The 72,089-nt window shown below is 39.9% G+C and overlaps 1 protein-coding gene across 1 annotated transcript; it reads left to right on the forward strand.

Annotated features, from left to right (window-relative positions):
- The first annotated feature begins 26,487 nt into the window (after positions 1–26,487).
- LOC148017257 (uncharacterized) lies at positions 26,488–27,149 on the forward strand. Its single transcript, XM_087662412.1, has 3 exons — positions 26,488–26,551; positions 26,645–26,746; positions 26,872–27,149. The coding sequence occupies exons 1-3, from the start codon at positions 26,507–26,509 to the stop codon at positions 27,109–27,111; spliced, it is 387 nt and encodes a 128-aa protein (XP_087518538.1). The 5' UTR covers positions 26,488–26,506; the 3' UTR covers positions 27,112–27,149.
- Positions 27,150–72,089: the final 44,940 nt, after the last annotated feature.

The following is a 72,089-nucleotide window of genomic DNA, read 5'->3' on the forward strand; positions in this document are numbered from 1 at the left end:
TTTTTAAGGTGGAAATTTAAATTTTTTTTGAAAATTTTAAAATCTGAAAATTACATCAAATTTACATGACAAATGAGTAATTTTCATTAAAAATTAGTTAAAAAAATTTAATAAATTCAAAAAAATCCCAAAAAATTCCACAAATCCCCTTGCCCTTTTTTCACTAATTTTTCAATTTAAAAAAATCCATAAAAGGAAAAAATATTATTTGAAGAAAAAAAAACCCTAAATTTAATACTACACTTCATACAAATTCATTTCAAATCCTAAAAAATCAGCTGAAAATCCTGGCTGAATTAACATACATTGTGGACACTTGCAAGATGGCTGAAAATTCATTCTTACACTTCATAACATATCCATGTGTTATATATCTTGATTTAATTATTATTTTAAAAAAATAACACAATAGAATAAAAATAAAAAAATAAAAAAATAAAAATAACAGAACAAATTAACCAAATCAAACAATATACACAAAACAAACACATCTAAAATACAAAACAAACAAAATAAAGAATAAAAAAGAAAAAGAAAATAAAAATCAAACAAAAACACTGAGGTGCCTTATTTTTTTCAGTAGTGGTCTTTGTTTTTGTTTGACTGAATTCATTGCTTTTGGGGGACTACTCTGTATGCCTTCCATCCATTGCATACACACTCCTACCAGGTATTTATTTTATGAGCTTTATTTATTTTCATTATCCCCTTAACCACAATAAATTGCTAAAATGAACTTTATTCATCCACCTTTTCCACGCGCATTCGCGCTAAACACACAATTTAATAATTTAAAAATCAACCAGCCGTTCACTTTGCACACGCTACGTGCGCTTAAGAGGCATCTTAAATGTTAATAAAAATGAACTAGCCGTCACAAAAAAGCACGCGCTGGCAAAAAAGTGCTCCACATCACCATTAATTTTTAATTAATAAATTTGCATTTAGAGACCCAGTCTGGAAAATCGTAGTCCGGGTTTCGATAAAGCACTGTTTCACCCTAATAAATTGTAATTACAATTTTAAGAAGGAACCGCCATTTTCTTATTAAGGTTTATAACCTAATAAAATGTTCCCTATTGTTAATAATTTCTTAAAATGAACCCTTCATTAAAACAATTTTCCCTTACTACACTTGTCCCCCTATTAATAAACACGCTTTGTGGAATGGACGGGTAAAGTCCTCTTAGTTGAAATTGATGGTCAAGGTTATGGTTAGGTCCTGATGTACATTTTTATGGTATTCTGGTTTGTTTATGTGCTACGATTACGGGTACAGTTTGTAGTTTTTTCTTTCTTTCTTGCCTGATACACGGTTTTGGGTGCCTGTTTGTTGCATCGCATGAAGTTTTTGATCGCATATGTGTAGAGGTCATGCCGATTTTTTTCTAGGATGTGTATTATTTGGGGTGGTAAATGGGTTAGTTACGTCTGTGTATGTGTGTCATTCTTTTGATTGATTTCTTTTTGATAGCCCTTTGGTTGTTTTGCAAGCATCTTTGTGATTGTCTGTGTTGTTGGTGCGCAGATCGGTCGCAGATAGCTCACGTGATGAATGCCGGAAGGTCCCCAAGAACAAAGTACTCTACCTTTTTGCACAAAAACCCATGTAAAAGCATGCACGACAAGAGGCAAAAGACAAATTGGGTTCAATCTCCCCCATGCCTTGTGTGAGCACTTCACAAAGCATGTATTTTATGTATATTTCCAATCTTCATGCTCAATAATAGCCCAATTTACAAAAATATGACAAGCTTTTAGCTTTTGAGTTTGCTTTCTACAAAAATAGGAAAATAAAGCTAATGGACGGTGCCCATAGAGTCTGGCACGCCCAATCTCAATGTCCAAATAGAAATAACATATCCGGGCGCATAAGCGCATACAAAATAATAATAAATAATCGATGTCTCAATAGACATAACAAAATATAGGCGTGGTGCCTATCAAAATCTAGTCCAAGAGTCGAAAACCCGCTAGACTCCAATGCTTTCCTCCGCCACTGCTGCTATCTCTACACATCAACTGAAGCATTCACAATCGTTAGTAAAATAATACAATTAAACCGACAAAAGTGAATACCTAGCAGTCTTCAGCTACATAAATAAATCAACTGGTTAGAAATAAATCCTAACCTTAATTTATTACGAGTGCGCACTCGAAACTCATAAACGTTTATTAATTTAATATGCATTTTGCGGAATCACCCGCTATGGAATCACCCATGTACACACTAAATTAATGAAACGCCCGAAAAGGACAGGCGTCCCCATCAACTTCTCGCACAAAGAATCCTCTTTGTGTATGAGCCCCGGTCATCTAAGTTTACGGAATCCACCGTAAAACCTCATGGAATCCACCGTGGTATATGCCTCCTGGCATCATACCCCCGGGGTGGGATAGCAATTGACCTCAATTGCTATTAGCTCAATGTGGAGCTAACAGAGTGGGGAAAGCATTTAAGTCTCTAGCGTGCATCCATTGTGCTTTCTCTACAGGATGGTTCTTAAATTTCACTAGATATCTAGAATACCTTCGGCCAGTTCTAGTGGTCATGTAGTCAGTGTCTATAATGGCTTCTGGTTCAAGTATTTCAGTCTCTTCTTCTAGTAAAGGTGGGTTTTCATAAACAGGGTGGATAGGTAATTGGCCTCTAAATGGTCTCAATAGACAAATATGAAATGTATTATGAATTTTCCAATGAGATGGCAGTTCTAACTTGAAGGCATTGTCATTAATCTTATGAATAATTCTAAATGGTCCATAGAATCTAGGAGCTAATTTGACAATTGGATGTCTATCTACACTTTGCAGTCTACGCTTTTCTATTCTAAGCCAAACATAATCATCAACTTTGAAATTCATGGCTTGTCTTTTCTTGTTGGCTTGTTTGGTATATGATTGTTGGGCTTTAGCAATCATATCCTTTACCTCATCAAAAATAGAGTTATGCATAGTAGCAATATCATCAGTACTCTGAATTCTATTAGACAAAGATGCAACAGGTGTAGATAATCTATATCCATAAATAACTTCAAAAGGTGCTTTCTTTGTAGATGTGTGCGGTGTATTATTGTAAGCAAACTGTAATAAATGTAAATGAGCATCCCATGTCTGAGGTTTAGAGATAGTATATGCACGTAAAAGATCTAAAATGGTGCTATTTGTGGCTTCTGTTTGTCCATTTGTTTCTGGATGAAATGCAGATGAGAAATCAATCTTTCTGCCTAGATTTGCAAACAGTGTAATCCAAAAATTATTACAAAATCTAGAATCTCGATCTGAAATAATCACTTTTGGCAATCCATGGTTAGTAAAAACAGTTTTCAAAAATAACTGTGCTGCTTGTGATGCTGTTAAAGTTTTCTTACATGCAATGAAATATGCTTGCTTACTAAATCTATCTACAATTGTCCAAATCATGTCATGATTAGATTTAGTATTTGGTAAACCAGTAATGAAATCCATAGAAATATGTTCCCAAGGTTTAGATGGAATAGACAAAGGCATTAATAATCCATACTGTTTACCATGATGTCTCTTTATTCTTTGACAAATCAAACATTCAGAAACGAAATTAGATACATCTGCATCCATATGCGGCCAATAAAAATCTTCAGTTAACATGCGTAATGTAGAAATGATACCTCTATGACCTTGATATGGGGGACAATGAATTTCATTCAAAACAAAAGATCGGAATGGAATAGTAACACACAGTCTCTTTTCAAAGAACATAAATCCATCATTATATGACAATGAATCAATAGGAATGAAATTATTTTGAACTAATTTTTGCTAATCAGAATGAAAAGTAATATCCTGGTGATATGTGTCTTTCATAGCAATCAAAGAATCAAAAGATATAATGGAAATGTTATGAATTGCAGGTCTTCTACTCAATGCATCGGCAACTACATTTTCTTTTCCAGGTTGGTATTGAATGATAGGATGGAAACTTTGAATGAAGGAAGCCCATTTGATATGACGGTCAGAAATTTGGGGTTGGCTAAGTAGATGTCTAATGCTTTGCTGGTCGGTCTTTATCATGAATTCTGAACCCATTAAATAATGCTTCCATTGTTTTAATGCTTGTACAACTGCTAATAGTTCTTTGTCATAAGTGGAATATTTAAGCTCAGAGGGTTTCAGCTTAGAACTAGAATATGCTATTGGATGGTTGTCTTGCATTAATACGGCTCCTATTCCTGATCCGCTAGCATCGGTCACAACTAGAAAGAATGGTCTGTTAAAGTCAGGCAATTGTAAAACAGGGGCATTGGTTAATGCACGTTTGAGTAAATCAAAGGATTTCTGCTGATTTTCAGTCCATTGATAAACAATTCCTTTCTTAAGAAGTTTTGTTAATGGTAAAGCAAGTAATGAGAAATTACGTACAAACTTCCTATAGAAACTAGCAAGACCAAGGAATGAGCATAATTCATGTACATTTTTAGGAACAGGCTAATGCAATATTGCATCAATTTTCTTAGGATCAACTTTAATTCCTTCTTTTGATACAATATGACCTAGATATTCTATTTCTATCTTAAAGAATTCACTCTTATCAGGATTTGCAAACAATTGATTTTCTTTCAGTATTTGAAAAACTAATGATAAATGCTCATAACGCTCTTTTTCACTTTGACTGAACACTAAAATATCATCAAAGAAAACAATCACACAATATTGATATTTCAGAAAAATACGGTTCATCATTCTACTGAAAGTAGTAGGTGCATTAGTTAATCCGAATGGCATGACTAAGAATTCATAATGGCCAAACTGTGTCTTGAATGCAGTCTTAAATATGTCGGATCTATCTAGCCTCACCTGATGATATCCAGACTTAAGGTCAATTTTACTAAATATAGAAGATCCTTGCAGTTTGTCCATAAGGTCATCAACTCTAGGTATAGGATACCTATTCTTTACAGTGATCTTATTTAATGCTCGGTAGTCAATACACATACGATAAGTATTATTCTTTTTCTTGACTAAGAGCATAGGTGCACCGAATGGAGAACTGCTAGGTCGAATTAGGCCTCCATTTAGTAATTCTTCAACTTGACTCTGGATTTCTTTTTGCTCTATTTGATTGTGCCTATATGGGGCTTTGCAAGGTGGTTGTGTGCCAGGTATTAGGTCAATCTTATGGTCTTCTGAACGTGATGGAGGTAAACCTGGTGGTAGGTCTTCTACAAAACAGTCCTTAAAATATGCGAGAAATTCCTTATGCCTAGGGTGCATATGATTTTCCTTTGCATGCAATTCATTCACCCAAATGAGATATGATTTAGTATTCTTGCGTAGTGCACGTTTTGCTTGAGTATGCGAAAGCAGTGGAAAAATATGAGATGCATGCATACCATATAATAGATTTTCCTTGAAAATTAATATTCATTGTGTGCGTAGAATAATCTATGTTTGGATTATGCTGGTGTCTCCATGGCATTCCTAGAATAATGTCACTTGACTGTAATGGGACAACTAAGAAATTTCTTCTTTCAATGTATGGACCAATTTGAATTTCTAAATCTTGAACTTCTTGTGTGCCATTGTATCTAGTGCCTAAAAATGCAGCTTTTATGCGATAATGCGTAGGTACAGTATGCAATTTTAATTCCTTTACCAATTTTGCTGAAATAAAGTCATGGGTACTACCGTCATCATGCAATATAGTTCTTTCTTTTCTATGCACCATACATTTCATAGTCAACAATGAATGTGAAGTAGGCATACCTGGTAAAGTGTCGGAAGTAGTAGTAGGATCATCTTCTTCTTCAGTGAAATCCGGCATATCCTCATGCTCGTCTTCGTCCATAGCTCCAAGGTAGTTAATATGTGCTAATGGCTTCTTTGAATGACAATTTGTTGCGAGATGCCCTGGCTGGTGACACTTATAGCATACTATTGGCTTAGCTTTGGTCACATTATTTGCAATGGCTGAGAGTCTGGGTATATTTGGATTTGCTTGTGGAATAGGCTTAGAATTTGAATTGACAGTGGATGGTAATGCAGGTGGTTTAGGCCAATTCTTGCGGAAAGATGGTGATGAGAAACGACCTGGATTAAACCTTCTGAAATTGGAATTGAATTGTTTAGATCCATAATTACCGTTGGCTTAGAATGGCTGTGGTCGTCAATCTCTTCCGCGTAACTTATCTTCAGTGTCGTGAGCTAAGGAGATGGTGTCTTCAAGGGTAGCAGGCTTGAACATGTTTACTTCAGCGTAGTAATGTCCAAGAAGTCCAGACATATACTTCCGCTTATGTGTCGTCTCTGGTACGTCTTCAAGCATGCGTAACTGTAAGAGTGCATTCCAAAAACGCTCTATATACTGTGGAATAGGCTCACGATCTCGCTGTTGAAGTAAATCCCATTGCTTGATAGCCTTCTCATGAAATTGCGGTGGAAGGAAATTTTGCATGAACTTCTTCTTGAATTCTTCCCAAGTAGCAGGACATTCTATACTCTTGCGGACTACAGTCCACCAAAGTGATGCTCTGTCTATCAGATGATTAGTAACACACTTGATTTTATCTTTTTCGGGATAAGTTTCCTCATGGAAATAGTCATCAAACTGGCTAATGAATGATAAAACAGTCTTTCCTTCTCTTATGCCATTGAAAGTGCGGAACTTGAAACTTCGTTTACTTATCTTGGATTCCTTGTGAATGGTTTGTGCTTCAAGAGTGGCGTCGATGGTACGTCGAATCAAATCTTCAGCTTGAGGTTCTTCTTTATCGGTGGATGCTCTTTGTAGCTTTGTCAATTGCGCTTGCAAGGCTTGCCTAGCCCTTCGCTCTTCTTCCAATTGCAGCATGATAAGATCCAGCTTTTGTTCCATGGTAGGCTCAGGTAGGTCGTCTTCAGCCATAGGATCATCCATATGTGGGGTAGTCATCCTGTAAAACTCAACAAACCTTTCTCTTTCAAAATCAGTTAGCGGGATGAGCGTAGCTCAAATTTGGGGTTACAAGGCTATGTATTTTTTGGTATTTCTTCTTCAATTTTCAGAAATTCTGCAATATTTCTGTCTCCGTTTGCTGAAAGTACTTCAAGGAACTTGTAGATAAGTAGAACAGCTTGCTGTGAACAATTTTCCAGTTCAGAGTTTTTGCATACGAACAAGTCTTCTATGAGTTTTAAGCACTAGTCAGTTCTGATTTAGTCTGACTTGCAGAGTTGCAGACTTAGCAGACTTGCAGAGTTGTTGACTTGCTGGACTTAGGCCGACTTGCAGAACTTGCAGAACTTGATTACCGTCGACTTGCGGAACTTAACTTCAGAAGTGCGAGACCCAGAGTTTGCCGACTTGTCCGATCTGTGTGACTTGCAGAAAGCCTTAAGCTTTAGTAATTAAGCTTAAGCTTATGAAGCTTAAGGAGGACTAACATGCCGCCGTTTTTTTTTCGTGAGGGGGGGCCGTTTTTTTGGCCGCGCGAGATTTTCGGGCCTATCTTCTGATACGCCGAGGAGATTTTGGGGAAGCTTAAGCTTCCTTTAAGCTTTTAAAGCTTTGTAATTAAGCTTTTAGTGAAGAGGATTAAGACTTTTCTCACAGTTTTTCAACGACTTGTTGATGGAGATGATTGCGTGGTCCTCCGCCTGCAGGGCTTGGTCCTTCGCGATCTAACAGTGGAAACAGGGGTTCTTGATCGCCAGAAGTCTGCCTGTATCGACGGTTCGCGACGAGATTGACTGTAGAGCCCGTTTGTTCCTGGAGCTCCACCTTCGCCCGAGATTGGTAGCGATTGGAAGCTCTTGATCTCTGCTCCGCTCTGATACCACTGGTGCGCAAATCGATCGCAGATAGCTCACGTGGTGAATCCTGGAAGGTCCCCAAGAACAAAGTACTCTACCTTTTTGCACAAAAACCCATGTAAAAGCATGCACGACAAGAGGCAAAAGACAAATTGGGTTCAATCTCCCCCATGCCTTGTGTGAGCGCTTCACAAAGCATGTATTTTATGTATATTTCCAATCTTCATGCTCAATAATAGCCCAATTTACAAAAATATGACAAGCTTTTAGCTTTTGAGTTTGCTTTCTACAAAAATAGGAAAATAAAGCTAATGGACGGTGCCCATAGAGTCTGGCACGCCCAATCTCAATGTCCAAATAGAAATAACATATCCGGGCGCATAAGCGCATACAAAATAATAATAAATAATCGATGTCTCAATAGACATAACAAAATATAGGCATGGCGCCTATCAAAATCTAGTCCAAGAGTCGAAAACCCGCTAGACTCCAATGCTTTCCTCCGCCACTGCTGCTATCTCTACACATCAACTGAAGCATTCACAATCGTTAGTAAAATAATACAATTAAACCGACAAAAGTGAATACCTAGCAGTCTTCAGCTACATAAACAAATCAACTGGTTAGAAATAAATCCTAACCTTAATTTATTACGAGTGCGCACTCTAAACTCATAAACGTTTATTAATTTAATATGCATTTTGCGGAATCACCCGCTATGGAATCACCCATGTACACAGTAAATTAATGAAACGCCCGAAAAGGACAGGCGTCTCCATCAACTTCTCGCACAAAGAATCCTCTTTGTGCATGAGCCCCGGTCATCTAAGTTTACGGAATCCACCGTAAAACCTCACGGAATCCACCGTGGTATATGCCTCCTGGCATCAGTTGTGGTGTGTGTGTTTTCCATCTGAATGGTGCCTCACGCTTCTCCTCCTATCCAGTATGTCTCGCTGGTCAGTAGGGATTATTCTTCCCTACTGGCTTTTGAGCCTATAGCGAAAGCAGGACTTGCGAATTTCGTGGTTGCTTCATTCCCCTTGATTCCAAATGATCCATCCTTGTGTGATGAGTTCATTGCCTTATACAGCAAGAAGTCGGGACTGGTTCATGGTGCTTCCATGACATTGACACCCCGAGGGTTAGGGAAGGCTCTATCTCTTCCCTATAAAGGAGAGCCCTTTGTTACAACTAGACAATTATTCTCCAATGATGAGATTTTCAAGCTGTTACAGAAGCAGACTAAGGAAATTCTGGATGTCAAGAAAGTGATCAACACTTCAGAAGTCTCTTTTTCCATGATCACTGATCCTGTGTGGAAATTGATCTGCCAGTTTCTCCAAGACAAGTTTATGCGTGCCAAAGCACCATCCCATTACTTGTCAAAAGAGCTCTTTATAGCTTCCAGGATGGTGTTAAAAGGAGTGGCTATTTATTGGAGCACTTACTTACTTACAAAGATGGATCAACATTTTGCCAAAGTAACCATAGGAAATGTTACAAATGTCACATATAGTTCCAACTTGTATGCTTTCTTGACATACTCAGGCCTAAAGAAGGTTGTGCTACCACCTCCTCCATCTGATCCAGTTCCTCCTCCACCACCTTCAGAATAGTCAGAACTATTGACATAGAGGATCTTGAAACTAACTAGAAGGGTAGTTGGAGGAGGAGGTTACTGGTGGGGGTGAAGGAGGAGCAGGAGGACAAGGAGGAGGAGGAGGAGGATGGGGAGGGGGAGGGGGAGGGGGAGGAGGAGGAGGGGGAGGTGGAGGTGGAGGTGGAGGTGGAGGTGGAGGTGGAGGTGGAGGTGGAGGAGGAGGAGGAGGAGGAGGAGGGGGTTGGAGGTTGTTGAGGAGGCGGACGCGATGGCAGTGACGGCACGGCGGGTGGCATCGAGGGGCAGAGCGGTGTCGAAGCAGCAGAGGGGACGGCGAGAGGGCGTCTGCCGTCAGGCGAGGAGGCGGCGTTCATGAGCAGCAACGGAGGGGCGTCCACGGCGGCCGAAGGAGAGAAGATGATGGCACAGTCATTGGGCAGTCGGGGGGGGAGAGAAGAAGGAGAAGAAGGAAGAAGAGAAGGAGGGGGAGGAGGAAAGAAGAGGAAGGAGAAGAAGAGAGTGAGGAGGAAGAAGTAGGGAGGAAGGGGAAGAAGAAAGGGAGGAGGAAGAAGGAGAGAGGAAGGGGAAGAAGAAATGGAGGAGGAAGAAGGAAGGAGGAAGGGGGAGATGCGGGCTCGCAACGACAAACATGCATTTTTTTTTCTTTCTTTTTTTTGTCTTTTTCTTTTTCTTTGTTTCTTTTTTTTCTCTCCTTTTTTCTTTCTTTTTTTCTTGCTTTATGTTCTTTATGCTCTTTTGTGTTTATATATATATATATATATATATATATATATATATATATATATATATATATATATATATATATGGATTTATGTATTATTAGGAGTATGTATTAGGTTGGGTTTTTTTTTTGTTTCTTTTTTTTGTGTTCGTATTGTTTTTTTTTTCTTTGGTTTTTTTTCTTCTTTTTCGAGATGGGTTTTTTTTCTTTTTCTTCTTTTTCTCTCTTTTTTTTTTCTTTTGCTATGTTTGTGTTTTCTTTTAAATGGAAAAATAAAAATAAAATAAATGAAAAATGAAAAATGGAGGGGCAAGAAACACACACTCGGCTCATGCGCATGCGCGGGCAGGGGTAAAAAAATTTGTAGTGACGGGGTCAAATGGGCAAGGATGGTGATACACAAGCCACGGATGCCACGGAGGCATCCCGAGGTGCGTAAAACAAAAAACAGGCGCGTTCACGCGCGAGGCGAGAAATGCAATCACATAGGAAAAAGGAAGAAAAATTAATAAAATCCAAACCGTTCGTCGGATCGAAAATCCGTAAAAAGGAAAAACGTGTTGGGAGACGACGGGAAAAGGATGGAAGCATGCAACATGGGTTCCGGGGCAAAATCAGGGTGTTCACATGGGAAAAACGCACAAAACAAACTCGAAAACACATATGTGTATTAATATTGAAAAATCCGTGCATCGTAATGAAGTGCACGAAAAAGGAAAAGTGCGTAGAACAATGTTTCCAACAACTCTATCATGATAAAACACAGTTCTGATTGAGATAGGATGAGTTCACATGGAAAAAACCCCAAAAATAAGCACGAAAATAGACTCGGAAATTAATACGGGAAAAACCGTGCGTCAGAATAAAGGACAGTAAAAAGGAAAAATGTCAGTAAGAAAGGAATTCATAGAACTAGTGCATCAAAACTTAGTTTGGGAATATTAGGAGGGGTTCACATGAAAAAAATACAAAAAACGCATCCGAAAACACTCGAAAAAATTAATAACTAAAAATCCAATAGTCGAAAGAGGGGGGAGGAAAAAGGAAAAAGTGGGGGAAAGGCTGGCAGGACACGGCTATCAAATTAATTGGGAATTCTAGTGAAGATAGGGCAGGTTCACATGAAAAAATGTGAAAAATAGACACGAAAAAGGCTTGAAAACTCGTAAAAATTAATAACGGATCAATCATGCATCAAAATGACAGGGAGTAAGAAGGAAAAGTGGCAGGAGAAATGGGTAGGACAGGGCTGGCACATCAGATTAGGGTTCCAAAGCAATAAAGATGTGTTCACATGGAAAATTGTCCAATTTACGGGAATTGCTTCAAAAATTAATGACTTGAGAACCGTTTATCGAAGCAAGGGTTGCTAAAAGGAAAAATAGGCAGTTCAAAGGGATAAACAGGACTGTAAAGTCAGATTGAGATTCCAGTGAACGTAAGGTTTGTTTGTATGAAAGAAGCGCAAAACCAAGAATAAGGGCAAACGGTCAAGGAACAACCTCGGGGACAGGGTGAAATAGAATGAAGGAGTGGGAAAGGGACCCCATCAGGGTAAAATGAAGTCAGGGCATGGATGCATGATCAGAACAGGGTATATGCATGGGGGTATGCATCATCGACGCGTAGGGATGCGTCCCCACACTTAAGACCTTAGCAGGAAGGGTAACCCAAACATCAAGGACCTAGTACCTCACATCAGACCAACCACAAATGTCCCCACACTTAAGGCATGACCGTCATTGAGAAATAGAAGGTGTAGGGTTAGAAAAACTTGGCCCATATTGCCGAGGAGGAGTGTCGACTATCAAGGTTGCATCTTGTATCATTGTCGACTGTGCAGGAGGTAACAAGGTGTCGTCATAGCACATGTCCTTCGTCCTTCGTGGCAGGGACCACGCGACAGTGCCCAGGGAGGTAGCTAGTTGAAGGAATCACAGGAAATTCGTCGATGGCGAGGGATATTGCACTCAACTCACAATCACTCAAATGGATTGAAAGAGCAGTCACTCGCCCCATTACTAACATCACTCAAGGAAATAATGATGAAAAATGAGAGCTCATATCTGGTTTAGCAATCGACAAAGGAATGGTGCAGAGGGAGTATGCCAGGGTGCACAATTGATGGTGCATCAGTGCGTCCAACCTCATCTGGCATAGGTGCAAGAAGAAATGCCAAGGAGCCTTGCAGTGAAGTGTACAGAATAGAATGATGTGTCCTGTACTGATGGCAGAGACCAAGCTTGTGGGTACATAGGGAAATGGAAACGTACCTAACTCCAATGGTCGTAACGTTTCTCAATCCTCACCTCTCAATAATTGATTAAAGAAACATCAGTCACACTCAGCCTACCCTCTGTCTCACACTCTGTTGAAAGATAGAGAGGGCAGCCCATTCCTGAAACCCATTGATGTAATCCTCACGGTCACTTTGTGCAAAGGTTGTATGCCTTGTGTGCAATTGATGGTGCAGTTGTGCATCCCACCCTGTGCTGGCATAGAGTGCAAGAAGGAAGGCCAGGGAGCCTTATAGTGCAGTGCGTAGGAATAGATCGTGCGTTGTGCATTGAGAGGCCCATCCTGTGCGTGCAACACTTCGTTCACACATCTCACCTCTCATTTGATTTGAAGGGAAAACCTGGTCACTCACCCCATCCTCTATCTTACGCTCTAATAGATACAGAGGGTAGCCCATACTCACGTCCCCATCCTATTAGGATGAAAGCTCACATCACTCAAGGGGTTGGAGATGAAGATTATGTTAGCTGTTGTTGTCATCAGGATCTTGAGGAGGAGGCATACCCAGGGAGGCAGCCAACAAGTCTCGTACTTCAATGACTTGTAAGAAGAGTTGTCTGTTAAGAAGGGCAGACAGACTGATATCGTAGAGGCAGCGCACCAAGGGAGATGGCTTTAAATTACTTGCTGAAGAGGTTCTACTGGTGAGTCAGCTATCCTGAACTATGAAGTGTTACCACCTTTTCCACAGTCAGCTTCCCGCCCAAGGGTGTTTCCACCTTTTCTTGGAACGAGGCCTGTTATGACAGGGAATTTCTTCCTTTTCTCGCATAACAGTTTGTTTATTTTTTATTTTTGTTTGTTTTTTTCTTTTTTTTTCTTTTCTTCTTTTTTTTTTCGTAAGAAAGAGAATGGTAGAAATACCATATGTCACGACCAACTTCGCCACCATTGGTGGATCAGACGAGAAGAGAACAAGGTTGGGTTGAGATGTTTTTGCAAGGGGTTAGCAGAATGAGACCGCCTCATGAGGTAAATCATAAGGGCTATCAGAAGCACAACAAGAAGGACACTGAGATGCCCAAAAGGGAAAGAGTCGGTCGATTGTGATTGTCAAGATCCCCAGGGAGGGAAGTACTTCTTCAGGCGATAGCCATTGATCAGGAAAGGATCATCAGAGGCATCAAGGGTCTGCACCTGAATAGAGCCATTAGGATTGACAGCAAGTACCTTATACGGGCCCATCCACCATTGTTGAAGCTTGCCAAATCTCGAATCATAGGCTAGAACAAGATCACCTTCTTTGAACTCCTTGTGCTTGATGAAACTGTCATGATAAGCCTTGCATCGCGCTTGAGTGGTTTCCATGCACTGTAGGGCCATCTGCCGTATCTCATCCAAGCATTCCAAGTGCAGGAGATGGCGTTGAAGTGACTCATTATCTCCCAAACGTTCTTTAACTGCCACTCGCAAAGAGGGCAATTCCAGCTCAACAAGAAAGACAACTCCTATACCATACACTAGCTGGAAAGGGGTTTGTCCTGTAGCTACCTTATGAGAGGTTCTGTACGCCTAGAGGGCCTCTGTAAGTCGATCATCCCAGTCGGGACGATGTGCATCAATCGTTCTTGTCAAAATTGAGCACAAGATGTGATTGGTGACTTCAACTTGGCCGTTGGCTCTAGGATAGTAAGGAGTGGACTTGCGATGGCGGATCTTATACAGCTTAGTTAGCTCCTACATGATTTTGTTAAGGAAATGAGTACCTCTATCACTTACCAGCTCGAGGGGACTACCAAAATGGGTGATAATATTCTCGTACATGAACATGGCTACACTGTTACCATCATCCCGCTTCAGAGCTTTAGTTTCGTACCACTTTGTGACATAATCCATACATACTAAGATGTATCTATTCTGCTTCCGTCTGGTGGGTGGATCAATAGGACCCACAAAATCACTCCCCCACTTCTCGAATGGCTTTAGGGGAATAATGGGTTGCAGTGGCATGGCACTTGTTTTGGTGGGTTTCCCCATTCGCTGACAAGCATCACATCTCTTGCAGTAGTCATATGCATCCTTGTGGAGGGTTGGCCACCAGTATCCTTCTAACAAAGCCTTCCTGGCTGTCACTTCTCCTACGAAGTGTCCTTCATATGGTTCGTCATGGCATGCTTTCAATACTATGCCAAGTTCATCTCCTGCAACACATCTTTGCAGCACTTCATCTTTGCCTCTCTTGTACAGTGCACCGCCTAGCAAAGTGTAGGGGGTTGATTCTAACAGAAGCTTCTTCTTCTCATGGCTTGAGATGCCAGGAGGATATTGTTGAGTTGCTATGAGGTTGGCTATGTCTGCATACGAGGGAGTAATTGTTTCAACTAGAAACACGGAAGCATCAGGAAGGTCTGGATCATCCTGTTCCTCGTCTTCTATTTGAGGGATCCATGATAGATGATCAGCTAGGGCATGGGAATGGCCAGGCGTAGTGACCACTTCAAAGTCAAACTCCTGGAGTAGTAGCAACCATCTCATCAATCGTCCTTTAACATCTGCTTTGTTCATCAGGAAGGATAGGGATTCATGATCCATATAGAACTTGAAATGCATTGACAGTAGATAGTGTCAAAACTTCTCCAATGCAAACACCATTGCCAAGCACTCAAGCTCTGTCACTGTATAGTTCCGTTCCCTATTAGTGACCTTTCGGCTTGCATAATAAATTGGTTGATCTAATTTAGAAGGGCCCTTTTGACATAGGATTGCGTCTAGCCCTTCAACTGATGCATCTGTGTGCACATGGAACTCCTTCGTCCTATCAGGAGGCTGTAAGATAGGTGCTTGGATCAGGCACTATTTTAGGGTATTAAAGGCCTCTTCACAATCATCAGTCCAAAGAAAGTCAGCTTCTTTCCTTAGAAGCTTGTGCAGAGGGTGTGCCTTGATTGCAAAAAGTGCAATAAATCTTCTATAATAGCCCACATGGCCGAGAAATCCTCTCAATTGCTTGAGGTTTGTTGGTGTTGTTAAGGCCGCAATCTTCTCAATCTTCGCCGGGTCTATTGCAATCCCTTGTGCAGAGACAATATGGCCCAAAAGAACTCGCGAGGAGACGACAAAGACACATTTACCGGGGTTGAGAGAAATTCCATACTCTCGACATTTGTCAAAACATTGCTCTAGGTGTCCCCAGTGCTCTCGGATCAAGCTATAGACACAAAAGTCGTCAAGATACACCTCAATGAAATCACGCAAATGACTCTGGAAGGCAGCCATCATTACTCATTAGAAGGTGGCAGAGCATTACAGAGCGCAAATGGCATCACTCTATAGGCATAAGTCCCCCATTCTGTGGTGAAGGTTGTTTTAGATTGGTCCTCTTCTGCGATTTGGACTTGGTTATATCCACTGAATCCATCCAAGAAGGAATAAAGCTAATGGCCTGCCACAGTGTCCAACAATTGGTCTGTAAAAGGGATAGGGAAATGATCCTTCTTTGTCTTCAAATTGAGCTTTCGAAAGTCGACACATATTCGAAGTTTCCCATTATTCTTGGGTACTACCACAATGGGTGAAACCCATTCACTGTTAGCCACGGGATAAATGAACTCTACTTCAAGAAGTTTCAATAATTTGACCTTCACTAGAGCAGAGTAATTAGGATTCATTTGCCTTTGTCTTTGCCTTATAGGTTTGGCATCGGGCTCTAGGTCAATGTGATGTTGACATACTGTGGGATCAATCCCCTTTAGGTCTTTGTATGACCAAGCAAACACATCTAAGTTCTCCTTTAGTAGATCTCGCAGGACCACTAGTTCTTCTTCTGGAAGATTGAGACCCACTTTCACATGACGTTCAGTACCGTCAGTATCCAAGAACATTACTTGCCTTTCACCTTTCACTTTGTAGATAAATGTCCCACAGATTGCTTCTGGATAGAGGTGTGACTCTTTCAAGAGAGTAGTATCCTCGTCTGATGTTCCGCTAGAACGAGTGTCCTCCTTCTGAACAGATGACTCATTTGTCTGTTTAGGTTGCTGGAAGGGTATTGGAGCTTTGTTTTCTTCTATGTGAGTGGTAATTTCTTCTGGACTTAGGGATTCATCTTTAGAGGATGCCTCCAGGAATGTCACATAGCACGGACCTTCTAGGGGCCGTGACTCTGAGGGATTGGGCTTCTGTTGGGCTTCTGTTGGTAGGGGGCATCATCATTATCTTTTCTCTGGACTGAATAGTTAGGGAATAGTTAGGGCGCCAGGAGCTATCGGTGAACTTAATTTTTATGCTTTTAATCCATTGCTTATACGGATTCTGTATACTTTGTGGTCCATTGGTTAACCCAAATGGAACCATGGTCATTCCATCCCGCACCGAGAGATCTTCGGCCTCTGAGATCTCTGTAGGGACATCAACAAGATCATCCCCTATCAGAGAGAATTCTTCATCTATACTTTCATAGCCTACTTCATTTTCTTCCTCATCATTTTCATCCTCTTCCTGTGGAAGCTCTATCTCTACTTCTGTAGAGGCTCTACAGGACAAGAACAGATCTTCTACCTCTGCATCTGCTTCTGCTTTTGCCATTTCCTCTGACTCCGATTCTACCTCTAGATCTGGCTTTGGCTCTATATCTATTATTGTCTCTATGACTGTCTCTGTATCCGTTCTGTCTCTGTTCTGTATTCGCTTTGTATCTGCTCTGCCTCTGTACTGTCTCTACTCTGTAACTGTACTGTCTCTGCTCTGTCTCTGCTATCATGTAACAGGGAGAATAGTACATCCATGCTTCTATTTCACTGTCAGTTGTGATTTCAAAAGTTAATTCTAGTTGAGGCAGGAGGTATTCACCCATGGACAAGGATTTTACTTCCCTTGGCAGTTGGCTTACAGTGCCCACTGTTAGGGACCGTGCCTCTGTTTTCTTAGGAAAGATCTGCTTAAGAGCCTCTTCATCTCCTGATGTACCATCTGTTACCTCATTGGAGGAGTCAGTTATGACTTCGATGGATGTGGATCCATTGCCTTTTTGCGATCCATACATCTTTAACACCACTTTGTTAGGTCCTCTGCCTAGGGTTAAGGTTCCTTTGAACCACGCCATCTTGGCTCTTGCTTCAAAAAGCCAAGGTCTTTCCAACAGCACAGGGTATGAGGTCTCATAAGAATTTGGTTTGACCATCAGATATGTCAGCCAATAATCTCTTCCTGCAAGGGTTGTTTTTACATATGGGAGGATGCCCAATGGTTTGATTCTGCTTTGGTCTGGCAATCTGATAAGCCACTATGTAGGTTGAATTCCTTGCAACCCTAAGTCCTTCATTGTCACATCCGTCATTATGTTTACTGATGATCCTCCATCAATCAATGCATCTGAAATGAAGCATCCTTCTATCCATACACTAATCTCTGGGGTTCTAGGATCTAGAAAGATATTAGCCACATCTACTTCCTTTACAGGCTCCAGGGCCTTATTGGTCTCGGTCGCTGGTTGAAGGAGCGATCCTTAATCCACGTCTTCTTGTCAAGTTGCTTTTGAATTTCTTTCGACATCTAGGAGATAGCATTAGCAACTGCCGGAATGTTAAGTTTGGTTTAAAATTGTCTAGGTCTTTGACCAAGTCATAATCTTTGATAGGATCCACAGGCTTCTCCAACCTATTGGGGAATGGGACTAACCCATTTTTATTTTTCCTTTTTCTTCTAATGATTGCAGCATCATCACTTCCTCTGTTTCTGGAAGTGCTTCTGTATCATCTATCTCCTGGGCCTCTGGTCCTGTCTCTGTAACTCTCTGTGTGGCACTATAGTGCTCTGCACTGCACTGTTCTGTTCTGTATTGCTCTGTCCCTCTGTTGGCATGTTGAACTTCACAATCTTGGTGCAAGAGAGTTATTTTCATTCTGAACCACTGGTTCCTTCTTCTTGGCATGTGTAACAGTGGCAACTTCCAACTCTACCAAATTGGAGGCAGGCTCTTGTACCTTCTGTTTGGTGATCAGTGCCATTGGCCTTTACAGGGGCTGGGCTTGGACAGTCCTTTGCAGTGTGGCCTTCACCCTTGCATCGGTTGCATAAGGGCTTGTAATCCACAAATCGTCTAGGGTTTGGTCAATTCAGGGAGATATGTCCCTTTTCTCCACACCTATAACATTCCACCTCTGATCTCTGACCACCGCCAGACTGTCGTCCTCTGTAACTTTGAGAGGGAAACCTGATGCCAGGAGGCATATTTCACGGTGGATTCCATGCCACGGTGGATTCTGTGAGGTTTTATGGTGGATTCCGTAAACTTTGATGACCGGGACTCATACACAAAGAGGATTCTTTGTGCGAGAAGTTGATGGGAACGCCTATCCTTTTTGGGCGTTTCATTAATTTAGTGTGTACATGGCATTAGGGGAGTTTTGAGGTCTCGAAAATGCCCTGTAAGAGATCCTAGAGAGAGAAAACAATTTACAAAATAAAATCATTTTATAGAATTTTTAAAAGGTTTATATTTTGGTAAGTTAAAATATCAAAATTCGTTAATAAGTCATTGTCGTGATATTCTCGTGGTCACATCAAACCTAGAAATCTAGGTCGCCATAAAGTTGGCAAGGTTGTCATAATGAAGATCTTACCTCTCCTCATTAAAGTGAAAAGTAATATTCAATTTGAATTTTGGTGGATACTCGATTGCCTCCCTCCATCGTTTCTCCATCGTTTCTCTCTTCTTTTTTTCTCCTCCTTATTAGTCTCTTCTTTGTTTTCGTTCTTGCTTCTAATCATATCCTTAGCTATGGATCAATCACCCAATGATCTCTGTAACTCAGCTATGGATCAATCATCTAATGATCTCTGTAGCTCTCATAAAAGACCTCTCTATCATCTTCATATTGAGTTGGACAGTGAGTATGAACCGATAAGAAAGAGAACAAAATCTATCACGGTTACAGAGTCTATGAAACATATACTGAGGTTTGAAGGAAAGAAGAATATTGATCTTTGGTTAGATGGAAAGCTATATCCCAAAGATCCTAGCAGAAATAGCACTCCTCCTTTCTATAATAGCTCGTCATTAATGAGGTTTATTGGCGATGGCTACAATGGATTTTTAGGTTATACACTTAATCTTGTTGCAGAAAAGGATATCCTTGGACTAGAGAATTATCTTTTGATGAAACACAATATAGAGTTGTTGCAGAAGCTAGAGGATTGTCAACAAAAAATTCATTCATTGGAAAAGCGTATCAAAGCTTATCAACAAAAGCAAACTTTATTAGGCCTTCGAAATCAACAAAGAGCTCTTAAAAATATTGAGAATCTCAAACGAGGAGGAGGAGGCTGTGGTAAAAGAATCCAAGCAGCAAGGTATATTTTTTTTCACTTGAAAAATCTTAAATATGGCTTTATTTAAACTACTTGCATTGATTTGTGATGTTAATTTTGCTTAGATCTCTTCTACAACCAAATGCAAGTGAAAGAGATTCTTTAAAAGCAGCTCAGTTTTATTATCATCTTCTTCCTTCAGTGGTTTCAAAGGATATTTTGGAGAAGAAGAAATTTAAAAAGGCAAAGAAACAATGCTTGGAGTCATTTGTGAAGGATCATTCTTTGGATTCTGAGTTAGTACAGAAGACACTGGATAGTATTGGTATCAGTCGAGATGCTTATATGCAACTTTTCCAACTTTTACAATCAAATATGAAGCAAGGACAGGTACACAATTGCATACTTCCGAAACCATTTGTGGTTAGGACTATCAGACAGAGAGTTAATAACAAAGTGATGGAGATTCTAGGTGAGCCTTTCAATATCAAGGCTAGCTTCAAGGGCAAGAAAAAGGAGGTTACATTCAATGAATTTAACAATATTTTCCTTGACTTGCCCACCCTACAATGCTTAATGATCAAATTTTATGACTTGTCAGTAGTTGAGGCACAGGGAGTGGCTAGATTTGTGATTAAACTTGATGAAAGTGAGATTCTGAAATGTAAAAAATTGGAGAGAATCTCTATCACCTTGATGAATAGAGCACTTTCGTCAAGTCATTGCAATCACTCAACATCATTTAGTGTTCAATCTGAATATAACATCTGGTGGCTAGGAGCATTTGAGGTAGATACTGAGAATTTTGATATACTATATTGGGTTTTTCATCAAACATCAATACCTAATGTTATTCAAAGGCAACAAGCAGGAGAAGAGCTATTTGTTGAAGGATTAGGGAACTACAGGATTGAGTGGCACATAGCTGGTGACCTAAAGACACTCAAATGTATGTATAATGTATCAAAGGGAGCTAACTCGAGATCTCCTTGCTTATACTGCATGTCACCAGCTGTAGAGTTAAACTCAAGCAATTGGAATAGAGCTCCCTCTAGGCACAATAAGGATCCACAGTTTAAACCAGTCTTGGACATTCCTTTAGCGAATGCCCATATTTGTACACTTCATGCACTTTGCAGGATAATCGAAAAGCTTGTTCATCTCTATATAGGATTTGCATGGAAGTTGAAGCCATTATCAACTAGAACAGATGCTATAACAAAGGTTGAAAAAGTTCTCTCTGCAATTGGTTTGCATGGTGGCAATGTTGTTATTGAACCAGATCTTCAAAAGTCTAAGGATGGTAATTGTGTCCCAAAAAAACCATCTATTGGTGGAGTGAAGGCTAGAAGGTTTCTAGGCTTTCATGGGAGACTTGGCAAGATAAACTCGAGAAATGGTGGCTCAACTATTAAATTTAATTAGTGGAAATCCCTACATAATGCAGTTAAGGATCACACTGATAATGGACAAGCTCGAAATAGAAAAGCTAAAGTTTGGGAAACACTAGACAAAGTGTTTTTTTATTGTGATAAGACTGAATGGAATGACGATGATCTCAAAGACTTTAAAAACCAATTGAACCTTTTCAAAAAGGCAATGACAGAAGCTTGGGGTGATCAACACTTTACTCACTATATGGTAAGAAGTTTGTATATGTTTGTTTCTTCATTGTCGAACTCATATAATGTTTTTTAATAACTTTCCTTATTTGTTGACTATGCAGCATATTCTATACAACCATGCTCCATACTTTATTAAACAATATGGATCTCTATCTATCTGGTCAACCCAAGGTATGGAAAAATCACATTATCAAGCAAGAACAAAATATTTCAGACATACAAGACATGGAGGTGGAAGACACAAAGCCAACAGTTTATTAGAGGCCTTTCAATGGTTCTATCGACAAATTTGGCATAAATTCAAGCTTAAAGATACAACCACATCAAGCAATACATCATCTTTAGCAAGGACTATACAAATTGTTATCCAAAGAAGAAAAGATAGATATTTAAATTCTTGCGCAAAGCAAAGATTTACAGAATGGTTACAAACCAAACAAAGAGTTGGGAAAAGATGGGTTTCAAGAAACCCTTAATCTTTGGCATCTTCTAGTCTGATTGTGTTGCAGAAGAGTCCTTAGTTTCAGGCACCTCAACAGGGCCTTCAGTGGAGTCCTTGGTTTCAGGTAGCTCGACAGGGCCTCTAGAGGAATCTTTTGTTTCATCCCACTCAATAAGACCTCTGTATTTCAAAAACTCTTGTTTTCGATAGCCCGGAAGAAGCTTCAAATTCTTACTATCTCCTACATAAGAGAGCAAATAGGAGCCAAGAACTCCAAAATATCCAGCTCTAGATCCACTGTATCCAGGCATAAAGCCAAAAACTCTTATGGCTTCTTCCTTCTCCACCAAAATGATCTTGTCCAAACCTCTGCTGAAAACTTGAGATCCAATAACCTTTGAGATAGCTCTCAAAGCCATCATTGGTAGACTTGGAGAGCTTGACAATCTACTATGATATATTACAATTGTTTGATTGTTTAAGTTTCCAATATAATGGCCAAGGCTTTGATTTTTTCCAAGCTTCATTGGCCTAGAGCCCTTGGCCCTTCCAAGAAAGTTGTCCAGATCTTCAATCTCAATCTATAGAACAAACCACAACAGTACAAGATATAAGATATTTATCTATAATGCATAATAAAGTCTAACATAAACTCAATGGGTAACTTCGAATTATATTTCATACCTTAGGGTGTTCATCTTCTTCAAGAAGACTATCATCATAAAGATTTATTGAACTCTTGGGCTTCTCATCTGATGGTGACTTCAATCTCTCTTCATACCCTACATCATCAATATGAAGTTTCTTCTGGACTTGCAAGAACTCTTCTTCTGTAGGTAGCCCCCCCTTTTCGTATTCTATGATCTGATTAATACATGTATGTAAGGCTATAGAGCTATCTTGGAAATTCTCTCCCTCAACATCAAGACTTGCTAGTGGTTCTTGTTCATAACCTATAAAATTCATGTCATTTTTGCCCCAACCTGCAAGGATTGCTAAGCAATAATCTTCTCTAAGATCAAAAAGATGTTGAATATCATTTAGCAACACATATCTCTTCTTGTTGATAAGATAAGTGGGAAATGTTGGAACACAGGCAAGAGGACCTTCTTCATCAACCTGTGCACTTGGCTCAATCTCCTTTTCTTCCACCATTGTGATATTGTCACTCTTGAATAAACCTACATCAAAACCTTGGACAAGTTGATTCTCAACATCTTCTTGGAACATCTCCTCCTTCTCTTCGACCTCCTTATCCATACTTGCAATATCCTCTAGATTTCTCTGTTGGTCTATATCTGGAGAAGAATTTTCCATGTACTAAAGATACACAATAAATCCAACGTCCTTGTGGATTAGAAGGCATTGGTGTTGGTACCTGTGGAAAGGGCAACATGTTTCTTTCTTTCTGAATTCCTCATCAATGAGGTTGAACCTGCCGAGCAAAGTTGACCTGGATGTATTGGTGGCTCCCATGACATCACTATAATGAACAAATCCATTGACTTCCAAACCTTGCACATGTCTATCATAAAAACATCTGTACTCCTTAAGTTTATCATCAAGATCCTCTAATAACTCCTTCAAATCAAAAGGAACATTGAAAATTTCCCTGATATAGCAAAACTTGGAAGAATTTCCAGTGATGTGTAAAAAATCAAAGAGCCTATCATCAGATGTCTCAATTATCTCCTCCTCATCCATTCCTTCCAGAGATAGCTTCCTCTTTGTCATTTTGACCAGAAAAATATTTATCCCTGAAAAAAAAAAGCAGAAAAGAACCAATATCCAATAAAACAAGATGATATCATGGAAAGAGGCCCCAACATTGATTTTCCAAGACAAAAAAATCAAAACAGGAGAATTTTTTTAGTTGACCGGTGAAACGCGAAAATTCAAGTGTGTAAGGCAAATGCCTGTGAAGGAATCGCGTTTCATCAGACACTAGCTTGAAGACAAAAATTATTCTAAAATGTGGCCGGTGAAACGCGATACTAAGAAAAATATCATCAACAGAGACATTGTCTCGCGTTTTACTTGTCAAAAATTGCAAATGAAGAAAAGAAACATGAACAATAAATAAATTCTATGGAAACACACAAATTGATGATATAATCATTTTTGGAAAAGATATGCTGCATTTGAAAGATAGAAAGCACATAACATCTTTAATTGTTTAAGTGTTATAAAACATTCTTTCTATATTAATCAAATTTATTTTGTTAAAATGCTTGTAATAAAAAAAATTGTTACCTATCAAAGATTGTTGAACTGCTCTCCACACAGGATGCAAGGACCTTGAAGGGAAGTCGAGACGAAATTTTGGCAGAGAAGAAGACAATGTCGGAGAAATGGGTTTGAAATGCTTTTATATCGACCGTTAAGCATGTGGTGATAGTTCCAACGAAAAAGTTTGTGTAATAATGGAAATACACGTGTGTGACTTAACACAGCGTAATAAACTCCTCAGAAGACGTGCGCATTCTCTTTTTCCAAAAATACGTTTTACGTGTGTTAAATAACCCTTTTCCAAGTAAATAAAAAATTCCGATAAGCGAGAGTACGTCACACGTGTGTTATTAACACTTTGCGAAGAACGTTGAGTCCATGCAAATTCACCGCCTTCAGCTTTCATCGCATTTCATCGCTACTCCATCTTTGTTTTTGGTGTTCCTTCCAGTCTCCACGCATTTCCTTCCAATCTCCAAGCATTTCACTGCTTCCCCAACAAAGCAAACCTTCAAGCATATTGTCATCTTTAGGCTGAGATTGTGAAGAACAAGCTAAGAAGAAGGTATGGTTTCTGCATCTTGCTTTTCAATAACAAGCTCCATTCAATGCATTGTTTTGATATTTTTCCTTAATCCTTTATGTTATTATTAGCTCATGACCACTACAAAAGAATTTTTTCCACAGTGAAAGCATTCCTTAATATTGTGGATATTTAAGAAAATCTTACTGTGATCTGCATGAGCTATCTGAAATCCATGCTGCTGTAAATAATTACTTATCTGAGAATTCCATGCTCTCGGTGCCTGTTTCTTTCCTCCCTAATTCTATGGATATTTTAAGTAATCTTAAAATCTTTCCTTGGATCAAAGCTCTTTTTTCTTGGTTTTGTCAATTTTTATGCTATTCATGAGCTGTCCGGTGAAACGCGAAAATAAGGTACTTCAAGCAGGTTTCCTGGCTTAAATTCGCGTTTCACTGGACACAATGGACAACAAGTCTGGTGAAACGCGAAAAGAAGCAGCTGCAAGGAGGCGCCTTGCTTGACACTCGCGTTTCACTAGACAGCTCGAGAAAAATTCAGCTGATACGAGAAAACGCCATGCAGCATAGATAACTCTTGTCTGGGACTCGCGTTTTGCTTTACATGCTGGAGAAGAAGTAACATATGTTTTTTTGGCAGATGGCTAGGACTAAGGCAACAGCAAGAAAAGAGAAGATTGATCCTAGGGATTTAGCATCAAAGATTCATCAGTATTCAAAGCCTCAGAAGCTCTCTAGAAAGTCAAAGCCAAGGAGAAGGTTTTCTCAAAATGTCAGGTGTCTAAGGGAGATTAGGAAGGCAGTAAATGCTCTTGACAATGCAATTCCAAAGTTGTCTTTTCAGAGGCTTGTCAGGGAAATTTGTGACAGATATAGTTTGGATAGTTTCAGATGGACAAGAACAGCTCTTAATTGTATACAAGAAGCCACAGAGGATTTTCTAATTGAGTTTTTCCAATATGCCTACATTTGTGCTGCTCATGCTCATAGGCTCACACTCATGGACAAGGACATGGTAATTCTTAGGAGGCTAAGATATAGATTTTCAAAGGTCCTTGAGCCAATTCCCCTCACTGATATGAAGACATTTAATATCCTTAATGTGCCCCCAGCTAGAAGAAAGAAAGATGATTCTGGTGTCAGGGTTGAGGATGTCACCCATGAGAAGGATACAAGGCAACATGAAAAAGAGGAGAAGGCTAAAGAGGAACAAGCAGATAAATGGAGAGAGTATAGGAGGCAAAGGGTTGAAGAAAGGGAAATAGAGCAACTAGAGTCCTTTGAAAATGAGCTAGCCACCCTTCTTGAAGCAACTAATCCAAAAGGATTCAGTGTGTTTTGTTTCTTACCTGGTGACTTAGGCAAAAGAACTGAGGTTATCTCCTTTGATGCTGCATGTGTTCAGATTCTTAAGGATAAAAGAAGAGAAGTAAATGACAGTCTTATTCTTGCTGGCCTAAGGTATGTCCATCCATAATTACTTATACTTTTTGATATTTTTTTAGCAATAAGATTTTTCTTGTTTATACTCACTATTTCTATGCCTTTTCTAGGTGTATAATGCATGAGTTTCCTTTGGATATACAACAAAAAATTGAGGTTTTTGATCCATCTATCTCATTCTTTATGAGGAATGAGCTTGATGCAAGTTTTATTGAGCACTGGCTCAATTTGATTGACTTCGATACTTTGGAGCTGCTTATAATTCCATATAATGAAAAGTAAGTGATTCAATATTCTATTAGAGTTTTTGAGATTTTATCCTACTAATTTGTTGAGATATGATTGCTTTTAGTTCTCATTGGAGCTTGATTGCAATAGATCTTGTGGATAAGCAATGCTTTTTAATCAACTCTATGAAAGGAAGCCATGGAAATGCTAAATTGTAAGAGATATTATCCAAGGGCTCCTTGATATTTCAATTCTTTTTTTTGTAAGTACTCTAAATTTCAACATATTTTATATACAGAGGTGCCAAAAGATTAATTGAAGAGCTAGAGAAAAGACCCCCTATGCCATCTGATTTGCTTGCAACAATGCAATATAGACAAGTTGCAGTAAGTTATTCATTAAAATAATTGAAACATGAGTTTGTTCTATGAACTACCATTTGTCCTCTTTATAGTTTTACTTTGTGTTGGTGGTTGCAGTGTCCCCATCAGGATGATAGCCATTCTTGTGGCTGGAGGGTGATTGCAAATGCTAGAAGAATGGTTAACTTTGTTTATCTTAATGATGATAAACATGTAAAGGTAATATGAAAGATGCTAAACTTTAAGATAGATATTAATTGCAAATAGTCCATTGATGATAAAAATATAGTCTATTGTAAGAACAATAATGAACTAAAACTCTTTTTTCTATAAATGTGTGACAGTTTTCGAAGGATTGCTATACATCTGAGCATATTTGGTACATCAGAGCAAAGCTCTTGAAGTATATGATAATCAATTGTATACAACCAACAACAGAGATTGGTGGGGATTTGCACCATGAAGGAGATGCGGTGCCTATAACCACGGAAGGCAAATCCACAGCTTCAACACCTTCTATACCCAAGACATCAAAGAAAGGCAAAAGGACTCCTAGAAAGGATAGTTCTCCAAAAAAGAAATAGCTTTGCCATATCGCCTTGTAGGCCTTCATATATAGAAATTTGCCCTTCAGCCCTTGTATATCTCATAGAGATGGCAGATAGACATCTGCTACAAAATTTGTACATGTATTTTATATTGATAGTAAAGATATCTTTTCTTGAATGTCATTGCAGTGTATTTTATTTTCTCTCCTTTTCGATATCTGCAAAAAATAAATTACAAATGTTTGTTAGTTAGAAAGTGAGATCTTGATATACATCTAAGTAGATATAATATGATGTGAAAACTTACTCGTTTCTTGTCAAGTTGGAATACAAAGGAGCATGGTAGTTCAATGTCTTCATTTTGTAAATCCATCCTCACTTGATGTAGCGTACATGATTTTCTGATCTTTAAGATTGCAATAATATACTCGTTGAACCAAATATCAAGATCCACAATAGGATCCTTGCTGAAATCATTAAGATTCTGGTCTAAAGCAACTAGACTACTACCAACAAAATGCCATCGACTATAGTAAAAGCTAAGGATAAAATTTTGAGTAGCAATCATATATTTACAAGCTATAGAGTCTTGATCTATCTTACATATAATTTTTCCTTCTGTCCTTGTATCCCATCCTTCATCAACAAATTGTATGATATGATCATATGTTAGTCTCTTCACTGAAAGCATGGTTTTTGTTATTCTTATCTCCATATTAGAGAAGAAATCAATAAATATATTAATAGGTATAAATAAAGTAACTTTGCTTAGCCTACTTGAGATATTAGATTTTAGTGCTTTCTGGATCTCAGAAAATATCTTACATCTATAGCCCTCACTAGTAGCTGGACTTGGCAAAGGCCACTCAAAGCTTGAAAAATCTGGCAAAGGAAGGAGTTTTATTGATCCCCATTGGCAACACCGCATAGGAATAACATAAGAATGGTCATAAAAGAATATTCCATTCTCTGCAAGCTCTGTCTTCTTTCTACCTCTATACATTTCTTCTCCAATTGAACCATGTATAACATCAATAACATCAATAATAGATTCCACTGGTTGCCATTCCTCAAGATTAGAGGGATAGACATCTACAAGACAAACAAATATTATAATGGAAAAACCTAAACCATGTTTAAGAAAGGAAAAACTTTAAGAATCAAATTCTTACAATTTGGTCTATGCATTGGAAGCTTTGAAGATCCAGGTTTCAAACACAGCTCTCTATGCATGAACACATGTTGCACTAGTACCTCTTTGATACTATTCTTATTTGCTCCAAGCTTAAAATCTCGGATTCTGCCCTTCCAAGCAGAGATAAACGAGCTCTCATGTCTTTGCCTTTTTCCACGTTTTGCTTGTTGCATGGTGATCCAACTACCTTTGCTAATGATAGTAGGAATCCATCTTCCAACAGTTTGGAATGAGTTAAACACTGATATGGATGTGATTTGGGAGCTTGGACGCCTTGTTGAAGGTCGAATTTCTGTATCCATGGTAGAAGAGAGAGATACATGCACACAGAGAGAGAGAGAGAGAGAGAGAGAGAGAGATAGAGAGAGAGAGAGAGAGAGAGAGAGGACTAGGCTATCATAACGGAGGGAAAAACAATAGAGGAATAAAAGAAACGAGGGAAAAAACTGAGTGCCATGCTTTTCACCAATTTGAATTTCGATTACATCAGTCATTATCATTAATCTAGAAACATCATTAAATAAAAGTAGCCGAGACTCTATGCCATTAATGCAAAATATGTCATAATCACGAATATAAGAGACTAAAAATACATAATAAAAATACAAATTCGTAATATTATCATATTTATATATTTTTGTAAAATGATTTTTTATTTTTTTTAAATTAGAAGTTCCGTTACGGAGGCTTTGCTCTTATTGGTCTAGAGCACTCTCTCTCCACATCCTAAAAGGCATTTTCGAGACCTCAAAACTCCCCTAATGGTGATTCCATAGCGGGTGATTCCGCAAAATACATATTAAATTAATAAACGTTTATGAGTTTAGAGTGTGCACTCGTAATAAATTAAGGTTAGGATTTATTTCTAACCAATTGATTTATTTATATAGCTGAAGACTGTTAGGTATTCACTTTTGTTGGTTTAATTGTATTATTTTACTAACGATTGTGAATGCTTCAGTTGATGTGTAGAGATAGCAGCAGTGGTGGAGGAAAGCATTGGAGTCTAGCGAGTATTCGACCTATGGATTATATTTTGATAGGCGCCACGCCTATATTTTGTCATGTCTATTGAGGCATCAATTATTTATCATTATTTTGTATGCGCCTATGTGCACGGATATGTTATTTCTATTTGGACGTTGTGATTGGGCATGCCAGACTCTATGGGCACCGTCCATTAGCTTTATTTCTATTTTTGTAAAAGCAAACTCAAAAGCTAAAAGCTTGATATATTTTTGTAAATTGGGCTATTATTGAGCATGAAGATGGAAATATACATAAAATACATGCTTTGTGAAGCGCTCACACAAGGCATGGGGGGAGATTGAACCCAATTGGTCTCTTGCTCTTGTCGTTCATGCTTTTTACATTGTAATTTGTGCAAAAAGGTAGAGTTCATTGTTCTTGGGGACCTTCCGGGATTCACTACGTGAGCATACAGCAACCGATCTGCGCACAGTGGTATCAGAGCGGAGCTGAGATCAAGAGCTTCCAATCGCTACCCATCTCGTGCGAAGGTGGAGCTCCTGGAACGATCGGGCTCTACAGTCAATCTCGTCGCGAACCGTCGATATAGGTAGACTTCTGACGATCAAGAACCCCTGTTTCTATTATTAGATCGCGAAGGACCAGGCAATACAGGCGGAGGACCACTCATTCATCTCTATCAACAAGTCGTGGATATACAGTGAGAAACTCCATATCTCCTCTCTTCCAAAGTTTAATCTTCAAGCTTATAAGCTTTAGAAGAAGCTTGATAGTCTTTAAAAAAAAATCGTCAACGAAGTATAAGAGGGGCTGCCGAATTTTTCGCCGCCTGGGAAAAAACGGCTCCCCCCCCCCCACGAAATTCATCGATTAAGCTTTTCAAGCTTAATCCATTAAGCCAAGCTAAACTACTCAAGTTAGACAAGACAAGTCATCTCCTGCAAGTCATCAAACTCCAGGTCCCGCATCTCAGAGATCAAATTCTGCAAGTCAACTATGATCAAGTCCTACAAGTTCACTAAGTCGGCTAAGTTTTGCAAGTCTGCAACTCTGCAAGTCACATAAGTCTGCAACTCTGCAAGTCAGACTAGTCAATTGAAGTCAAAACTGACTTGTGCTCAAAACTCCTAGAAGGGCTGTTCCTGCGCAGAAACTCCGAACTGCAAAGTTGTTCCTGGGAAGGTATTCTACCCATATGCAGGTTTGCTGAAGCATTTTCAGCATACGAAGAAGAAAAAATTGCAGATTTTTTGAAGATTGAGAAAGAAATACCCAAAAACACATAAGCCTTGTAACCCCGAACTTGAGCTACTCTCATCCCGCTAACTTGATTTTGAGTGAGAAAGGGCTTTTGAGTTTTACAGGATGACGGAACCACATATGGATGATCCTAGCTGAAGACGACCTACCTGAGCCTACGATGGAGCAAAAGCTAGACTTAATCATGATGCAATTGGAAGAAGAACGAAGGGCTAGGCAAGCATTGCAAGCGCAATTGGCAAAATTACAAAGAGCGTCTACCGACAAAGAAGAACCTCAAGCTGAAGATTTGATTCGACGTACCATCGACGCCACTCTTGAAGCTCAAACCATTCGCAAGGAATCAAAGATAAGTAAACAAAGTTTCAAATTTCGCACTTTCAATGGCATACGAGAAGGAAGGACTGTTTTATCATTCATTAGTCAGTTTGATGACTATTTCCATGAAGAAACTTATCCAGAAAAAGATAAAATCAAGTGTGTTACTAATCATTTGGTAGACAGAGCATCACTTTGGTGGACTGTAGTACGCAAGAGCATAGAATGTCTACTTGGGAAGATTTCAAGAAGAAGTTCATGCAAAATTTCCTTCCACCGCAATTTCATGAGAAAGCTATCAAGCAATGGGATCTACTTCAACAACGGGATTGTGAGCCTATACCACAGTATGCAGAGCATTTTTGGAATGCACTCCTCCAGCTACGCATGCTTGAAGACGTACCAGAGACGACACATAAGCGGAAGTATATGTCTGGACTCCTTGGGCATTACTACGCTGAATTTAACATGTTCAAGCCTGCTACTCTTGAAGACGCAATTTCACTAGCTCACGACACTAAAGATAAGCTACGCGGTAGAGACAGACGACCACAGCAATTCCAAGCCAATGGTAATTATGGATCTAAACAATTCAATTCCAATTTTAGAAGATTTAATCCAGGTCGTTTCTCTTCATCATCTTTCCGCAAGAATTGGGCTAAACCACCTGCATTACCATCCAATGTCAATCGAAATCCTAAGCCTATTCCACAGCCAAATCCAAATATACCTAGACTTGCCGCCATTGCAAATAATGTAACCAAAGCCAAGCCAATAGTATGCTATAAATGCCACCAGCCTGGACATCTCGCAGCAAATTGTCATTCAAAGAAGCCATCAACTCATATCAACTATCTTGGAGCCATGGACGAAGACAAACATGAGGATATGCTTGATTTCACTGAAGATGAGGACGACACTATTACTACTTCCGATAATTTACCAGGTATGCCTACTCCACATTCATTATTAACTATGAAATGTTTGGTGCATGGAAAGGAAAATACTATTTTGCATGATGACGGTAGTACTCATGATTTTATTTTAGCAAAATTGGTAAAGGAATTGAAATTACAGACTGTACCTACGCATTATCACATAAAAGCTGCATTTTTAGGCACTAGGTATAATGATACACAGGAAGTGCAAGACTTAGAGATTCAAATTGGTTCATACACTGAAAGGAGAAATTTCTTAGTTGTTCCATTACAGTCGAGTGACATTATTTTAGGAATGCCTTGGCCGCATTCAAGTTAGAATTACCATCTCATTGGAAAATTCACAATACATTTCACATTAGTTTATTGAGACCATTTAGAGGCCAATTACCTGTCCACCCTATTTATGAAAACCCACCTTTATTAGAGGAAGAGACTGAAATACTTGAACTAGAAGCTATCATAGACACTGACTTTATGACCACTAGAACTGGCCGAAGGTATTCTAGATATCTAGTTAAATTTAAGAACCATCCTATAGAGGAAGCACAATGGATGCACGCTAGATACTTAAATGCTTTCCCCACTCTGTTAGCTTCACATTGAGCTAATAGCAATTGAGGTCAATTGCTATCCCACCCCGGGGGTATGATGCCAGGAGGCATATTTCACGGTGGATTCCGTGCCAGGATGGATTCCGTGAGGTTTTACAGTGGATTCCGTAAACTTTGATGACCGGGACTCATACACAAAGAGGATTCTTTGTGCGAGAAGTTGATGGGGACGCCTGTCCTTTTCGGGCGTTTCATTAATTTAGTGTGTACATGGGTGATTCCATAGCGGGTAATTCCGCAAAATACATATTAAATTAATAAACGTTTATGAGTTTAGAGTGCGCACTTGTAATAAATTAAGGTTAGGATTTATTTCTAACCAGTTGATTTATTTATGTAGCTGAAGACTGCTAGGTATTCACTTTTGTCGGTTTAATTGTATTATTTTACTAACGATTGTGAATGCTTCAGTTGATGTGTAGAGATAGCAGTAGTGGCGGAGGAAAGCATTGGAGTCTAGCGAGTATTCGACCTATGGATTATATTTTGATAGGCGCCACGCCTATATTTTGTCATGTCTATTGAGGCATCGATTATTTATCATTATTTTGTATGCGCCTATGGGCACAGATATGTTATTTCTATTTGGACATTGTGATTGGGCGTGCCAGACTCTATGGGCACCGTCCATTAGCTTTATTTCTATTTTTGTAAAAGCAAACTCAAAAGCTAAAAGCTTGATATATTTTTGTAAATTGGGCTATTATTGAGCATGAAGATGGAAATATACATAAAATACATGCTTTGTGAAGCGCTCACACAAGGCATGGGGGGAGATTGAACCCAATTGGTCTCTTGCTCTTGTCGTTCATGCTTTTTACATTGTAATTTGTGCAAAAAGGTAGAGTTCATTGTTCTTGGGGACCTTCCGGGATTCACTACGTGAGCATACATCGACCGATCTGCGCACCAAAACCTCCTTGGACCGAAATTAGGACCCAATTCCCTAGGCTTTGGTCCAATATCCTGTGTTGTCATTTTGGATTCGAGCAAATTGAATCTTGCATTTTCATCCTTCTGTCTTCGTTCATGCATCTCTTTCAGAGAGCAAATATCCTCTATATGGTTCTTCTGTAAATAGTAGGAATAGAAGGCTCCAGGAATGGTTGGTTTTCGGGTACATTCACTACCTAAATGTCCGCTTGATGACACTTTCCGCACCATGTATTAGAGCACATCACATCTTGAGAGTGGAATTTAGGTGACAGGAAGTGCTTAAAAATAGCTAAAAATCATGAATATCAAGGGAAAAATATTCACTGTCAAAGGCGGCGGCTCGATCTAGGACGATTTTAAGCGCCAAAGTGCTTTAAAGGCGTCCGAGCGACACTTGTTGATTTTTCATAATTTTTCAGACAGTCGTCCGGGTTGACACGAGCTACTGGCCAATGCGGGATGCTAAGCAGGACGCCCAGGATTTTTCAGAGCCCGATTCCGAGACCGGACGGGGGAATAGCCACAAAGTGGTCAAGATTTGAAAAGGTGGACCAAAGTTTGGCCAAATGGGTAAGTGACCCTTGGGGCCCAAAATGAAATGCCACATGAAATGCAACAACCAAATCGTGGAGAGAGAAGAGATGAGGAAGCGTGATCAACATGGCGCCGAAAAGTGCGCCCCATTGTTGATCAATGGAGATGGTAGCCTGCAAACAACCCCCCACAATGATTATGGGGCTTCATTCCCCTCTGAACCCTGACTCTATCGTCGCCCTTCGCTCGCGCAATGATGCCCTCTTTGAAGATCTCTGATTTCAGTCTTTCTCTCTCCTCCCTCTCTCTCTTCTAAAGGCAAGTTCATGTGGGAAGAAGAAGGAAGAAGAAAGAATGATGGAGGCTTGTCCGGCATGGATCGGATTGCTCCACAGGCTGGAAATGGTGGTTGGTGATTGTGCTGGATATGAAGTGCTGCTGATTTCCAAATTTGCAGCCATGGACATAAAACCCGAAACACGCAAATAAGCACTAATTTAAAATTTTCAAAGGAAATTTGAGATTCTATAGCTTTTGATTGATGAAATGTTGTTCATGTGGGATAAAAATTGTTCATGCTACTGTTTTCTATGAGTTCTTGCTGGTCATAATCAAAAAATCAGAAAAATATGCATTTTGTGGTTCAAAATAATATGCTAAAACACGTAAAACATGGAAAACAAGGGAAAATGATGGTTTTTTGGCATAAAAATGGAAAAGTAAATAGGAACATCAACTAAACTTTCATTTTTCTGCAAGAAGGAACTAAGGGCCACAGCCCATAACCTGTTCTTAATTTTCAGTAATTAAATAATGCAGGAAAATAAGGGAAAATACAAGAAAAGGGTGGAAAAACCCTAAAAAATAAGGAAAAAATGCATTTTGGGTTCCGAAAAATAAGGATAAATAAGAGCAATGTTTGTGAATGTTTGTGGGGACTGAAGCATGAGGATTTGCCTCAGTTCAACCCCACCTTCTTGTTCTAGTGTGTCTTTTTTCGGTTTTTTCACATAAAATGATGACAAAATACCCTATAAATCTATCCAACGACGCAATATTTAAACGGGGAAGGGTAGAGAAGTTGAAATATGTCTAAATGTCGTGTGAGATGATGGAAAAGTCACTGATTTCTATGCATAGCATTTAGGATGGATGATAATTAAAATTAAAAGCTTAGTAGCACGAGGATCACCTCGGTGCTAGGCCCATGCAACGAAGCACGAACGATAGTTGGAAACCATTAAAAGAATGTTTTTTCACTTGTGCACGATACTGTTTTGCTAAATGTTTGAGCACTAGGCATCCACCAAATGCATAGAGCATGAAAAAGAATTTAAAAGTATCAGTGATCAGCTCCTGGACATGCATTGCAATTGGTTTATTAGAACATGACCTACGTTGAGAGGCAGTGAGGTACCCATGCTGTAGGTAGACGCGGGTCCCAAAGGGGAAATCAAGTAAGGACAATGGTACATTCCTGGACACGCTTACTTGGTACCTTGAGCGACTTTTGTGCGAATGTTTAGATGTTGAGCGACGCACTGAGGGGCCAATCCCCAAGGTGTAGGAGAGTCGCAGAGGGTTGACGGCATTCAGCCGTAGGAGGAACCCCATGTGTATGTGATTCAAGCCTTTTGGGCTATGTGAAAGGGACTCCCTCTGAGGAGTAATATTGGGTTAGGATCAGTTGGACTACAACGTATTACAAACGCAATGTTTAGGAAGGCAGAGATTTCGATAGACGCTCCTGGCCGCGAGGCCGAGGGGTTGTCTTGTGCGTAGTGACGAGGTCCGGCTAGTGCATGAGCCAGTGCCGGCCCGTTTTTAGGTCCATCAGTGGTGCGTTTGCCGGGAGCCGCTTAAAAGTGGCGGTTCTCGAATCCTGGTTGTTTAGGGACCAACTAGCAGTTTATGCCAAAGGATACTGAGATTGATCTGTTATTTATTGATAAGCATCATCTAGCAGAAATCCAAAAGCAAGAAAGAGACAAAAGAGCTAGGCGACGTGCTGAAATTTTTAGGAGATATTCTCCTAAGCGTAGCGGCGCTGAACCCTTATGAGGGAGTGAATCTAGTGGTCTTAGTACCACAAGTAGTAAGTTAGGAGAAGGTGGAAGCTCTAGTGCTCCCCTTCCTTCTATAAGCCAGTCCACATCAAGTACGGGAGGTGTAACCCCACCGTTCCTTATTCCTAGTGCAAATCCAATCCGCGTCATGGCGCAGCCTATTGCAATTCCAGCAGGAACGACGGATTTGCCGGCTCTAGGTTACCCGCTACCCATTTTTAATGGGTTAGTTGAGGAAGATGCGGAACTCCACATTAGGGAGTTTCAAAAGCTGATGTTTAACTGTCGCATTCAAGAAGAAGGACATTTAATGATGTTCTTCAATATGACTCTCAAAGGAAGAGCTGCTATATGGTATCATGGTTTAGAAGCCGGAACCATATTGAACATTGATGCATTTTATGGAGCTTTTCGAAGGGAGTTTGCCCCTGAAAGGGGTGGACAATATTGGTTGCGCGTACTCAACGTGACCCGCCAAGAACCACACGAGGATATTTGTGCTTATGCGAAGAAGATAAAAGAGGTTTTCCGTAAGTTGGACACCTCTATTCCTATCTCCGCAGCTGCCCAATTGCAATATTTCCTTCATGGTTTGGACTTTAATATCCAATTGCAGTTGAGTAGTGTCCCCTTGGGGGATATAGATACTGCCATTACACGAGCACAAGAGGTGGAATCCCGACTACAAGCGGCCTATGCTTCTCGAGGCAATTCGAACATGGGTTTAGTATTGGGAAATAATATGGCAATGACCACTGGCAGTGGTGGTCAAGGGATAGCAATGGCTAACCCTAATGGGAGAGGGAACATGATACAGAATGTGCCTTTATTACCAGTTCCCCCTAGCATGTCGATGCCTACGGGCAGTCAAATGATTCCAAATGGTGGAGGCCAGCGGTTAATTCTAATACCATGCCTGGGGCTCAACAACCAGTGCCTAATCGAATTGTTAGGCCGATGGAACGACATGGTAATGACCCAGGCTATGAGTCGAGTTCTTCCAATGTTCTTGGCGAGGTTAAGGACATGATGAAGCATTATACCGACATGATTACGGAGCAGTATCGGCAAATAGCCGTTGATGTCAACTTCCTTAAAAAACAACAAAATTTGATAGGAAGTAGATACCCAGAGGAGGGTGCGCCGTCGAGGTTTAGTTGCAAATGGTGTGGTGGGCAGCACTATCCAAGAAATTGCCCAAATGTTAAGTGCGACATTTGTGGAAAATCTGGCCATTTAGCAACTACTTGCTGGAGTAAGATCAGCTCCCTCCAGTGAGGAAGTCGGCAACCAGGGCCTGTTAATCATCGTGCCCAAGGAAGTGATTCCCAGCGAGAAGATGGGCCTAAACAAATACTTCAACGACCAAAGACTACAGTGGAGGAGCTACCAAGTGGTAGTGGGGTTAGTTTGATTGAGGATGTACGCGTTAATGATGCTGAAACCTCTAATTTATGGGATGTTCTTACAAGAGGTCAAAAGGGTAGAGAAGCCGACAAGGATAAGCCTGTCGATGGAAACCCTAAACAAGGCGACAAAGGAACACAAGTTTTGGACCCTTCTATGGAAGGGGGACCTTTGAAGCCCGTAGAAAGTAAAGCCGATAAGGAACCACCAAAGAAGAATGTGAAAGTTAAGAAAGAGGCAATAAAGCCAGTTCAACGACCTAAAGAGCGGATGATTTGGCGTGAAAAGCGAGCTCTATCAAACTATCATGAATTCGATTTGGCGAGCTCTCTTTGCGAAGTCAAGCCGGATGTGAACCTCTTACAGCTTATTAAGCTTTCCCCAGGAGTACGTAAGGAATTTAGAAAGATCCTACGTACTGGATATATCGTAGAACCTTTGGGTATTGCGGGAGTTGGTGATGACTGGTTCGAGCATGCTGAGAAGCATTGCCCAAGGGTTGCAGCCTATGTCGATGGGATATTAGTAGATTATGCCATTGTCAACACGGGATCATCTGTTAACATTATGAGTTCTGAACTGATGGAAAGGTTGGGTCTTGCGATCCAGAAAGATACCTCCACAATTCTCAGAATGGCAGATGATAGTTTGAGACAGCCAGAAGGCTGCATTACTAAGGTCCATGTCACTGTTGCAAATGTAGAATGCCTGTTGGACTTTAGGGTGATTCGTTTTGCAGGCCGTCCAAGTTACCAAGTATTACTCGGACGACCTTGGATCTTGCAAGCAGACTGCCAAGTAGATATACCCACCGGTCGACTAATATTCGGCAGAGGTGCCCAGCGTGTGGTGGTTGATGCTTATCCTGAGTCCCCGCAGAGTGAGAGAGCTCCTCTATCTTCTACAGAATTAGAGACACTAGAAGATTTATCTGCTAGTGAGACATCATCGAGTGATGAGTCCAAAGAGGGATCCACCACAGAGGACATCTATAAGATCAATTTGAACGAGCCGATAGAGGGCCAAGATCGTATAAGAGATGCAGATGTTATCGAGCTAGACCTTGGTACGCCTGATGATTCGCGGCCGATCAAATTGGGTTCTATGCTCAGCTCAGCAGAAAGGGAGGACTATGTGGCCTTGATCCAGGAATTCCGTGATATCTTTGCCTGGAGTTATGATGAGTTGAGAGGCATCCCTCCTAGTCTTGCTGTTCATACAATTCCGTTGAAAGAGGGCAGTCGTCCTGTACGGCAGAAAGTAAGGCGTATGCCTTTTGAACTGAGGGACGGGCTGTTTGAAGAGCTACAGAAGCTTCGAAAAGCGGGTTTGATTTTTCCTGTGCAACACACGGAATGGTGTTCGCCGGTTGTGATAAGAAAGAAGAAGAATAATCAAATCCGATTATGTGTAGACTTTAGGGAGCTGAATAAGCAGACAATTAAGGACTACTACCCGTTGCCATTTATTGACCAGATTTTGGATCAATTAGCGGGTAGGGAGATATATTCGTTTATGGATTGCTTTGCAGGGTACAACCAAATGGCAATTGCATAAGAGGATAAGTTGAAAACAACTTTTATCACTGTATTTGGTACTTTTGCGTACCATGTGATGGCCTTTGGTTTATGCAATGCACTTGGTTCATGGCAACGAACAGCAGATAAGACATTCGGTGACATATCCCCTGAAGAGTTGAAGGTGTTTATTGATGACTTAGGGGCTGCCACCGTGAGAGAAAGGCAGTTGATCATTCTAAGAAAATGCTTTGAGTGCTGTAGACAATTTTGCATCGCCCTAGACCCACGAAAGTGTGTTTTTGGAGTACCTTATAGACTATTGCTGGGTCATGTGGTCAGTTCGGTAGGAATTGCGACAGACCCCGAGAAGGTCAAAGGTATAGTTGCCATGGGTCCACCACGCACTCCGAAAGAGGTTCATAGCTTTCTGTCTTTGGTTGGTTACTATCGTAGATTCATCAACGCCTTAGCATAAAGAACATTGCCGCTTACAAACTTATTGTCCTTTAGCTGTTCGTTTGTATGGGGTGACCCTTGTAAGGTAGCATTCGAGGATGTGAAACAAGAGCTAGCAAGAGCGCCCGTTTTAAAAGCACCTAAAAGAGGTGAGGTGTTTTATATATATTTTCAGCAGCCACCATGTATAGTATCAGCTGCTGTTTAGCCCAAATTTGGGAAGAGAAGTAGTACCACCCGATTGCTTTTGCTAGTCGGAAGCTAGGGATATCCGAAATCAATTATACTTACATGGAGAAATTGTATCTAACGATGCTCTTTGGGACCAAGAAATTCAGGCATTACATTCTCTATGAGAAAGTCGTGCTTTATACGAAGGCAGAGGGACTTCGACTATTGATGAATAAGCTACAGCTGCCTGATCGTCTAGCAAAGTGGTTGATCACTTTGCAGGAATTTGATTATGAAATCTGTAGTAAGCCACCAAGGTTGCAAGGCATCGTGGAATGTCTAGTGGACTTTGGGGAGCCGAAAGAATCTGTGGCTGAAGGTAGTGACATGGAGTTGTTACTTAAGATAGACACGGCATCTATTCCCTCCTGGTATGCTGCAATAACGCATTATTTATCAACAGGAGAGGCGGGATCCGAATTATCTAAAGCTGAGAAAAGGAAAATTAAGCAGCAAGCGTTAAAGTTTGCCTTGATCACAGGTACATTATATCGGCAAGGGGTTGATGATATCTATCGCCGGTGTGTGATGCCTGACGAGGTGCCATTCATTTTGGAAGAGTGCCATGATTCTGCTTGCGGTGGCCATTTTGCTGGAAGACTTACATCACAAAAGGCTTTAAGAGCAGGTTATTGGTGGCCTACCATCTTCCAGGATGCGTTTGCGTATGTTAAGCGATGCGATATTTGCCAACGACATGATAGTCGAGAGAATAGGAAACGACCACTCACCCCGATTATGGCGATACTTCCATTTGAGAAGTGGGGAATAGACTTTGTGGGTCCTATTACTCTGTTGTTGACTACGCAAAAGAGGTATATCATTGTAGCAACTGAATACTTTACAAAGTGGTCAGAAGCACGTGCAACAAGGAAAGATGATGCTAAAGAAACTGCTAGTTTCCTTTTAGAGCAGATAATATGCCGGTTTGGTCCGCCGAAAGAATTAGTGTCGGACCGCGGAACCCATTTCCTGAATAAGGTGATCCAAGGTTTGACAGAGATGTGGCAAATCAAGCATAATAAGACAACCCCCTTTAACCCGCAAGCCAATGGGCAGGTTGAAAGTACCAACAAGTAGCTTGTGGGCATCCTGTCCAAAATTGTGCCGGAAAAGAAACGGGATTGGGATAAAAAGTTATACATGGCAGTGTGGGCTTATAATACGACCTTCAAATGAGCCACTGGCCATACCCCGTTCAAGTTAGTATATGGGGAGGAGTGTGTCTTGCCTTTAGAAATTGAGCTGCCGACTATTCGGTTTGCCATCAATCATTCTTTGAGCGATGAAGACGCACTTTTTGAACGCTTGACGACACTGGCACATTTAGATGAGCTTAAGTTGCAGAGCTTATTGCACCAAGAAGTGGCGAAGCGCCGAATGAAGCAGCTACACGACATCAAAGCCAAGAAATACACCTTCAAGAAAGGACAGCTTGTTCTATATTATGACGCACAACGTGAATTATTTCCAGGCAAGCTAGAGCCCAAATGGGATGGGCCCTATAGGATCGTTAGAATATGAAAGAATAAATCCACAGTCTTGTTAGCTGACCTTGAGGGGATAGAATTTAAAAATAAGGTTAATCTTAATAAGATTAAACCTTATTACTTCTGATTGCACTAAAGCTATGATTGCCTTGCAGGTTTAGGCGAGATCGATCAAACATCTGCAAGGAAATCGTGATAAAGGTTGATGGGTCGTGTGATCCCTTATTTAGAACACCCATATTTGGAACAGAGGTATCATCAGGGAAAGCTCATTTGGTGGAGCAAAGGATACAAGGTGGTTGAGCAAGAAGGCGGGACATTTATTTGGGAGATCAAGGTCTTCTGCCATCACTGCCTACAAATTTTGACGCGCATCCCTGTTGAATTCAATGATGATGGAGGGATGGAGCCTACAGTCCACCCGTTGAATATGCTGAATTTCGATTACCATAATTACGAGTAGAGTTCCGGATGGCGGGGTATGTAAACCCTTTATGGACGTACACCTTGTACTTTGATGGGGCGTCCAGGGGTCCATGCAAAAAAGGAAGTGTAGGAGTTGTCATCCGAGATCCCCGACGACGCATTGTCATGAAGTTAGCTGCTTATCTCGGGGCGAATTTTACCAATAATATGGCCGAATACAAAGCCCTGATTATGGGTTTGAATATTGCCAAGAAGGGTGGTATCCGCCAGTTATTGGTGAAAGGGGACTCTCAGTTGGTTTTAAACCAACTCAATGGGACGTACATGGTACGAAACCCCATCCTTTGTATGTACCATCATACTGCCATAGCCCTGCTAGACGAATTCGATAGAGTGTCTTTTCAGCTGATTCCACGGAATTGGAATCAGTTTGCCGATTCATTGGCTAATTTCGCGTATGAAGAAGACCTCTTCTTTAATTGTGGCCCTTGTCCCGATATATCTATTGATGCTGAGACAGGACCTGGTCGTTTGTGGGGTATGCTTTCTGAACATGCCCTCTTTGGCAGACGATGGTTGATTTGGGTGATGGAGAGGGTAAGCGAGACTCATCTGCCTTTATTATCTTGGACCCATAGACTGATTCGATGACATGTGATGCGAGCACCTCTTGCGATATACGCAGGAGGGATAGGTCATAATTTAATGCACCTAGTTTAGGGCTACGCGCCTCTGTTCCCCTGGGAATGGTATACTTTGATGTCTATCATGGTTGTTTCCAGGTGGATGTTATGCGTAGTATTGTTGGATTTCATTAGGCCAAGAGGGCCGATTCAGTTTTGTAGCAAAGTCATGTCTGGTTTCATTAGGCCAAGAGGGCCATTTGCCTGTCTAGTGCAGGTGCGTATAATTGGGTTTTTGTTTTAAGTGCTGTGCTAGACAGGTTTGAAGGCAAGCTTGGAGGGAGCCCTTGTCGCGGCATCGAATGAAGCTTCTTGTGGCCAATCCAGGTGATACCTCTCCTTTACGAGTACCTTTCTTTCCTGTTATATGTGTATTTGTACTTGTCGAGGGGATACATTTTGTTGGGGACCGGCGACCAAGGCATGACGTCCCAGGTTGAGGCTAAGTATGTTTGAGGGAGGTCGGAGTAGTCATTGCCTCCTGTAAGGACATTGTTAGACATCGAAAGACTTGTTTTAGAAGGAAGTCTTAGTGGCCCTGTTCTGCTAGCCTGCTAGGCAGCCGTTCTAGGAGTTCTTGTTAGTAGTGAGGCAGTTAGAGAAGCCTGCCAGAAGATCATAATGAGGATGCCAAGAAACTTTGTACATCCTAAAAGATGAATATAAATACGAAGGTGTGTAAAAAGGGGTTCTAACCCCTCTCAAAGAAAAGAAAAGAAAAGAAAATATATAAGCAGTTGATCATTGCCTTGCGAAGGCCTGGTAGGTTCCTGGGGACGAGTCAAACCCGGGGCCGATACCTTGTCTTCCTAGGGGTGGCTTCTTGCTAGAAAAATAATACCAAAACAAGGAAGGTTGGAGCGAAAATAAAAGTGAGCGTTAGAAAAGGATTAAGTGTCGCCTTGCGAGGGCTTGGTAGGTTCTTGGGTGCCGAGACAGGTCTTGAGACCGATACCCTGTTCTCCTTGGGTCACTACGCTCAGCTCCCTCCTTTTTACATGCCCAAGTATGTTCATCCAATACAAACCCTAAAAGAACACATGTACTGAAAGAAAATACTCTTTGATCAGGCTATAGGAGTCCTCGCCTTGTCGGAGCTCCTAGTTGTGTTGTCTTTAGTTGGTAAGTAGTGCAGACTACCACTTAGGGCAACCTCTTTGACAATTCTTTTTAGATTTTCTGTGTTGGAGCAGCTGGTTCGTGACTCACTTCGGATCTTCTATTAAATGATGCTAGGCCTACTCCTTGTGGATGCCATGCCTTGGTTCTGTCCAGGGGTAGGGGAAGCATTGTGCTGAGTTTTATTATATATTTGTTTTGTATCTGTTTGATGCTTCTTTGGTTGTTTATGTGCAGATATGTTCATGGATTCGACGGGCTGAGTCGCCCTATCCCGTGGTCGCCTTAAAAATAGCTAAAAATCATGAATATCAAGGGAAAAATATTCACTGTCAAAGGCGGCGGCTCGATCTAGGACGATTTTAAGCGCCAAAGTGCTTTAAAGGTGCCCGAGCGACACTTGTTGATTTTTCATAATTTTTCAGACAGTCGTGCAGGTTGACACGAGCTACTGGCCAATGCGGGATGCTAAGCAGGACGCCCAGGATTTTTCAGAGCCCGATTCCGAGACCGGACGGGGAAATAGCCACAAAGTGGTCAAGATTTGAAAAGGTGGACCAAAGTTTGGCCAAATGGGTAAGTGACCCTTGGGGCCCAAAATGAAATGCCACATGAAATGCAACAACCAAATCGTGGAGAGAGAAGAGATGAGGAAGCGTGATCAACATGGCGCCGAAAAGTGCGCCCCATTGTTGATCAATGGAGATGGTAGCCTGCAAACAACCCCCCACAATGATTATGGGGCTTCATTCCCCTCTGAACCCTGACTCTATCGTCGCCCTTCGCTCGCGCAATGATGCCCTCTTTGAAGATCTCTGATTTCAGTCTTTCTCTCTCCTCCCTCTCTCTCTTCTAAAGGCAAGTTCATGTGGGAAGAAGAAGGAAGAAGAAAGAATGATGGAGGCTTGTCCGGCATGGATCGGATTGCTCCACAGGCTGGAAATGGTGGTTGGTGATTGTGCTGGATATGAAGTGCTGCTGATTTCCAAATTTGCAGCCATGGACATAAAACTCGAAACACGCAAATAAGCGGTAATTTAAAATTTTCAAAGGAAATTTGAGATTCTATAGCTTTTGATTGATGAAATGTTGTTCATGTGGGATAAAAATTGTTCATGCTACTGTTTTCTATGAGTTCTTGCTGGTCATAATCAAAAAATCAGAAAAATATGCATTTTGTGGTTCAAAATAATATGCTAAAACACGTAAAACATGGAAAACAAGGGAAAATGATGGTTTTTTGGCATAAAAATGGAAAAGTAAATAGGAACATCAACTAAACTTTCATTTTTCTGCAAGAAGGAACTAAGGGCCACAGCCCATAACCTGTTCTTAATTTTCAGTAATTAAATAATGCAGGAAAATAAGGGAAAATACAAGAAAAGGGTGGAAAAACCCTAAAAAATAAGGAAAAAATGCATTTTGGGTTCCGAAAAATAAGGATAAATAAGAGCAATGTTTGTGAATGTTTGTGGGGACTGAAGCATGAGGATTTGCCTCAGTTCAACCCCACCTTCTTGTTCTAGTGTGTCTTTTTTCGGTTTTTTCACATAAAATGATGACAAAATACCCTATAAATCTATCCAACGACGCAATATTTAAACGGGGAAGGGTAGAGAAGTTGAAATATGTCTAAATGCCGTGTGAGATGATGGAAAAGTCACTGATTTCTATGCATAGCATTTAGGATGGATGATAATTAAAATTAAAAGCTTAGTAGCACGAGGATCACCTCGGTGCTAGGCCTATGCAACGAAGCACGAACGATAGTTGGAAACCATTAAAAGAATGTTTTTTCACTTGTGCACGATACTGTTTTGCTAAATGTTTGAGCACTAGGCATCCACCAAATGCATAGAGCATGAAAAAGAATTTAAAAGTATCAGTGATCAGCTCCTGGACATGCATTGCAATTGGTTTATTAGAACATGACCTACGTTGAGAGGTAGTGAGGTACCCATGCTGTAGGTAGACGCGGGTCCCAAAGGGAAAATCAAGTAAGGACAATGGTACATTCCTGGACACGCTTACTTGGTACCTTGAGCGACTTTTGTGCGAATGTTTAGATGTTGAGCGACGCACTAAGGGGCCAATCCCCAAGGTGTAGGAGAGTCGCAGAGGGTTGACGGCATTCAGCCATAGGAGGAACCCCATGTGTATGTGATTCGAGCCTTTTGGGCTATGTGAAAGGGACTCCCTCTGAGGAGTAATATTGGGTTAGGATCAGTTGGACTACAACATATTACAAACGCAATGTTTAGGAAGGCAGAGATTTCGATAGACGCTCCTGGCCGCGAGGCCGAGGGGTTGTCTTGTGCGTAGTGACGAGGTCCGGCTAGTGCATGAGCCAGTGCCGGCCCGTTTTTAGGTCCATCACATCTCTTCCAACTCCCGCAGGAGTGGATATATTGGTGGTATTCACCTTCAACATTTGTAGTTGCTCTGTAATCACATCCAGAAGCTCTTTCTTGATACTTGCAACTGAGTTGGATAAGTAGTCCTTCAAATTTTCACCTCCTAAAGTACTTAGTGGGATTTTGGGAAGCGTCTGTAATTACTACATAAATTGGTTGGGTCGATCTAGAAGGTCCTCTGTTCTGGCTTTGATTCAGAGCTCCTGTTGAGACTTGGGGTTGTTGATTCTAGTTGGTAGGATTCCACTGTTGTTGAGTCGCCATTGGAGGAACTTCTTGAGGCCACTATTGTTGAACCATCATTTGAGGTGCTGTCGTCTACGGCGACCACAGTGGATTAGGTTCATTATACTACGGCACTGTTTGCATTTGGGGATAGGGGTAGGGAACTATCCCTGGGACTGCACTTGGTGGGTATACCATTCCTGCCATGGGAGGAGGTAAGACTCCTCTTCCTTGAGTCATTGACAACCTTGCTTCAACTTCGTCATACAATCTTGCACCTTCCACTACAGCTTGTAGATTGACTGGTCTTCTCAATTCCACGAACTTGTGAACTTCTAGTTGTAGGCCCCTGAGAAACACTCCTTTCTGGATACCTTCGTCCAAATGATGGTTAGTCCATCTCTTCAGGATGGATTCCATTTGCGAGACATAAGCTTATGCTCTTTCTCCAAAGGACTGACTTAGGTTCATGAACTCCTCTTGCATCCACTCTTCAAAACCTTCATGTCTGAATTTAGTGAGGAAGGCCAATATCAGGTCATCCCATGTGCCAAAAGTTCCTGCTGCTTGTCTCTCACACCCTTGAAATGCCATGCCCTTGAAAGTGGCGGGGAAGATTGCTAACCAATGCTCAGGGGTTCTGGCATTGTTAGCCACACATGCTACCATGAACTCTGCTACATGAAGATCACTGTCTTCATTGTACTCTCCCTGAAAAACTTGCAATGGGACTACATTTGATATCCTATCATCAATATTTCCAAGACGAATTTGACTAGGAAGGGGATCTTGAGTCGACATGGGGACTTTTGTAAAGAGTGCTTTTAGGGCGTCAAAGGAGGATTTTGCTGAAAGCTCGTTCTCAGTTTTGATTTTTGCCTTCTCTCTTCTCACGTACCTTTGGACTCGTTCTAACACTTGCCTCTTTATTACGTCATTCATCGGGGGGTTGGCTCCAACCAATTGTTCTAGAATTAACATGATAGTATCAGCGGGGGCTTCAGTCTCTCTGAGGTTCTCTGGCCAACATCTCTTCTACTTCCTTCTTTTCAACATCTCTGAATTCGGCTTTCAAACCACTACAGAGGGGAAGATATTCCATTCTGAAAGCATCAAAACTCATTCTTCTTAGGATTGTTGTTGTGTCATTATAATAATGCCAGCTTCTGAGGGTTTCAATAGTGTACGTTGTGAAAAACACTCTGTCTACCAACTTCCAGTGGGTTGCTACTTGGACAAACAAAAGATTGTCAGTGCACCAAGCATCCCACGTATCTTGCTGTTGAGCATCCACGAACAAATTCCAACTCTTCTCCTTCTTGTCTTCGTGAACCTCCACAGACCACGACTCCTAAAGCTTCTTCACAATCTCCCACTTGATGATGTCTGGAAACTTCTCAATGAATGCCAAATCTTCCATGGATGGTCATTCTATCTGCTTTCGCTCTTGAGTTTGTTCCCAAATAGTTTGCCACCAAGATGCAAGTTTTTGCTGCTTCAACAGGAAGAGGAAATAGTCCACCACATAGAGCATGCATCATGATGGTAATATGTTTCCAAATAGTTTGCCACCAAGATGCAAGTTTCTGCTGCTTCAACAGGAAGAGAAAATAGTCCACCACATAGAGCATGCATCATGATGGTAATATATTTCCGCCATTGTGGGATGAACTTCTTGTGGAAAGTGGCTTTGGTAATGAGAATTTCCAACTCTTCATAGGAAGAAGGAACTTTGCAAACATCCATTGAATTTTCCTCTTCTTGACAATGCCATTTCCTTCATTTTCAGCCTCTTCTAATGCTTGTTGATGGTAAGTTTCCCCAGCTGCGCACCAAAAACATGGAGCCCCAAGAGAAACACCAAGGAAAAGGGAATTCTCTTGCAAGAAAATATATCTTGTAACACCAACAAGCTTTTATTTCATTCTTTTGATCATCAAAACAAAGAAAACAACAAATCTTCATGCAACATCATAGTAGATATTTCCCACTGATTTGATAGAATCAACCATAATCTTCATCATCTTCATAGAATCCATCAATATAACAAATAACACAAAGGAATACACTATCTTTGAATGGAAATCAATCACATATTATTCATCTTCAATGTATTCATAGTTCTCTCTCTCAATCTCTCCTATACAATTTCACTATTTTGATAGATTTGACTATCTCTGGCTCTCTCTCTCTCTCTCTCTCTCTCTCTCAAAATAGTACATCATCTGCTCACTACAATGACCTTATAATAACTCTCAATAATCCTTCTTAGGTTGTGGATGCAACTCCCAAGAGGTATGTCTGATATGAAGAGGCATTAGAGCCACTACAGTGTCTTTTCACAGCTCACTACTATCACTGTCACTCATCTTCTCTTCAGTCTTTAGCAGCTTCTTCTTCCACTTGTTTTAGCTCTTTTGAACTTAGATTCATCCTTTCCAAATATTAGAAAACTTTTCCAAAGTCACACATACATTCTACAGAACACTTACAGAAGGTCTACATAACAGCTATAGAACAGTACCAGAGCAGCTACAGTATAGTTACAGTACAGAGACAGGAGGTCTATAGAGGGTTACAGAAGGTCATCAGAACGTCAAAAATCATACTCAAATCATTACATAATATCAAAAAATATTCAATATGCTTCAAAAAGATCTCAATCTTCATCAATCATCAATCCATGCTTCATACAGAAGAAAACCAAAACAAAACAGAAGCTATACAAAAGGTATACAAGACCAATCAGAACCTCACAGAACATCATAGAGCTTCATATCTCCACTGAGAATCATCATGAACTTCCAAAACATAATCAATATCATCCAAAACACTCTCAAACACTTCCTTTATCAACCATACATCACTATAAATCCATCAAACATCAATCATTCAGTCCTCAAAAACAACAAAAACCAATCAAAAATTAAGTCTTTTTCCACTCTCAACACTTCAATGAACTTTGTTTGACGCAAATAATAAAAGACCCTTTTCTTGATAGCATTGAATTTGAATACCAAGACATGAGTGTATGTCTCCAAGATCGACCATGTCAAACACAGAAGATAAAATCTTCTTTACTTTTTGAAGGAAGTTGAGATTGTTAGAAACAAGTATGGTATCATCCACATATTGAGCAAGAATAACAAAACTATCATTGCAGTGATTGACATACAAGTTAGAATCTGAAGAACAAGAGATAAAACCTTGTTTTGTAAGGAAGAGATGAATATTTTGATTCGAAGCTCATGAAGATTGTTTGAGACCATAGAGCGCTTGATAAAGTTTACATGCAAGATTCTCCTTATGTTTGACTACAAATCCCTCTATTTTCTCCATGTATATATCTTCCTTTAAATCGCCATTGAGAAAAGAAGTTCTCACATTCTTTTGGTGAACCTCGAAATCAAACTCAATAGAAAAAACTAACATGACCCGAACAAATACTAGTAATATGAACAGCAGGTGAGAAAGTTTCTTGATAATCAACTCCTACAATTTGTGAGAAACATTGGCAACTAGCCTTGCTTTGAATTTGTCAAATGTTCCATCTACCTTTTTCTAGTATTATAACCTACTTGCATTTAATAGCAGTATATTCAGGTGGTAACTTAGTTAGATCCCATGTATCTTTAGAGAGAAGAGATTCATACTCAGCTTCCATGACCTACTTCCATTGTTCCATTTGTAGGGATGACATGGCATCACTATAAGAGACAAGGTCTTCATAAATATTGAAGGCATTCTCAATAATATCATCATCATAAACATAACAAGTACCATGCTCATCATGAGTTGGAAGATCAACATAAAGATCAACGCCAAGGTCATCATCAACAATAATAGGTGCAGGTGTTGTGAATCCTAATTTGAAGAGTCAATATTATCTCGTGAAGGAGGTTCATTGTCATACTAGAAAAGGAAAAGAAGTGAGTAAAGAATTTTTATCATCAACATCCTCTAGTGACCACGTCTGCCCAACATCCTTCTGTGACCATGTGCTGCCCATAAGTTGCTCATTGAAAATAACATAACGACTTAAGATTACCTTCTTGGAAGATGGACCATAAAACTTGTATCCCTTAGAAAAAGTTGAATATCCAATGAAAATATCTTTCAAACTGAGAAAATCAACTTTTCTGTGAGTCTCTTTGGGTATATGAATATAAGAAATACATCCAAAAGTTCAAAAATATGAAATAAAAGGAGTTTTACATGTCCAAGTAGTAATCTGTATTTCACCTGAAGGAGGAGTTGTAGGAAGATGATTGTGCACAAATACTGCTGTTAAGATTGCTTCAGCCCAGAAACATTGAGATAAGCCACAATGAATGAGCATACATTGCATGGCATTGAGAATAGTTCTATTTTTATGTTTAGCAATACCATTCTATTGAGGAGAGTAGGGAACCATATATTCATGATGAATACCTAGATTATTATAATAATCATCAAAATCATTCGAAATCTATTCTCCATCATTATCATTGCAAAGTTTCTCAATGAGATGACCAATATGAGGTTCTGTAGCTTTTTGATATTGCTTAAAAGATAATAAAGCTTCTAATTTGTGTCACAAGAGAAAATAGTGGTGTATCTTGAGAAGTCATAAATAAAAGTCATGAAATACCGATGATGAGATTTTGATGGAGGAACAGATCCACAAATATCATTGTGAATAAGATCAATAAAATATCTGGAATGAGTTGTGGTGGAAATGGAAAAGGGTTTATGAAAATGCTTTTCAAGTGCACAATATTCACAAATACCCATATGAGGACAAGCTTTGAATTCCATATCTTGAATAAGGTCACGCCAATAAAGATCGATAAGCTTAGAAAAATCAAAGTGAACAAAGTGATGATGCTATATTTTGTTGTTAAGATTGTGAGGAGCCATAAAAACATTTGCAATATCTTCATTTAAACTAAAAAATATTACAATTTCAAGGAGCAAAAGTCTGCACGAAAAGCTATTCTCATGTTTATTTTCCGATTTCAAGTCCAGTTTACCTGAACTAACATAACTTTTGACACAGAACTTCAAATTGAGCATAGATTTGATAGGAAGAAAGCTTGTGAGTACTAGCACATTAAAAAAATTGGTTTTATTGAGAAAGGCATTTCCGTAAGAGTCTCCCAAAGAGAAACTTTTAGGGTATCCAAGCAAGGCATATATACAATTCAACATATCTGCAATCTAAATGATGATTGATGATGATCAATTAAACTTCTTTTATGCTTGAAATTCATAACATAAGATGCTTATAACATACACAATAAATCAAATTTAAGCATAAAAAGAACATGAATTGAGAATAGAAGAGATAATACATAGGTATACTTCCTAATTGTCTTCTTCAAGGAATCCTGATAGCTCTCATACAATGTTGAAATATAGAGAGAGAAGATATATAGAGACGTGATAGAGAGAGAAGAGACACACCATATATACTCCCAAATACTATATCATATTGATCACAATCTACATATATATAGGTGAGACCTAGTCTAGATAGGGTGAGCTATATTAGCTCCAACAAAGCAGTTTGGGTAATAATTTTTCCAATCAACCTACAAAATATGGGCAAGTTCTCAGCCAATCAAGAGACACTTTAAAGCAAGAAAATAGGGGTTATAACATCCATAACAATTATAACAGCAAAGTGCTAACTTTCCCTATTGTTTATGCATCTAAAAAGGATGGAAATTATGCACACAAAAAAGGGAAAATTTTCATAAATGTGGTTGAGACAAGAGGTAAAATTTCAAGGGGTGAAAGTATTTCTAAACTACCCCAAAAAAGTTCCAACAACAATTTCATTTCTCATGATAGCTTAGAGAAATGCATGCCAAAGGATTATGTTTCAAATGTGGGAAGAGAAGTGATCTCACGACCATAAGCTAAAGTGCAAAGCCAAAAATTCTAAAATCAATATGGTAATCACTCAAGATGTGGAAGTTAATGAATAAGAGGACCAAGAGGGAAATTTACTACATGTTGATGCTTATCCAATGGTTGAAGAAATTCGTGAAGAAGAGGATGCCACTAATGAAGGATTCTATGATCCCATGGATGGGTTTCCATTTGATCCGCGTGGCACCAATGATTCTTATTCTTCCTTGTGTGTTATTTCACATGATGCATGAACGGGATGGAAAGAGAAAAGTACACTTAGACTCAAAGGTATCATTAATGGCAAGGTTGCACATATTTTAGTAGATACATGCAACACTCCAGATCTTTGAGCGGGCTGAAGTTGCTACCCATTGACATGGAATCATCCTTGCAAATACACGTTGCCAATGGTGCATATGAGTCTAGTAAAGAAGTGTATCCATTTACTCAAATTGAATTATCACCCTCTTGGACAATACAGGTGGATTTGATTACTTTGGATATGGGGCCTATTGATGTTATTATCGGCTGTAATTGGCTAAAAACATTTGAAAATTTTACGTTAGATTTGGAACACATGCAAATGCAATTTAATTGGAAAGGGGGCAACACATTGAATTTTAAGGCATAGACCACAAATATATAAAGCTTATCTCCATGAAGAAATTATAGAAGGAAATCAATGCCAAGTCATGCATCTTAACTCTTTTGCTTGTGAAAGTAGACTAAGAGCATCCACCAAATCAACCATCTTCTTCTCCAAAGAAAATGGATCCAAGATTGGAAGAGCTATTAGAGGAATACAAGGATTTATTTTAGCCACCATCATCTTTGCCTCCAAAGTAAGAGGTTGACCATTCTATCGACTTGTTGTCAAACACAAAGCCCATTAAAAAACATCCCTATCACTTGTCCAAGTTTGAGAGGAAAGAGGTGCAGTAACAAGTCAAAAATGGGTTTAATTCAGCCAAGTCAATCACTGTTGGCCTCTCATGTGCTCTTAGTCAAGAATAAGGATGGATCATTTCATATGTGCATTGATTATAGGGATTTGAACAAGTCAACGGTCAAGAATAGTATCATATTCCCCAAATTGATGCTCTTTTGGATAAACTTAAAGATGCAAAGGTCTTTTTACCAAAATAGATCTTCATTTGGGTTATCATCAAATTTGAATGAAGTAAGGAGACGAGTTCAAAACAACTTTTAGGATTGAAAGGGGATTATACCACTTCTTGCTTATGCCATTTGGGCTTTCCAATGTACCTGCTACTTTTCAAGCCTTTATGAATAAAATTTTGTAGCCCTTTTTGGTCAAAATAGTCCTTGTTTTCTTTGATGATATCCTTAACTATGGAAAATCTAAGGATGAGCATTTGAAGCATGTATGAGAGGTCTTTGACACATTACAAAGACACACACTCTTTACCAAGGTGACAAAGTGTTCATTCACGAAAGATGAAGTGGAATACTTAGGTCATATTGTGGGAGAACAAGGCATTACAGTGGATCCCAACAAGATGAAATATGTTAAGAATGGCCTACTCCTATGAATGCAACCTTTTTGAGAGGATTCCTTGGATTATCATCCTTCTATAGGAGGTTCATCAAGAATCATACTCATGTGATGGCTCCATTAATGGATAAGCTTAAAAAAGGGGCTTCCTTTTGGGACTCCATAATCAATAAAAGTTTCAATGAGTTGAAATATCTGCTAATTTCAACACCTACCCTTTTATGCCTAGATTTCTCTAAGGAGTTTATCATATGTGTGGATGCTAGTGGAATAAGAGTTGGAACTATTTTATGTCAAGATCATGGAGTCCTAGCCTATGAAAGCCAAAAGCTTGATGACAAGGAGTGTCAATTACATGTTTATGAGCAAGAGATATTGATAATATTACAACTATTAAAAGGTGGCATCATTATATCTATGACAACCATTTCAAGGTCAAAAGCAATCCTCATGTGCTGAAATACTTCCTTTCACAACCAAATTTTTCTCCTAAAAAACAAATATGGTTAGCTACTCTTCAAGGATATGACTTTGAGATATCATATATGATTGGAAAAGATAATGTGGTAGCAGATGTCTTATCAAGAACGTGGGCATGTTTCATTTCTACCATTTCAAACGTGCATAAGGATTGGATTCATCACATTCAAGAAGAGTATTTACTTGATGAGCAAGCATCCAAAATGATGAAGGAATTGCAACAAGGAAAAGGAGAAGAGTATCCAAATTATAAGTGGTACAATGGTCTTTTATGGTATCAAGGATAGATCTTCTTGAATCCTCAATCACTTTCAAAGACCACATTTTTTGATTGATGCACTCTTCACCTTTAGTGGGGCATCATGGTTTGTTCAAAACATTTGATAATATTCATAAGAGCTTTTATTGAAAGGGTATTTGGAGAGATATTAAAAAATATGTCATGAGTTGTCTTCCGTGTCAACAAAATAAGAATTCAATGCTTCTACTCGGTGGTTTGCTTTAGCAACTACCTATTCCTCATAGGAAGTGGACTCATATTAGTATGGATTTCATAATAGGATTTCCTACAATAAAACATAGGTGAAATAGCATTTATGTAGTGGTAGAGCAGTTGACTAAATCAGCCCAAATCATCCCAACCAAGGCTCAATTTATAGCAAAGCAAGTGGCTGATCTGTTTATGGAATGTATCTTTAAGCTTCATGGAATGCCAATGAATATTGTGTCTGATCGTGCATTAAATTTATGGGCAGATTTTGTAGGAGTTTTTTTCTCTTCTATGGGGACTATTTTGACTCCTAGTATGGCTTATCATCCACAAACAGATGGGCAAACCAAACGGGTCAACAAATGGCTAAAGATTTACTTGCGTCATTTCTGCCATGATATATAAAATGCATGGGACCATTGGCTTCATCTTGCAGAGTTTTGTTATAATAATACTCATCACACAAGTATTAGAATGTCTCCTTTTGAAGCATTATATGGCTAGAAAGTTCAAGTGCCTTGTGCATTGCTTCATGGTGATGTTAACCCTCATGCTCGTGGAGAGTTGGAGAAGATGGAGACTCTTATGAAGCAATACAAGGAAAATACTAGAAAAGGTCAAGGGACAATGAAAGCCTATGCAGATGAAAAAAGAAGGCATGTAGAGTTTGACAAGGGTTAATGGGTATTCTTGAAGGTTCCAAAATCCCATTATTCTTCTCTTAAGGGAGGACATAATAAGCTTGCTCTCATCGGTTTTATGGTCTATACCAAATAATCAAGTGAATTGGGGATATTGCCTATCAACTTGTTTTGTCTTCAAATACATGTATCCACAATGTGTTTATTATATCTCAACTCAAAAAGTATGTTGGCCTTGAAATCCAAGTTCTTAAGAACTACCTCCCCTTGATGAAGATGGTTTGATAATTTATGAACCCATAAGGTTCTAAGGAACTGAATTCTTATGGAGTATCTCATTAAGTGGAAGGGTTTGCCTATGGAAGAGTCTTCTCGACAGCATGCTTTGTATTTGGAACAATTTCCACGGCTACTTAGCAATAAATAGCTTGTTGTAAAAAAATTTCGTGAAGAAATTAATTGGTTTATCCTCATCAAAATTTGATTTTGATGGCACGCTAGATACTACATATTGTCTTTTACATTTCTATAGCTCGCACATGAGAATCCGACACTTTTACTTCAAGATATGGCCAAATTTATAATGCTGCTTGTTTTGGATATCCTACAGCAATTTGTTCCACTTAATAGTCCTTCTTCATCAACTTATTTGGTCTTCTTTAGCATGGAGTTTTATTTCAACATGACTTCATTTATTTCAAGCTACCCTTATATTCATCCTTATATCTTGCCTGAATTTGAGCTTTGAGGACAAAGCTCTTTTAGGCTAGGATGGCTTGTAATAAAGTAGAAATGCCTTACAATATTTTTAGCCTGCTAGGTTTAAGTATAAAAGTCTAAGACGTAATTTTCCAAGGATATTTTTGGATAATTCTAACATTTCATGTTTGAGTTCTCAACTTCCCACCATCTAAGAGGGTCCATACTCTTAGCCACCATGGCATTGGGGTGCATACCATCTTGCAACCTCTCATCAACTGATTCTCAACCATTAATGGTAACATCATTTCAGCATAGCCACCTTAGCTATGGTTTCTTGGAAATTTTGTCTATTTTCTTAGATTTCTAGTTTTATAGTTTGTTGTGGAAATTAGCTTATTTACATTATCTAAGTGAAGAAGCAAAGATTTATTTTACGACTCTTCATCTTGAAGGTTATACCCATACTTGGTTGTGATAGATGCACAAGATTGGGCAAGAGCTTCTCACTTGGGAGGAGTTCAAGAAAGCAATGATTGATGTTTTTGTTTTCCCTTTGGAAAGAAAGGCTTCAAAGAAGATGGTATGCATGAGCTCAAAGATGGACGTCCATTAGAGAGTACTCCAACACCTACTTGAATCTCTCCATGTACGTGGAAGGCATTTCAGATTTTGCTAAGCTGAATAAATATATTTTTGGTCTTAACCCTACCCTATCATCAGAGGAGGGAGCTCAATAACCAAAAATTTTGCATGATGCCATACAGTTGATTAAAATATATTCTTCGAAGTACAAGAGAGATGAAAGAAATTTCCGGCAAAGGAGTCTTGAAATATAGAGAGAGAAGAGACACACCATATACACTCCCAAAGACTATATCATATTGATCAAAATCTACAGATATATAGGTGAGACCTAGTCTAGATAGGGTGAGGTATATATATCTCCAACACCCCCACTCAAACAAAGGTCTCTAGCTGTGGATGAAAAAACCTTGGGGGAGTAGAAGGGAAAACCCCGAGCTTCTATATACAAATGTACAAACATGATCGAGAAGGATTATTGTGTGCATGTAAAGTGAATCCATGAATGTGAAGTGAAATTAAATATGTATGTACAACGATGACCAAGAGGTCTGAGGTGTATGTGTATATGTGATGTGTATGGTGCCTACAAGGAGTATGTACAATGGCACTACAATTTCATGGTAGATTAATTCCCAAATATTTAAGTTGAGACAACTCCAAGTTCCAAGAGCAGCAGAGTGAAGCGTGATTCATTCAATCCTTTGGTAAATATATATGAAGTCATTTGATCACTTGGATAATGTTTAATCATAATCATGCCTTTCTTTACTTCATATCAAACATATTGATAATGCAATGCAATATATTTAGACTTGTTATATTGAACATAGTCTTTGGAAAGACTAATAGCACTTTGGTTATCACATTGAAGTGATGTGCTGGAGAGAGAAAGATGACCAATATCTGATAGAAATTATCAGATCCATGCTAACTCTCGAGCCACTGAAGATGTAGCTATATATTTAGGCTTTTTAGTGGAAATAACAACACAACTTTGTTTCTTGCTAGTCTAAGAAACAAGACAACCATTGATAAAGAAACAATTTCTACTTGTAGAACTCATAGGTAAGTGAGAGCTTGCTCAATCTGCATCTGTATAATCCAAAGGTTGAAGTGAATGTAGAGAATCAGATTTTTGTTGGCACCGATAAACCAATCCAAAATCTTTAGTGCCTTTCAAATACTTCAAAACTTGTTTAGTTGTAATCCAATGTTTAAGACATGGAGAACTAAGATGTTATCCAAGAACATTTGTAGCAACAAAAAGAATGTCAAGGTAAGAATTTAAGCCAACAAATTGAAGACATCCAACAAGAATAGCATAAGGTTGATGTAATGCTAATTATCTATCACTCTACAGAAAGTAGGAGTTTTTGGTAGAGCTCACTAGACAAGGAGTACTAGCAGGATGTGCAGAACCCAAACCAAACTTCTCAATAATATCTTCAATGAAATTTGTTTGATGCAAATAATAAAAGACCATTTTCTTGATAGCATTGAATTTGAATACCAAGACATGAGTGTATGTCTCCAAGATCGACCATGTCAAACATAGATGATAAAACCTTCTTTACTTTTTGAAGGAAGTTGAGATTGTTAGAAACAAGTATGGTATCATCCACATATTGAGCAATAATAACAAAACTATTATTGCAGCACTTGACATATAAGTTAGGATCTGAAGAACAAGAGATAAAACCTTATTTTGTAAGGAAGAGATCAATATTTTGATACCAAGCTCATGAAGATTGTTTGAGACCATAGAGCGCTTGATGAAGTTTACATGCAAGATTCTCCTTATGTTTGACTACAAATCCCTATATTATTGAGATCAACATAAAGATCCATGACACACCATTCTCAGACAAATTTTGAATTAACACACAAAAGTCTTCCATAAATCTCTCTTTAAAATCCTTAAAATTTTCAAATCCAAAGTTCTCAAAACAACTCACATTGTCAAAGAAAAACATCTCATCACCCACAATGACAATCCACATGCCCCTCCCATCCTCCCATAAGGAAAACATGACAAAGCTAGGGTTTTGAAACAAGGTTTGAACCCTTTCCATGTTGACAAAATCCATTCCATCCACAAAGATTGCAACCATCTCTGAGAAATCTAGAAAAACATCTCTCAACACCACAAAATATCCAAAGACACCATTATCCACAACAAACAACAACTCATCAAAACAAGAAATCTCTTCAAAACAACAAGACTTCATGTTCTCCAAAACACAAACACAACAAAAAATCTTTTTCTCATCATTCTCAGAAACAATGTGATGAGATTCTCCTCAAGAATCACATAAGAAACCTTAGGCAACACATTAAGGTCTTTATCCTCATCCAAACACCCTATTATCCAATTTTCTTCAATTGCAACCTCACAATTTTCTTCTCACTCCTTACTCTTAGTGTTAGATCTCTCTTCTCTCAAATTTTCAATCATTTCCAAAGCTTTACTCAAAATTTCTCTCACATCCTCTTCAATGTCACACTTAGGGTCATCAAATCCCCAATCAGAATCATCACAAACTCCAAGAGAATTCAAAGAAACTGAAAGACTATCAGATGAAGTTTTCTCTTTGGCAATGTTGCAAATATCACAACTATCAAGGAGTAAGAGATTAGGTCTACTCAAAACCACATCATCAACACCACAAACAAAAGCCTCTCCAGGGCTTCTCAAACCATCACCAAACAACTCACAAGACTCAATAGAGTGAGTAACACCAACACCAAAACCACAACATGAGTCAGAACCTATAACCTCAAAACTCTCATGATCAAAAAACTCACAATAGATCTCAACAAACTCATCGGGCAACGATTTCGAACCCTCAACTTCATCTTGAAACCTTTTATATTCTAAGCCCTCCCCCTCATGGTCTTCCAAGAGACTCAAAAATTCATCCTTAATTCTCTCTTCTTCTCTCTCAAAACTCACTAACTCAACTGCAACAGATGACACCTCCCTATCAAAATCACTCTTTGAACTCTCATCCTCACTATCATATTCCTTAAAAGAGCTATCACTCTCTTCCTCATATTCTTCTTTAGAATCTTCCTCATTCACCAATTCCTTTCTTGAAGACATGTCAAACTTCTTTGGTACTCCCCTTCAACCATAAATTGTTATTATCCCTTTTCCCCAATCTTGAATTGTTCTTGCTTTCCTAAGCCAAGGTCTACCCAATATGAGCAGAAAAGCTTCCAACCCTGCTGGCATAACATGATAGACTCCATAAACCTTCATTTCCAAATTTTGAATGACACCTAAACACCTCACTTTGGCATGATTAGCAAGCCTGATTTGAAATTTAGACCCTTCGATGATTCGAAGTCCAAAGTGCTCAACACAAGCTTGAGTAATCACACTAATTTGCGCTCCTCCATCAATATATGCTTCACTTATGTTTTGATTCTTATGCCAAGCATCAACAATAGGAAAAATATCAGGCAATTCTTCAACACTTAAAACTCTCACTGTTCCTTTCTTTTTATCCTTATACTTTCCATTCACTAGCTTCTTCCATTGTTGTATCATCTTAGGACACAACTCCATCAACTGGGCAAAATATATATCAGCTTTCTTACCCATCATATCCTCTTTTAGGTCATAGTCACTATCTCCTTTCCTGAAAGGAATATTAGCAGCATGATAATGTTTTCTAGGAGCTCTCGATTTATTTTCCTCACTCTTTTCTTTCTTCTCTCCATGATTGGTCTATCCCCTACTACAGGTCATCCACTTCCTCTTCCCCAAAGGTCTTCCTCTCAAAGCTCCTAATCTCATATTTCGGAATTGACCTGACAACTTATCCTCAATCTCTAGTGCTAATTGGGCATTTTGTCTCGTTAGAATTTGAAAGTTTTGTCCATCCCCTTGCCAATTTTGCTCTCTATTTTCAATAGATGTTCTAAAAGACTCTCTTTTTTTAATTTTCTCAATTTTCCTCTCTTTTTCTATGGCAATCATCACAGCTTCCTCAAAAGTATTCAGTTCCTTAATTTCAAAATTTGTGCTTACCTCTCCTTGCAATTTTTCAACGAAATGTTTAATTTTCAACATTTCTAGGGCTCTTTCTACTGGGATTAAAGATACATTCCATCGATCCCAAAGTCTAGCGTACTCCATGGCAAAAAATTATACGGTCTAGTCTTCTTTTTTCTGGCAGGTTTCTATTTTTCTCCAAAGGTCATGGGAAGTATCAGTTTCCTTAAAATGGTCAAGAAAAGTTGCTTCATATTCTATAGGAACATGAGGATTTCTCATTCTAAGGGACTTTTAATAATCTTCAAACCAATTACGACCTGTATCCAATAATTGAAATTTCAAAATTTGGAGTTTCAGGGTTGAGTCACTTATTTGCTGGATAATACATCCAAGCTCTAATTTTTCCAGGAATTGCTGAGGATCCTCTCCCTTCTTTCCATAAAATTTAGGAAAAGAACTAGCCATCACAAACAAGGAATAAATCCATAATTCATGCACAAAGTCAAAATTTTCGGCACTCCTCAGTGGGGCTCCAAAAAAGAGATGTTATGCAAGCGGTGATCAAGAACAAGTCTCACTCACAACCCGATAACGAGACGCTAAGGAGTGCCGGTTGGGAAAATTGACTTTTTTCGATGCACAATACAACACAAGAAATTTTAATGTTTGGACAAACACTACAAGAATCACAGAGAACCACACACCAAACAAACAATGCCTCTTGTAGCTCAAAACAACTTAAAACCCGAATGTGGGTAGAGTATCACTTCAACACAAATTTCGAAAACACCAACGATTCAAAGATAAAACCAAGTGAAATATATTCTCATATCTTGGTAACCTTTGGTCGATGCTCCGTGCTTCAACTTCCAAGTTATCCGACTTCACAAGTTAGCATAACAAGAGTTCACACTCTCGCATGTGACCCTCCTTTCACCTCTCTCACAAGATACAATTGGAATTGAGGGGGAAGGCCCTTTGCTCTTCTCTTCCTCATCCTTATATAGTTTTCACAAGTTCTCTCACATACATTAGGCTTTTGGCTTTCTAAAAAGGCTTAAGGCTTTTATGCTTTTGGCTTTTACTTTTTTAATGCTTTTCATTATTTTCGTTTTTTCTGCCCTATACATGTTCGAAACTTGTTTAGATCATAACTTCATCATATGAACTCCGAATATAGTCGTTTGGGTACTCAAAACAATTAGAATCATATGATCAACAAGGTTGAGCGGGAAGAATTGCAAAAATTCATCAAAAATAGGAGAAAATATAGATTTTTGTAAATTGCATCACTTTTCTCCATCTTTTATCTTGGATGACTTATTCCCTTCCTTGGCCTATTGTTCTTGTAGTTGCACACACTTTCAACACACATGTTCTCTTTTTCTTCAAGAAATACTTGCTCACAATGTAAAACTTACGACCTTTTCCTTTGATCCTTGAGTCTTCAAAATAAACATTCTCTGGATATGAACTTGTTTTTTTGCAGTGTGCCCTAGTAGGAATATGTTTTTTTAAAATGTACTCTGTGCCCAATCATTCATGATTTGAAAAAATATGCAATGTTGGATCGTGGTATGCAACCAATCAATCAATGCTACACACAAAAATAATGTATGCATTGAAGAAATTGTGCCTAGCCTATCTATATGTGATTGTGCATCATCCAAAATGCAATTAAAAGTTCATTGATTATTTTAATCCTTAGCCTCACCTCTCAACTCTCAGCAAGAAAAAATATTATACTCTGTTCCACCCATCCAAAATCTCACAATCTCTCTAGAAATGATGGTTCTCAAGATGTTGACCAAATAAGAACAACCCATCTCACAATTGGTGGCATCCTTCACGACCCTCTAACTCACCCAACCACCTTACACACTCAACCAGAGGTTCCTAACTTTGTGATGAGCATCCCAAATATTGTGTGTGCAAGAAATGTGTGTGCTCAATGACATGTACTCTCTCATGTGCACGTGCATCTAAGATTTAGTGCATATAGCTGCAGCGGGCCTCATGCTGTGCTAATGCTCAACGATGGTGCAAAACGTACATAATCCCAACCCATGACATGAAAGTATTTGATAAGAATAGGAGATGACCCTCGAAGTGCAGTGCATCAATAGGGACAACGTGAAGTGCAAGAGTCTCATCAAGAAAACATACATTGCTCCACAATGTTTGATAGCTTCTAGCAAACTCCAGCTTCAACTTGTCCAAAAAAATACCAAGCTCGACCAAGGCTATCATGTTTCACACTCTAAAAACAAAAAAAAAAGACATAAACAAATCTAAAGCTAGACAAACACAAGAAATCCAATTATCACTACAAGGATATGAGGGTATAGCGACGCCCATTAGCGACGAGAAATAGTGGCGTTGCTATTTCCGTCGCAAATAGTGACAGTACCCAGATGAAAAAAACATGGGCCAAAACCCGCGTGCGTCATTTTTCATGCATTCGCGAAAGAGAGAGCAAGAGGGAGAGCGAGCATCTTGCTGAGAGGGAGAGAAAGAGAGAAAGAAGGAGAAATAAGGCTTCTCACCGCCACCATTGACACCGCCGCTGCCGCCATTTGGCAAAGAAGAGGAGGAGGTGTACGGAGGGCGAAGAGGAGCCGGCGTCGTGAAGAGGAGCCACCAAACCCTTCTTCGAGCCTTTACGGTGAGTGCATTGTCTATTCTTGCTTTGATTTTGTGTTTTCTCTCTCTCTTTTACTTGTTTTTGGTATAATTCATGTGTATTGAGAGAGGGAGAGGAAATGAAAGAGAGGGAGAGGGAGAGGGAAAGGGAGGGAGAGAAAATGAGAGAGGGAGAGGGAGATGGAGGAAATGGGAGAGGGAGCGAGAGAGAAAGAGAGGGAGAGGGAGAGGGGGAGGGAGAGGGAGAGAAAATGAGAGAGGGAGAGGGAGTTTTCTCTCTCTCTTTTACTTGTTTTTTGTATAATTCGTGTGTATTGAGAGAGGGAGGGGAAATGAGAGAGAAAGATAGGGAGAGGGAGAGGGAGAGGGAGAGCAAATGAGAGAGAAAGAGAGGGAGAGGGAGACAGAGGGAGAGGAAATGAGAGAGGGAGAGGGAGGGAGAGAGAGAAAGAGAGGGGGAGGGAGAGGGGGAGGGAGAGAAAATGAGAGAGGGAGAGGAAATTTTCTCTCTCTCTTTTACTTTTTTTTGTATAATTCATGTATATTGAGAGAGGGAGAGGAAATGAGAGGGAGAGGGAGCGAGAGGAAATGAGGTATAATTCGTGTGTATTGAGAGAGGGAGAGGAAATGAGAGAGGGAGAGGGAGGGAGACATTAAACATAATAGAAAAATGAGAGAGGGAGAGGGAGAGGGAGGGAGAGGGAAACATTGAAAGAGAGAAAGAGAGGGAGAGGGAGAAGGAGAGGGAGAGGGAGGGAGAGAGAAAGAGAGGGGGAGGGAGAGGAAAAGAGAGAAAAAACATTAAACATAATAGGGAAAGAGAGAAAGAGAGGGAGAGGGTGAGGGAGGGAGAAGAAATGAGAGAAGGAGAGGAAGAGAGAAAAAGGAAATGAGAGAGGGAGAGGAGAGAGAAAAATGATAGAAGGAGAGGAGAGAGAAAAAGAGAGAAAAGATATTAAACATAATAGGGGAAGAGAGAGAGAGGGTGAGGGTGAGGGTGAGGGAGGGAGAGGAAATGAGAGAGGGAGAGGAAGAGAGAAAAGGAAATGAGAGAAGGAGAGGAGAGAGAAAAGATGTTAAACATAATAGGGAAAGAGAGGGCGAGGAAGAGAGAAAAGGAAACAAGAGAGGGAGAGGAGAGAGAAAAAGAGAGAAAAAACATTCAACCTAATAGGGAAAGAGAGAAAGAGAGGGTGAGGGTGAGGGAGGGAGAGGAAATGAGAGAGGGGGAGAAAGAGAGAAAAGGAAATGAGAGAGAGAGAGAGAGGGAGAGAAAGAGAGAAAAGAAATGAGAGAGAGGGTGAGGGTGAGGGTGAGGGGGGAGAGGAAATGAGAGAGGGGGAGAAAGAGAGAAAAGGAAATGAGAGAGAGAGGAAGAGAAAGAGAGAAAAGGAAATGAGAGAGAGAGGAAGAGAAAGAGAGAAAAGGAAATGAGAGAGGGAGAGCAAAGAGAAAAAGAGAGAAAAAAACTTTCAACCTAATAGGGAAAGTGAGAAAGAGAGGGTGAGGGTGAGGGAGGGAGAGGAAATGAGAGAGGAAGAGAAAGAGAGAAAAGGAAATGAGAGACAGAGAGGAGAGAGAGAGGGAGAGAAAGAGAGAAAAAAAGAGAGAGGGAGAGGAGAGAGAAAAAGGGAGAAAAAATATTAAACCTAATAGGGAAAGAGAGAAAGAGAGGGAGAGGGTGAGGCATGGAGAGCGAGTGAAAGAGAGAGAGCAAGAGGAAGAGGAAGAGAGAAAAGGAAATGAGAGAGGGAGAGGAGAGAGAAAAAAATTTAAACATAATAGGGAAAGAAAGAAAGAGAGGGAGAGGGTGAGGGAGGGAGAGGAAATGAGAGAGGGAGAGAAAGAGAGAAAAAAATGAGAGAAAGAGAGAAAAAACAATGAGAGGGATAAAAAATGAGAGAGAGAAAAAAATGAGAGAGGAAGAGGAGATAGAAAAAGAGAGAAAAAACATTAAATCTGATAGGGAAAGAGATAAAGAGAGGGAGAGGGTGAGGGAGGGAGCGTATATGAGAGAGAGAGAGAGAGAAAGAGAGAAAATGAAATTGGAGAGGGAGAGGAGAGAGAAAAAGAGAGAAAAAACCCATATACCTAATAGGGAAACAGAGAAAGGGAGGGAGAGGGTGAGGGAGGGAGAGGAAACGAGAGAGGAAGAGAAAGAGAGAAAAGGAAATGAGAAAGGGGGAGGAGAGAGAAAAAAATGAGAGATGGAGAGGAGAGAGAAAAAAGAGGAAAAACATTAAACCTAATAGGGAAAAAGAGAAAGAGAGGGAGAGGGTGAGGCAGGGAGAGGAAATGAGAGAAGGAGAGGAAGAGAGAAAAGGAAATGAGAGAGGGAGAGGAGAGAGAAAAGACACTAAACATAATAGGGAAAGAGAGAAAGATAGGGAGAGGGTGAGGGAGGGAGAGGAAATGAGAGAATGAGACAAAGAGAGAAAAGGAAACGAGAGAGGGAGAGGAGAGAGAAAAAATGAGAGAGGGAGAGAATAGAGAAAAAGAGAGAAAAAACATTAAACCTGATAGGGAAAGAGAGAAAGAGAGGGTGAGGGTGAGAGAGGGAGAGGAAATGAGAGAGGGAGAGGAAGAGAGAAAAGGAAATTAATTGTAGTAGTAGTAGTAGTAGTTTTTTTTTTCTTTTCTTGTTTATTGTTGTTTAGTTTTCTTGTTTTTTTTTGTTGTAGAAGTAGTAGTTTTTTTTTCTTTTCTTGTTTATTGTAGTAGTAGTAGTTGTTTTTTTTTTCTTTCTTCTTTTCTTATTTATTATAGTGGTCGTAGTCGTGGTAGTGGTAGTGGTAGTGGTAGTTGTAGTGGTAGTGGTAGTGGTGGTCGTGGTCGTGGTAGTGGTCGTGGTCATGGTAGTCGTAGTTGTGGTCGTGGTCGTGGTCGTGGTTGTGGTCGTAGTCCTAGTCATCATCGTCATCGTCATAGTCGTAGTCGTAGTCATAGTCATGGTCATGGTCATGGTCATGGTCATGGTCATGGTCATGGTCGTAGTTGTGGTCATGGTCATCGTAGTCGTAGTCATAGTCGTGGTTGTGGTCATGGTCGTGGTCATGGTCGTAGTCGTAGTCATGGTCATGGTCGTCGTGGTTGTGGTCATGGTCGTGTGCGTCGTAGTCGTGGTCGTGCTCGTGGTGGTCGTGTTCGTGGTTGTGGTCGTGGTTGTGTTCATGGTGGTGGTGGTGGTGGTAGTCGTAATCGTGGTCATGGACTTCATCGTAGTTGTAGCCGTGATTGTTAAAGAAAATGAGAGAGGGGGAGAAAGACAAAAAAGAAGAAGGAACGAGAGAGAGGGAATAAACATACAGCATAATAAAGAAAGAGAAAAAGAGAGAGAGATGGAAGGAGAGGAGATAATGAATGGATAAAAAACAAAGAGAGAGTGGTGGCGAGGTCCGGTGCAACACCACAAGACGGGAAACACTCCGACATATATGTGTTAATTTGTGGGTGGGTGGGTGGAGACTTTACATACGTTAATTTTTGCTGAGTTACAAGAGAAGAAATCCCTTCTCAAAAATTTTAAGAAAGAAAAAAATAATGATAACAAAAATAAATAGTTTGTCGTAACGTAGACAAAAATGGAAAATGATAAAGGTCTTGTTATTCAAGATCGCGAGGCATATCTTAATTAGCATGTCCCATGTCCTTGCTCTCAATGCAAGCTAGCAATTAGATGAAAACATCGATTGTCTATAGAACATGTACGACGCTTCGGTGAGTTTCAATCTGAGATAATCGTTCAGCGATCTTCGATTTTTAGCAAACGGTAAGAAAAGTTAATATCAATCATGCATTGTACTCGCAAGCTAATTGAATACCATATACAATAAGATTGGGTATGGTTGGCAAATTTTCTATACAGGGAGGTGACATCTCGTCCCAAGGAGGAGTGTACCCTTTGCGGCCAATTGGAAGAGTTCTTGGGCATGCAATGGATCGAGTGATTGAGCCAATCCACCACTTGGAAGGTACTACCCAATCTATACCATCAATACTAGAGCAAACACGCAGCCTTTTAGACCTACCTACAATCTTGGAGACTGAGATGGAGGCAATGATCGATGCATTCATTCCAATGGATGTCGAGACTTCTGATCCGCTTAGAGAGGAAGCATCCATATCATTATATGATGGGTGTTGAGTATCTCGCCTGAAGACATTGCTTGCACTCCTAAGTGTGCAAGCAAAATACGGGTGGAGTGATACGAGTGTCACTGAGTTGTTCAAGTACCTTGTACGTACGCTTTGTTGATTTATTTTCGACACTATCATTAAAAACATTTGTGCTTTTTCAAGATGTTTTATGATTTTTTTCAGGTTACTGAAATATCATATATTACAGTGTGTGGCCTATAGTCCTTGTCAACTATAATATCCCTCCATGGCTTTCTACGAAGAAAGGACATCTCATCCTTAGCTTACTCGTCCTCGACCGCTACAAAGTCCAAAATATAGATGTGTATCTTCGCCCATTAGTCGATGAGCTTAAGATTTTGTGGGAGGAGGGGGTCACCATGCAAGATATAAGCAAGCGCGATGGTCGACGGTTCACCAATATTCGAGCCATTCTCATGTGGACGATACACGACTTTCCGGGATTCGGAGAGTGCTTAGGTAAATAGGCTTCCGTTCTCGTTGGTAATGTCTATATTTTATCTTGTTCAAGTTTGTATTCAATGGATAGAGGTGTTGATGGTTACCTTAGGTTATCATGCATGTCCATTGTGCGGGCCATAGTTAGACTCCTGAAGGTCATGAACCTTGAAAGGCTTTGTGCAACAACGAGGTCGGCGAGAAGGTAGCATGGCTGAAGGTTCGTTGGTGTCTGAGGCACTAGTGCATATTTCACAATGGCTACCAATGGTGGATCCAAATAACAAAATGCTATGGTCGCTAAAGGACGATGATAGACTGATTGGAGATGTGGTGGTTGGAAATGGGTTATAAAAAAGAATGGATGCTGCAATGGAGGAGAAGGTGAATCGCTTTTGTATGTTGCACCATGCCTCTATGGAGACGTGGCTCGCCAGGTACCAAATTGCTAGGCAAGATCGAGAGGAAGTGCGATCTGAATCTCGACGTAGTATGCGACATGGACCGATTCGATATCTCAACGGTATGGAGGAGATGCCGCAGTTCATGTCAATGAGATGGTTGCATGGAGCTTTGACCGCAGTGTCTCGCGAAGGGGCGGAGGTCTCAATGGAGGAGTGGAAATTCTCAAGGGGATGTAGTCCAAAGGTGATGACGTGTTTAGGATTTGTCATATCTATATTTTATATGCGACAACTAATTTAAGTGTTTCAATGTACAATACAAAATATATAGTGTAGCGTGGTCGCACGGATGGCATTTTCGTGTGGAGCATATTGATAAAATGCGATCCACAATGGACTGTGGTATCATGGCAAGGTTCGAGTAGGAGAGCCGAGATGAGCAATGAATTCAAATATGGTTATAGATTAGATGGAGTATTTTGGGAACTTGAAAAGTATTGTTACGGTGGATTACCGTAGCTTCTCCATGATACTATTCGATGTGCAGTGGTTCAAAGTGATACTTGAAGGAGCTAGAGCAACAGTTCGATGAGATCCATCTGGATTTCTTGAAATAGATTCCGAAAAAAAAAGGACGGATTTGCATGACACCTTTGTGTTGCCAGCCCATTGTGAACAAGTGTATGAACTCATTTGTTTGTTAATTATATTACGACATGGTACATGTCATAATAGTTTAATCCCTCTTATACGTGTTTGTGAATAGGTAATCTTCTATCCAAACCCCTGACAACCTTGATGGTGCTATGTTATACATTCAGCTCCCCGAAGTGCGAGAGTATATAATCAAAGCGATGTTCTGAGCATAGATGAGGACAATATGCAAATAGAGGGGTTGATATTGCAAGGGATGGAGGCCACCGAAAGCTTGGAGCATGTAGAGGAGCCATCATTGGCTAACAATGATGGAAATACAGGAGTCCAAGAATTCTTCGAGAACGAGGTGGACTCATCCTTTTGTGTTGACATGTCTATCGACCTTCGAGTGTATGCGCGGAGTTGTGTCAGGATATTGACATGGGACCATAGGATACTTCATACTTGGAGCATCCACTTACTCAATTTTTTGACTAATCGCTTATAAGGATACATAAGATATGCATTTTAAGTGAGATCATTTTTAAGGATTTATATTACCGTGCTTTGTATGATTTAAATTGATTATTCTAACATCATTTTTCACCTATGAAGATGACCTTTTCAGGATGAGTCGAGGAATGAGCGATGAAGAGTTGCAGGATATCTTCACGCGCATGTCTCCAGTTCAGATGGCAAGATTCAAAGACGTGGCAGACCATGAAGTGTCTCGGACACTATGTAGCTGATATGTAGGGATTCAGAGACATGGCGGACCAATAGATACTACCCTGGTTGGTACAATGGATGTACAGGGGTCTCCTGAATATGCCCAAGAGCATGGACGTAGGTGGGAGAGGACCCATCTTAGGAATACCCCAAAGGGATATGCCTATCTTATTGATGATAGTTCAGGAGCCATCATCATGAATGATGAGGGGAGGAGGGTGATGGCTCGCATGAGAGAGTTGTGCCAACAAGTTTTTCAATACAACTTCTTAGATCATTGGAAAAACATACCGGAGGGAGCAAGGACTACATAGTAGCATCCTTGCATGAGAAGTTTCCGATTCTAGCCACAACAATAGATTTTCTACGGGCTGGATGATGGATTGCATGTGTGCATATATGTCGCATAGACGATCGAACACACGCAAGGAACTCAAGAGTGGGGTTGCAAAGCCCGAGAGGCTAGATGCAGACGACTCTGGCACAGACTGAGGGAGGAGGCTACAGATTCTCCAAGACGTTGGAGTTAGCAGCGCGAGGCAGCAAGGGCATGACTAGAGGCCGTAGTGGTCCATCATCTTGGGAGTGGCGGCCACAAGACATATTTGGAGGACTTTGTAAGTTTTTCTTTTGTTTTGCTTGCTTATTTTTTTGCAATATCCTTTGTACTGACAATCATATTTCTAATAGTTAGTATTTTGTTTTCTTTGTAGCACTCCATTACAAATTGCGATCCGATCGGCCTTGAGACTGGATATGTAGAGAGGCACGGTCTCACTGCATTGATCGACTAATTGTATAGACACGGCGGCCCTGTAAGTCACTCATCTTTCTTGTCCTTAGTTACCATGTTTAATTAGAATGCATTTTTGCATGGTGGACTGATGTGTAGTTGTTTCTCTTTTTGCAGAGTCCGTTCAATGCTCCTTTGCGGCAGGACGAGCTTTCGGATGGCGAGGATATGTAGCTCACCCTTGGATTCCAAGAGCTCACACACCCTTCTTTTTTGGTCGCTTGATCTGTGTAGACATTTTCTATGTAGTAGTGATATCTTGTCATGATTGTACCAGTCACTTTCATTATGCGATCATGTACTTATTTCATGTATTAGTGTTATGATTTAAGTACACTTTATTCTTTTTTACATGAGCATTGTACACAATGCTGAAAGCCCTGCCACAAATTTTTTTCCTTGTTATCGTCGCTATTATCATCGCAAATTTACCTGCACGCATCATTATTTACATCACAGAGCATCGTTATCAGTGTCGCTATTTGCGTCGATATTAGAGTCGTTGATACCGATGCAAATAGTGATGCTGATACCGGCACAAATAGCGACACTGATAATGACGCTGATAACGACTGTTCTATGGTGTCGCCAATAACGATGCTTTTTGCGATGATGGGGGCAAATTTTGTTATTTACATTTTCGTCGCTTTTAATGTCGGTATAAGGCCTATATCTTGTAGTGTATGAAACGACAATACAAACTGTCATGCGGACAACTAAGGTAACAAAAAACAAACCTAGCTATAGTTTGACTAGGGGCTTTCAATTTTCAAAAAATGCTTGACACCATATCCATGGTTTTCTAAATCTACCATTTCCGTAGTATAGGTTTCTGGACATAGACAACAATTGGCCTACTTTCTTCTACAGGAATGTAATTGATATCCATCTCGAAAAAAGAAAGAAATAGTAATATCCTATTTTGAAAATGGTACATAGCATACAACCTAACCTATCCATGCTGATGTATCTCTAGTTGTAAACATTCGCCATTTGTAAATATCCCTTGTAAAAATCATAGCTTATGGCTATCGATAATAAAAGATAATAGCAGCTAGATTTTGTAAAAATATTGTGCTCTTTGGACCATCATTTTTTTACAAATCTAGTAAGCTATTTTAATGTGGAAATGAAGTTGAAAAGTTGAAGCGCTAAACTAATTCGCGAAACTTATGATAATCTAGGATAATACAACTATTGCTAGTCCAAGTGAAATTCAGGAGAAGAAGTATCTCCTTAAGTAGGTTAAGCCACCGAAATTCAATGGCAAGGGCAAAGACATTGAAGCCAAGGTAGAAATTTGGATTGAAACCATGGAGGACAATCAGCACACACAATTGTATATGCAGCAGCAGTAACAATTGCATCAACAACAGTTGTCTCAGCAAAGGCATCTCTATTTGGAGCAAGAGAATGCAAATAGCGCGACTAAAGCAATTGAAGCAGTTGAGAATGAGAAGAAGCTATTTGATGGTCGTAATGTTTCAGCATATTTGAAGACATGTGAGATCAAGATGGGGTTTTTCGCAGTTCCAGCTGGATTTATGAGTAAGTACGTCCTTCGTCTTGTCACACCCGCTTTGAGGGCAAAAGTGACTGACCTTTTTATTCAAAATACACATTGGAAAGATTTTAAGAAGGCCTTGAAAGAAGAATACTTCCTTGAGGACTTTGGTATGGCTACTCGGCGGTCATTCCGAGAGTGGGTCTACATGCCAAACAAAGGTCTAGCTGCTTCAGAGTTGATTCGAGAATTTGAGGAGAGGTATAGTCAGCTTGATGCCATTGAACAAAGAGCATTGGATGTTGAAAAAGTTGAGCTTTTCTTGCAAGCTACAGATCTTGCTCTTCAAGAAGAATTGGGTGAGCTTCTTGAGGATGGCACGAAGCCTATGGGTCTTAAAACGGATTGGCAGGATGCTCAGGATGCAATCTCGACTTTGACCAAGAGGAGGATATGGAAGACTCGCCTACAGAATGGTTCCATGACACCTACACCATCATCAGCTCCTATGCCTGCTTCTATCCCTATTCTTTCTTCTCCTCCTCAGTCAGTTTCTTGGCCTATGCCAGTGT

Source organism: Lygodium microphyllum, chromosome 22 (genome assembly GCF_053477565.2).
Source record: "Lygodium microphyllum isolate KBCC chromosome 22, Lygodium_microphyllum_v1.1.10, whole genome shotgun sequence".
NCBI lineage: Eukaryota > Viridiplantae > Streptophyta > Polypodiopsida > Schizaeales > Lygodiaceae > Lygodium > Lygodium microphyllum.

What these genes read in the sequence shown, in the direction of transcription:
- LOC148017257 (XM_087662412.1), top strand. Translation starts at nt 26,507, where the DNA reads ATGCCATCTGATTTGCTTGCAACAATGCAATATAGACAAGTTGCA. An exon ending in TGCAATATAGACAAGTTGCA is followed by an intron (nt 26,552 to 26,644) that starts GTAAGTTATTCA and finishes TGGTGGTTGCAG; the next exon opens with TGTCCCCATCAGGATGATAG. An exon ending in ATGATGATAAACATGTAAAG is followed by an intron (nt 26,747 to 26,871) that starts GTAATATGAAAG and finishes AATGTGTGACAG; the next exon opens with TTTTCGAAGGATTGCTATAC.